Consider the following 72,089-nt stretch of genomic DNA (forward strand, 5'->3'; position numbering starts at 1 on the left):
TTACAAAATATGGGTTTCTATTTGACAGAGTCAAGGAGAAAAATTTTTTTACAAGTCTGAAGAAGTGTAAAAATATTAAAGCACTAACTTTCTGTGATATATATGTATGTTCCCTTTCGTTAAAACTGTAGTGTTCGTAATTGGAAGTAGATGAAGAATTTTTCACTTTCTCCTCTGTGAAATTGTATAAAATACACAAAAGAGACACAGCCCTGTGTCTTGTTTACAGGTGAGACTTTGGAGACACCAATATTCCTTTTTTTTTTTTTTTTTGTCAACAGGGAATATTTTTACCCCTGAATTAACGTGCCACAGTAAAATGTTGTATAAAAAGTAATAGAGTGGCATGATTTGCAAGGGAATGTGAAAGTAGAATCCGCTCACATCCATCGGGAGCCAGCGCGCGATCAGGAAGATACATTTTAGGAAAATGTTTCACTGTCTCCTACTGGATCTGGCCATCTCCAGAGTAGCAACGCTGTAGCTGAGTTGCTCTGGGGTACAGTGCTCTCGCTTTTCCCATCTTCCTTAAACACTAGAGCTGAGTTTTCCTGTTCACATTTCTTTTCTCCTCGCCTCTTCCATCCCGGGCTCTCTTCAAAACTAAACGACCCCAGCAATTCCTAGGACGACCGCTCTTTACGAACAGGCAGAAGAGGGTCCGAGCTCTGGGCCAGACCAGGAACCGCAGAGAAAACCCAGAAGCAGTGCGCCCAGCAAAGTCCTCAGTGAACCCTCGCTAGGAAATGTCGGGGTCGCGTGGAGTAAATTCCGCGGTCAACAGGGACGAAGTCTATAATTCACTTCATTTGCTCGGTTTTCCAGAACAAGAAAACTTCCTGGTGCAAACGCCAAAAGCAGCGCGTGCAGGATTCCTGCTTCAGTTCCTCCCACCTCCCACTCGCTTTGGTCAGGTATTTCATGTCCTTCCCAGACACTCGAGTGTTCTTGCTTGGCTGGCTGAGTGCAATTGCTCTCTACTCTTAGAGCGTGATTTACTGCTTATCTCATCACATCTCACACATGGAAGTGATGTGGCCTCGACCTCTTGGGGACCCCTAGGAAAGGTGTCTTGAAGGCGTAAACCCTCCCTTCCATCACAACAAGGTGGCACAAGTTGCAGAGCCAAAGGACCCAGAGTTTTGGTCAGAACCTGGCTATTCCCTCCTCTGAACAATTTAGAGGGTAAGCAGGCAAAATAAGTTGAAGAGTGTTGGTTTAGTGGACGTCCAAATAAGAACACCTTCAAAGCAACAAGTAAAGGAAGAGAAGAGGTCCCTCTACCCCCATCTTCACCTTCTTTCTATTTTTCCATTTGATTTTTTAAAATTCTCATTATCTAGGGTGCTTCCTGTTTGGAGGAATTTATACTTCCTTGTCATGATGTAAGGACTCATTAAAGAGTACTTTCACTAAAAAGTTTTCCTCAGAAAACGGAAAAAAAATTTTTTCCCTAAGACTTCCGTGTGTGTGTTTTTCCCCCCTGAGCCTGACAGTTAGTGATGCACAGATCTTTTTATTTTAACACATTCATTTCATTTTCTCCTGCCATTTCACATTTAACTCCTTTGCTTCTGTTTTTCCCATAGAGTGCACGCGAATGGTGACTTCATGGTAATTGCAACATGTATTGCTTTCAAAAAGGATTCACAAAACATTCGCAAAACTTGATCTAAATTTGATAAATCATGCGTAGGAGTGAAAAAAAGAGGCGACAAAGGGTAGGAGACTCGAGCCCAAGTAAAAATGCAACATAGTCATCGGGCAGAAATCAAGAAAAAATGTTTTCTTTCGAGTGTAAAGAAAATATAAAACCCTAACTGGAGTGAAGTGTGTATTTTATTTCCTGGAAGAAATGATACTGATCCATTGGAAATGAATGGTAATTTTTTAAACTATGCTCGAGTGAGAAGGGCTAGAGATTCGCCTCTCTTTTGAAATGAGTGAGGAGGGTGGATTGTGTTCCCCACTCCCGTCCGCCCCCCCCCCCCCCACCCAACAGGCAAAAGAAAAAAGAAAAGAAAAGGAAAGGAAAGGAAAAGGAGGGGAAAGGAAAACGCTAACTGGTTTACAGTGATTAGGTAGGGGGTGGCAATGGATTCTAGAGGTGGTGGAAGAAGAAGGTGCATCTGTAAGTTGACGACATTTCTTCGTGCTATGTTGTGCCTGCGATCCAGGAGAAAAGAACTGGGCGTTAGAAGAAGGACGCTTAGCAGAGGATGGTTTCGATCCATCGACCTCTGGGTTATGGGCCCAGCACGCTCCCGCTGCGCCACTCTGCTGACAGGCCGTCTCACTGAGCTCCTTTTTTCCCACTATGAACATCATGAGCTATGTCATGTGTCCTTGTATATACAGATAAATTTTGGTTTGTTTATAAAATCGAAAGACTAAACTTCCCAGCAATAAGAGGAACAAAGTTCTGTGACTTATTGCACGTGTAAGGACTCAGATCACTCTCAAAAATATCACGCTGGACCCCCAAAATGCCTCACAGTAGGATATGCTATATGATTCCACTTCTATGAAGTTCAAGAGCAGGCAAACTGTCTGGTGCTAGAAATCAGACAGCGATTAGCTTGCAGGATGCAATATTGACTGGTAAGCGGGCATAAGGCGATTTTCTGGACTAATGGGAATGTTCTCAGTCTCCATCTGGGTGGTGGTCACATGGGAGTAGGATACATCGGTAAAGTTTATCAGCTCAAACGACACAGAAACTCTTTTCATTTAAAAATATACTTCAATAAAGTATTGGGAAAAGGGTACCACAGAGAAGTAGTAACCTAATGGAAAGGAGAGACGGGGGTGCGTGTGGGGAGAGAGAGAGAGAGAAAGCGGACTAGAGGCAGCAAGGGAAGGAAGGACGGAGCGGGGCCATCCCGGTGGACTCAGGTGCTGGGCGGTTCCCACTGATTCATCCAGTCTCAGCCTCTGAGGCTGTGCTAAGGAAGTGGCAGTCATCACCAGGCCACCAAGAGGACGACCGTAATTCACCCACGGTGAGGCACTGACGGAGCACGTAGGTGTCCCGATGCCCCACGGGCGACAGCGGCGCGGCGATAAGCAAAGAGTGCCCGGATCTCACAGCCTCCAAGGCTCCCACCCCCTCATCAGAAAACTCCCACCTTCGGCCTGCCAGCCGGACAGAGATTCGAATGCCCGTTTTGGCGGCATCGGCCCCTCAGCACTCCTGGACTCAGCCCTGCTCTCACACAAGAGCCCTCCTCTCCCGCAAACAGCCCTGGCCCAAACCCGCCCCCCAACACACACACACACATCACACTCACACACCAGAGGAGACCATCTGACCGGCGCTGAGGCCTGTAGCCTGAGCCCTCCAGGCAGGTTGGCCCAGTTGCAGCCTGGAGCCCCAGTGCAATACCTGTGCACAGTGCTTGCCACACGCAACACGAGGCCCCACGTTTCCCAGGTAGGCAATGCCAACTGCCCTGAGACAGGCCGCTGCGCTAAGCAGCCCGCCCCGCTCTGCTCACTCGGAGCCTGCAACCCGCAGCACACACCGAAGAGGCCTCAGCTTTGCGCCTTCGTCTTCCAAAGGGCAGAAAGTCCTGTTCCCAGTTAAGACGAAATCCCAAGGATCAGATACACCCTCCTGCTTGAAAGAAGCAAAACCTGACAAAATAGACGAAACAGTTTTCAAGACATCAAACATCAGGCAAAGAAGGATGGTACTCCCTGACAGAAAGAAAGGAATGAGCGATTTTTCTGGGGATGAGGTGAGATCTAGGATTGCAGCCTAGCCCTTACTGCCTTGAGAGAGTTTCCAGGCCCCAGTGCGTGGAACAGAAGCCCAGGCGGAGGCTGGTGAACTCCCTGAGCTGAAGTGATGGGGCGGATAGTCCAGGAGACCAAGGCAGCTAAAGCTGGCAGCACAGAGTACCGGAAAGGAGAGAGCCGTGAGAAGAGAAACCTCCAGAAAGCACTCCACGTGGAGCTTAGCACTGGTCAGCGCACGCAGGTAGGGAAACTGTACAAGTCTGGGGAAGGACTTCCCACAAAGATCAGAGAAGTTACCATGATACTGAACTGTCCTTTCGAGTCAGAAGCAACGATCTGAGATGCACGTCTGTCTAAGGAATCCAGATTCGATTCCCGTCCTTAAAAGAAAAGAAAGAAAAGAAAAGTCTGTGTTTTGTGTTTTTTGCTCAAAGTGTTCAAAGTGCTGCCGACATGGAGGGAAGAGGAAGTATCTTGAACCAGTGCACCTGGCGTGGTCCTTCCTCACAGGGCAATCTCGGCTGTCAGTTCCTCTGAAAGAGTCGTCAGGGACGTGGAAAGAACGACCTTTGAAGAGCGCCTATTTCCTTTGTATCTCTTGAGGATTTGAGAAAGGACGTTGATTGCGCAACTAGTTTGGAAAGAGAATTTAAAAGCGAATAAGCTTGTAACAAAAGGTTGCCAGTGATCTTTTCCACTTTTTCCCGCCGATTTTTCGTGTTAGGTCGAGCTCCCACTCTTGTGTCCTCTGGCCCTGCACGTCTCTCTGTCCTCAGCCACTGGTCCCGGAGGAAAGAGAACACTGCCCGCCGGGAAGAATGTTGAAGTTGTAGTAGGCCGAGAGCCGAGTTGGGTAAGGAGTGGATAAAAGATACGCGAGGGACCGTGGGCTTGGAACGTGTTACTACAGAGAGGACTCCACACTCTTCGCAGGTGTAGGAGAAGCAAGTTTCTTCCCACGACGGTTAAGCAGCCGAGGGTCCCTGCGGAGGTGATGGAAGAGAGTGGCCAGTACGGGGATCGAACCCGCGACCTTGGCGTTATTAGCACCACGCTCTAACCAACTGAGCTAACCGGCCCGCGAGTGCCTAAGCCTTATCCTCTTCTTCCGCTCCTCTTGCGCCCTCTCTCCCTCCCCGCCCCCATCCCCCAACCCCTTTAAAAGGTTAAGTTCCAAGTGTAGCTTCTCTCAGGAGAATTTGGTTGTTGTTGTTGCTTTCCACCCAAAATAAACAGAATGAGACGCTTTCTCTTGAAAGAAAAGCAAACGGAAAGAAGGCACACTGGTTTTCAGTCGTACTCCTGGACGTGAAAGAGGAAGCCGACGTTTTTGGAGGAGGCTGCGGCCAACGGCCGGGGGAATCCATGGAAGTATGTGCTGTTGTGTAAATGACTGGCAATCAGCCCCTGAACTAGGAGTGAGTGCAGGCTCTGTCATACAAGATGGAATATGGTGCCTGAAGGATATTCCGACGGGTCCGATTGTCGATGCTCGCGGAGTCCCCCAGGTTTCCGGGTGAGACTTGGTCGGCGTTCGGGAGCCGCCTCACCTACCTACCTGGTTTACTCGGAAGGTTCCTGAGAGGTTCAGGAGGATGCTTCAAAAAGCAAACTCCAGAGAGGCGAGATGTTTCCGCCCGGCCTCGAACCGGGGGCCTTTCGCGTGTGAGGCGAACGTGATAACCACTACACTACGGAAACCGCGCTTCCCCCTACGCGTGCTTATTTCCCCCCACCTCCCATCCCCGCGCTGGTGTGTCTAAGAGAGAAGAGACTTTCTGGCTAGCCCAGGTTCGGCCACGTTGAATTGCTTCTCTCTTCCAGGAAATGATCGGGGTCACTGCGCTTTTGTATTAAAACCAATTAATACTAAAGTCAAGGAGTCACACCAGGCAAATACTACCCTTAAGCGAAGGAGTCCTTTCCAAAGGCAGGACAGACATTTTAGGCAGCGTCCGGGTACAGCAGATTTCTGAAAATTGCTCGATTCTGTCCTATGTGGGTTATGTGACCTTAGGAAGTTCTGTGATCACCATCTCTTAGGTGCCAGAACATGATCGCAGAAAAGTAGCCGGGATTCGGTGCCCTTGAACTCTGGCAGCTGCCCATTCTGTGCCGGGGCAGTGTTTGACCGACAGAAACCGAGGGACGGAGAGGGGGAAATGCCCACTGGTCTGCCAGGCCGTCCTTTCTTGTCCCCTCTGCCCTCAATTCTGTGCCAATTGAGCACTAATCAGCCAGAGTCAGACTAAAATTGCTGTTGTTGATAACATCGTTAATGTAGTAAAATTGCTGTTATGGATATCATCACTAACGTCCAAAGTCAGTTTGTTTCTGCAGGGCAAGTTGAGCTAAGAGATCCCGGAGCCGTGGACCCCCTGGCCAGAGAACGGTAAACCGGAAACACCCTGACTCCTGAAGCAATGATTCCGAAATGTCAGAAGTCGGTGGTCAATGCCAGTTTCTTTGTTCTTCCCCTTTAAAAACAGCCGTATCTCAAAGACGAAGGCGGAGCGGACGTGAGACTTGTCTCGCAGTCCCTTGCTCGGCGCCGTGCAACCCAAGGCTTCCTTTTGGACAAAGCGCTGCTGTCCGAGTTTGGCTTTCTGTGTAGAGGGCGCAGCAGATCTTTGGTGGGTTACACATGGAGCAGCTAGGTATCCGAGGACCGTGAAAGGTAAACGTTTGTGTTTGCCCGAAGAAGTACTGCGGGAAATGGTGGTTAAAAGTTTTAAGTGAAAGGGGGGGGGGGGGGCTGTTGCGGCACGGCCGGTTAGCTCAGTTGGTTAGAGCGTGGTGCTAATAACGCCGAGGTCGCGGGTTCGATCCCCGTACGGGCCACGGGTGCTTTTACTCCTTATCACCCAAGGTGGTTACACGTCTCTGAGTACTTGGAAGGCACAGGTTACTTAAAAAAGAAAAGAAGAAAAAAAAATCAACACGTCACTCACGGTACACCGCCCCCCACCACCACCCCCGTTTTGGAACTGTCGAACCAGCGCCCTTCTGGAAGTCGCGGTGCTGGGAAGCAAAGTGCGTCCTGGAATGTTGAGCGCGCGGTGGTCAGGACCAGCTCCGATATCCGGTCCGCACAAGCCGGGCCTTCCTGGATTTACCATTACCTCAGTCAAAGCCTCTTGTCTTTCTATTCGGAAGGGGTTGAGGGGTAATTTAGTGAGGCTGATATTGGTGAAGACACTCGTAGATCCACGTTGTTTCTTTCTTTCTTCTTGTTCTTCCTCCTCCTCTTCCTTTTTCTTAAAGCCTCTTTGATTTGAATCTGTGTATAGGTGTCTCTGTGTGATCCTTTGTCCATATTTGCCGTGTGAGATTGAACCTTTGTCCATATTTGCGGTATGAGATTGAAACCAGAAAACGTTAGATTGTGAACGTTCCTGTGATCGCCTTTGAAGGGTCCTTCCGAGTTGCGCAAGAGGCGGGATTGATTGCCCTGTGGGGCAACAAGAAGGAAGGTGAGGGAGCTTTTCCCAGCACGTCACTGTGATCCGAGAAAGTTTGAAGACTTGGTGGGCGTGTCAATTGCAAGGCGATCGGGTGTCAAAAGGGTCGCGAGCCAGCCAGGAGTCGAACCTAGACTCTTCTGATCCGTAGTCAGACGCGTTATCCATTGCGCCACTGGCCCCCACGCAAGACGAACGCTTGAGTATGTCTATTTAATTAAATGAAACCTCCGAAGTCGCTGGTTCCGGAATGAGGACAGAAATAACCGCAAAACCGTTGACTCCGACAGATTCATGTAATTTGCGGTGAGTGTATATAATACAACGTTGTTTTCAATTTCTATATTTAAAATCATAAGAATTGTAACCCTTAGAACATTCCATACGTGATAGCAAGAATGCCATTCCCTGAAAGCAAGTTTTCGCCTGCGAGTGCTCTTTGCTAATTTTTGCAATCAATCTGTTAATCTGCCATGCTTCCACCCGCGTCATATATTCTTATGTACTTCTATTGGACCCTGATGATGTGTGCGCGGATGACTAATGACTGCCCTGTATTCTCTTTAATTAAGTGTTACAAAATAGTGCACATTTATTTGGTTTGGAAATGCATTCGGCTGGAAGAATCACATCTTTTCCTCTTACTGTGAAAAGAGTAAGCCTCACTAAGAGGGAGAATCGTGGGCAAACTCTGTGATAAACCATGCATCGGATAAAGGCATGCAAAAGTCAACGGTAAAGGCAAAAAGAGGCAAGAATTCAGTCATTCAGTAAAGGTACACACATTCCAGAAACCAAATTTGACATAGAATGTGGGAATTTAGGAACTGATTTAATACCACATACATTTCAAACAGACAGGCATGCTCTTTTTAGACAATTTTGGTTGTATGTTTATTTTAGTTTTCAAATTGGACAAAAGAGACGCCTCAAAATGTACAACTGCCTCGAGAGAAGGATCTTGGATGTTGAGAGAGAGACACGGTATGGCAATGTTCTTGACGGCACAAACTTGGAATCCGGAGTGCAGTGCCTTCTCATCCCAGCTTTGCCATCGTTCACCTAACTGGCTTTTGCGATAAAAGAGAGGTGTACAGTGCTAACAGAAATGTGAAGATTTACTTAGAAAGTTTTATCTGAAGGAGTAATGGTGGAGGTCAAGTTTCAAGGTTGAGGAGATGTTCGCTAGGTATACAGAAGTATTGGGGGCAGAACGAATGATATGTGCACACATCCCTGGGAAACAAGAGGGACTGCTGGCAGGTAGGACAGTGTGGTCGGGAGAGAGGGGGCAGTGAGGTACGAAATGAAGCTGAAGACATAGGAGTGGCCATGGAGAGGATTTCAGGCCATAATCTTCAGGGCCACATCATAAAATAGCCATCAGATGTTTAGGTGATAGGCAACCCTTTTAGAAACACTGCTTTCTGTCTGTCATACTTTTGTCCTCTCAAAGTTCACAGAATCTGAGATCTAGTCGGACCTAATCTAAGCAAAAGCCAGCTAAAATTCCCCCAAACATTTGAGAAAACTCCCAGGCATTCAGATCACGTGACTCCCCTTAGTCCACGAGGGACAAGAGCCAGGGTCCCTGTAAAGAGGAAGTACTAGTGGCACTGGCGTCCCAGGAAGGGAGGCGTTTAATCTTCATCTTTAAAACAGACATTTTTACTTCTGGTAATGGTAAAAGTTAAATGGTTAAAGCAGATGAAACGGTATGTTTGTTTGTTTGTTTTTAATGGTTAAAGCAGATGTAAAAGGTATGTTTAATAGGTCGCAAAACAGGCTGCTCTAGTCAGGGTTAAGTTTTAGTTAAATCATATGTAAGCCATAATGACTTCCCCACACCTTAATATGTGAACATTTCTTCCATAACCATCAAGTAGAAATACTGTATGCGGTACTTCACGTGTTTTTGTAAATAAAAAAAAAATCGGTGCCTAGAACACACACACCATCAGCTCAATATACTATCAGAACATTTCCCCCTGCCCTTTCTCTCTTCTGAGAAATCCCTCACACAGCCCGGCAAATCCAGAGTGCGCTGTTCATGGTCCTGACTCCGGGAAGAGGCGGGCTTCCTGGTGGCAACGCGGACCATCTCCGCCCGCCGGGCAGGCACCTTGAGTTGAGCGGGATGCCGAGCCCCGGAAGTGTCCGAGAGGAGCCCCTGCCGGCCTCGATACCCTGCCTGCGAGGGCCCCCGCGCCCCATTCCGCGTCCGTCTGTCCCACAGACTTGTCTCTAAACACACACGCCGGTAAACCCACCCTAACCCCTTTCCGAGCCCGGCCGGGACTGTTCTGTGCCTAAATGCAACTGCTTTTCGAACCCACGTAAGCGACAGGTCTCTGCGCCCAAAGGACAACTCGTGGCAGCCAGCGGCCACCCCTCCCAGGCAAGCCTAGGTGGCTGAGGCGAGTCGGCCTACGGATCCCGGCGCGCAGCCTGGGCTTCCGGAGAAGGGGCGGCTTGGCCTTGACCCCGTTGTGGAAACACCTGAGCAGAGAGACCCGGATCAAGGCGGACTGCAGGCCGAGTCGCCGAGGGTATTGACGGGGGTACGAACGCGGACCCCGGGAACTAGGAGAGAAAGGAAAGGACAGTGAGGTTACGCAACGGCCTCTGCCGGGCACAAAATCTCCGTGTAGTTTCTGGGGACGGGAAACGTTTCTGATTCATTTCCTCCACCCTCTCCTCCATTGCTCTCCACCTTCTCCACACACAAATTTTATGTTGAAGGTTTCTGAAAATATTTCTGGCAAGGATAAAAGAAAATGCCAGAGATGGAAGACATCTGGAAACATCACCTTTTGTTTTTCGTTTGTTTGATTTACATCCTTGTTTGTCTGATGGCATTCATTCACTTATTCATTTCTAATTGCGGTAAGCATACCTCAGCTGCTTCCTGGCCATTTGCTTGCATTTCAAATCATTTGCCTATACAGTGAAAGTGAAAACGGTAAAGGCTGTTGAAGAAAATCTAGCAAACTACTCCATGCCTTTGAGATGAGCAACTATATGTTAGACAGGACATAATAAGCACTAAGCATACAAGAAAGATTGCTACACTGTACCACCACCGCCACCCCCCCCCGCAAAAAAAAAAAAAAAAAAAACTGAACACGTTTTTCCTCAAGAGTCCGTTCGCAGAGAAAAACACTAGGCACAGACTGGAAGGACATACTCATAATTCACACGTTGTAAAAGGTGTTGGAGTCCGAGGAACCTACAGAAATGTTAAAGTGCAGTAAGTACTTCAACAAGATGTAGGTGTGAGCACTGCTGCTGTGAGGATAGGTTGGAAACCCTTTGTTTTGAGGTGGGGCACCTTAGAGAGGGCAGCAAGGTAGTAAGGAAGTAGTCGTACTTGTGGGTAAAGTGGCAAAATCCCAGGCAGAGAACTGTTTCCGCCCGGTTTCGAACCGGGGACCTTTCGCGTGTAAGGCGAACGTGCTGACCACTACACCACGGAAACGTCACACGCACGTTGGATTTTACAAGTCCAATAGAACGACATTTCCTTGGTGCTCCCCAAGTCTGATATTTTTGAGTATTTCTCTTTTAGTGTATTATCACTCACTCACTTCGCTTTCCCTCCTTTTTAAAAACGTGTTAAAATAAGAATATAGGAACTCTATGACTCATAACCAAACGTAACTCAAAAGCAGAGTCCAAATTCCTTCCCCCACATCAGGCAGGGTAACCTCAGGCTCCTAGAGCATGTGATTACAAGGAACTACCCGATAGTACCTTGTGACTTTCACTTCCATGTCTCTTGCTCATCGTAGGACCCAGGACATAACACACAGAGCCCTGAAGACCCCCAAACTTCCGAGAGGGCATGCTTGTCCGGAGGAGACTGCTGAGCGGGGGCGGGGTGGGCTGTGCCCCAGGAGGAAGTGACAAAAGGAGTGGTGTTTGGGAAGTCATGGGACCGGACTTTGTGCCGAGTAGGTTGAGGTGGGAGTCGTCAGTCAACTTCTTATCCAGTGTCACTCACACTGGCCTGGAACGCCTGTGCTCTGAGCGACGTCAGTCTGTGCAACAGCTGGCGTACTGGCCTATACTTTATTTTTCTTCTCACTTCACCTGACCTTCGTCACTGTGTTTGTCCACTTCCCAGCTTTTACCTCAAGGATCAGGAAGGTGCTCAGCAGCAAAACCGTGGTCTTTCCTCGAATTCTCTGTGAGACATTCGTCATAGGACAGCTCTGCAACAGCACGTCTGACAAAGAGCAAAGCTGCAAACTCCTGCTCTCAACAACTCAAACTTGAATTGGTCACAAGGTTGCAGGAAACAGAGAAGAGAGACAGGATTTCCCAGCTAGCAAGATTGGAGTCCGTTTTTTCCCTGATATCGAGTTGGCAGCATAAATGATGATTTATTATTTTCCAATAATTTGATTAGAAGTTTATTGTAAAGCAGTCAATGAGTGGCCCCCAACGTGGCCAATCCTGACCCTACCAGATGTCCTGAAAAAGTATGCAAGCCTGAGGTAGCAAAGGGCACATGCACTGAGTATTATAATAAGATTGCACGAAATCAGTTAATTATTTTTAAAATTGCCAAATGAAACCACAGAGATAAATGATCACTCATTTTCTGGTACAGATGAACTTATTTGCAAGGCAGAAATAGAGACAAAGATGTAGGGAACAAAGTGATGGATACCAAGGGGGGAAGGGGGAGTGAGATGACTTGGGAGATTGGGATTGACCTATATACACGGCTATGTATAAAAGAGATAACTAATGAGAACCTACCACATAGCACAGGGAACTCTACTCAGTGCTTGTGGTGACCTAAATGGGAAGGAAATCTAAAAAAGAGGGGATACATGTGTACGTATAACTGATTCACTTAGCTGTACAGCGGAAACAGACACAACATTGTAAAGCAACTATATACTCCAGTAAAAATAGACTAAAAAGAAAAGAGGAAACGGTTATAACACTACTTGATTTACACTACTCTAATTTATATTAGAATTTTTCCCTTGTTCTTTTATTTGTTTTGGATTAGATTTGACTAAAGGCAAATGAGTAAAAACAACTCCAGACTCAGTAATCGGTGTGGAAAATAGCTGTAAACAAATGAAAGTGCAGAACTTGAAAGCACACCCATCGAAACTAGATCACTAATTCAGTAGCCTTGCCTCACACTGTATGGTCCACGTAACAGTAGTGTAGACGTCACTCATCTGGGAGACTGTAGAAATGGTGACTTTCAGGCCCTGTTGCAGATGTAGTAATCTAACACCCTCATTGTAGTGGACCACACCAGGTCATTCACATGCTCACAAAATTTTGAGAAGCATGGCTCTAAGGCGCTATTTAATGTGCCAAAAAGCTCTCTGGCGCAAAATTGGGGGGATCTGAGGGGAGAGGTTGACCGTTCAATGAATCAATCAAGAAAAACAAACGTCTGCGTTGTGTTAAAAGTTCTAGGAGGCAAAAATAACTGAAGAGATCACACAAAACCGAACTGGCAATGTCTGACACCTGATCTGAAAGGTAAAGGAAAGACCAAGAAGTAACCCCTCTAGGCAATTCCAATCTTCATCTCATGATTTCAGGGCAAGTATTCCGGGTTTTTAGCACCTTTCAAGGCTCTTGGGAGAGTTGTTGATATTATATTTATTTTTTAAGCAAGGGGACTATTGCTGTCCCCATTTCCTCCTAGGACTTCAAGGCATGTAAACTCCAGTTAATTCCAATTTTTGTTTGCCATGTTTAAAACGTTGCCTCCTTAGGCCCCACTGGGATTCGAACCCAGGATCTCCTGTTTACTAGACAGGCGCTTTCACCAACTAAGCCACGGAGCCAACCGTGACACTGTACTGATTCTTATAGTATTTGAAGCCGATGTCACTTTCCTGTTTCCCCAATGCATTTCTCAAGAATTTTTGATTAATGATAGTCTCGGGACTACTTCTTAGAATTTGTATCAAGTTCTTTTACTTTCTCTCGCCTGAAATATGCACAGAAGTTTACATGCTGTGTCAAGACAAGCAAAACTTTCTGAGCCTCTGGACCCTTGAAATACGTAGCCAAACCATTTCACTTCTAGGAGCTTTCACAACTTCGTTATAGGAGATATTTCTCAGTTTCAAGTCTGCAATTGGGAAATGATGGTGCTTATCGGTCTTGAAACATAACATGAACTGGAGCACTCTGAAGGACTTCACCACACCACTTGCTACTCTTACTGTGAAAAAGCAATATCTTACAAAAGAGAAATGTGCTTCCCAATATTGATTTTGGAGCTATGTGGCAGGTAAAGGCAAGCAAAAGGAAAAAAGAAGGTAAGAATTCAGCAGATGCATGCATGTTAAGAACGATGTTTGAAACAGAGATATAGACAATATAAAACTTAGGTAGACATGTCTTACTTAAAAATGTCATAAAGTTCTTAACTGGTCCTAGTTCCTGAAATAAACAATCAATGCATAAATATCAGAGAGTTGTCCTCTCCTTTGAGAATGAGAGGCAGTATGGAATGATGCTTCAGAGCACAAACTGTGATGTCAGGCTCCATTGGTTCTTTGTTCCAAACCTGTCATTATATTTGTGACCTTGAGAAAATAATGTAAAATCTCTATTTCTTGTTTTCATTTACTCAAATTCTTTGGGGAGTGCAGGCAGATAGTGTAGGTTATGACTAGCCTCAATCTATAAGACTTCTACAAGCGTGTTATATCTAGGCCAGGTACACAACATTTCTTCCTCAGCTGATAGAGAATAGTGTAAGGAAACTGCCTGTATCTCTTGCAATAGCAGGCAATTTGTTTCCTTTTGGTGTTTATTTCAACAGCTCTAGCTGCTCAAGTACTTCTGTAAAGGTAGGTCACATTTTCCACTCATTTCTATTTGAAGAACTCCTTCGTTGTAATCAAATCTGTAAGATTTAAAATTTTCTGCCCAATGCAATACACCTCTCCTATTGTATTTTAAGTATCAGGTATTATGTGTATTAATAGGAAGACTAAGTTAAATTAGGAACCACCTGCATTTATGCACATCAGAGATGCCTAAAACTTAAAACACACACACACACACACACACACACACACACAAATCCACCCAGCATTAAAGTAATCTATGAAGTCTTGAAGAACAAAAAAGAAGGCGTGATTAATACTACCTGGGAGAAGTCTGAGCTCTGTGAAGAACCCACCAAAGAACATTGAACTGGCCACTGCTCTTTCTGAAAAACTTGGATTTTATAATGGGGTCACGGTGTGATAGATAAACCCAGTTTTGTGGGGCAGGATGTAACAAAGAGAAGTGGTTCAGATGTTTATTGGCCCAAATGGAAACATTTTAGGCCCAAGATAGGAAAGAAAGCACTTTGGGTGTGATGTGAAACTTTGTGAGAGAAACCCACTGAACTTCAAGTTCAACATAAACCAGATGGCTCCATTTCAGATGTCTTTTACAGGCTAAAGACAAATCTCATTGGTCTGGTTTGCATTTCAGTGTGCGAATGGGACTCTAGGAGAGGATCTGGCAGGACAAGTATACATCATCTAGCACAGATAACCATAGAAATATCTCTGCCACGTCCCTCACCAAAATAAGACATCAATATCACATTCCTTCAGCTTTGAACAACTACCTATCATGGAACTACTGTCAACCAGGCGTCTGCCTCAACACTGACTTCAGTGGTGGCAAAGAGACATGTTTCTTATTGTAATTTTTAAAATTAAATCTTTATTTTGGAATAATTTTAGAAAAGTTGCAAAGACAATACAGAGAATTGCCTTATACCCATTACCTAGTTTCCCTTAATATTAGCTTCTTCCATTATTATGGTACCTTTGTTAAAACTAAGAAACCAACGTGGGTACTTTATTAATAACTAAATTCCTGACTTTGACTATATCACACTAGTTTTTACACTAATGTCTCTTTGGTTTCCAGGATCCTACATTGTATTCAGCCTCCTCTAGTCTGTGACAGTTTCTCAGTGTTGATGAAGTATTTCTGTAGCATACTTGACTGTTTTCCAATCTGGGTTTGTCTGATATTTTTTACATGATTGGTTTGGGGTTATAGGTTTTTGTGGGAGACCACAAAGATAAAGTACGTGTCCCATCGCATCATAACAGATGTGACATGATAGGAGCATAGCTTACCATTGGTGACGCTGACCTTGATCATTTTTAAGGTAGTGTTTGCCATTTTTCTCCCTTGTGAAGTTCCTATTTTTTTCCTACTTCCTACTCTACTGTTCAGAAGGTAGTCACTCAGTATGGCCCATATTCCGGAAGGGAGGGGATTAAGCTTCATCTCCTGCGGGGTTGGGGGGGTAGTATTTACTTATATTAGTCGGAATTCTTCTGTAAGGAAAATGTTTCCCTTCTCCTGTATTCTTTGATTGATTTATTTATATCAGTATGGACTCATGAATATGTATTTTATACTTTGGATTATAATCCAAAACCACACTATCTGTTGTTCAAACTGTTCCAGCGTTGGTCATTGGGAGCTCTTTCCCTGTTATAAAGAGACAATTGGCAAAGCTGTTTCTTTCCTACTGTGTTGATATTAATAATTTTCTTTTTCCCACACATTATATTAAAAAATCTTGTTTCACCTTTCGCTGAACTAGTTAAGATCCAAGTGTGGAAGTGTAGAAAGTGTGGATGGTTTCCCTGTTTATTTTTGGATGAACATAATCCAATAGGGTCAGTTTCTTTGCAAAAATCAGCGACCCAGTGGAAAAATAATATGCCCAAAGCGGCTCTATTTCCCTTGCTAGTCACTCACTACTATCCTTTCACCCTGTTGATGGGATTCAAAGGAGGACTTCAACCTTGGGGAAAATCAAAGATGTGTGTTTAAATTTTTTTTAAGTTCTCAGCGCGAGGTTCGTCTGTCTCCCTGACATTAATTGTGACATCGCAGTGGAACTGAGACTAGAACTGTCATTTGTGTAGAAATGTAAGAGGAAAGCCTTGTCGTACAAATTGGCCTGTACGGGGATCGAACGCGCGAACTTGGCGTTATTAGCACCACGCTCTAACCAACTGAGGTAGCCTGCCAGCAAACTGATCGCTGGTTCCTCTGTAGGCAATTAAATAAAAGGGAAACAAAATGGTTTCTTCAAATTCTCGGGACGGGGGGCGGGGGACGGGGGGTGGAGCGGGGGAGGCGGGGAAGGAGGAGAAGGAAAGGGAACACAAAGAACTGAAACAACCGAAAGGTAACGTTAATTTTTTAAATCTCCACATTCTTCCTGTTTCACAGGAACAAAACATTCACAGAACAAAACATTTAGCCTAATTGAACTCTACTTCTTGGGGGCCTCTCTCCAACTGACGACTCTGAGCCCCCCCAAAAGATCAGATTCAAAGTCCCCGAGGGAGGCTTCCTTCCTCCTACCTATTTAAAATAATTTATAAAAATAAATTATTTTTAAAATAATTTTATTTCATACTATCAGAGTCCTTAATCCATCTGGAATTCATTTTTGTTAATTGTATGAGATGAAGCAGTTTCTTTTATTTTTTGAAGAGCTTAGCTACTAGTACCAACTGCACTTGAAAATTTCATTAGCTTCCTGCCGTTCTAAAACGACGAATTTAGCCCTCTTTTTCATATTCTATACCCTCCCCGTAAGGGATCTCACCTTTTCCCAAGATTTCGATATTCTAAGGTACATGGACAATGCGCCAATCTTTCCCTAGCCCTCACCAGACACTCCATACCTTCATTTGCTCTAACCAAAAACCTTTGCTTTATCCCGGATTCCTCTCTTCCTCTCACACCTCACAACCCCTTTAAGAGCAAATCGGTTAAATATATATAGAAATCTGACCACTTCTCACAGCTTGCGTTGTAAGCGTCCTCGTCTGGGCCACCACTGAATCCCACCTGGATTCCTGCAGAACCCTCCTCCCAGTCTCCCCGCTTTCACTCCTCTACCGTTCCAGCTCAGCCAGCAGCCGGAACAATCCTAAAAGTGAGTCAAGTCATGTCATTTATTTGTCCCAAAGCCTCTACTTGTTCCACATCTCACTCCTGGGGACTTCCACCAGGTTTTCTCTTTGCCTGGAATCCTCTTCCCTCATACTCTGGCATGGCTAAGTCTGTCAGGGAATTCAAGTCTTTGCTCAGATGTCAACCTCTCATAAGAGCTCAGATGAAACTGTAGCGCCATCTTAATCCACCTAGCCTGCTCTATATTTTTGCCATGCCGTTTACAATCTCTTTCACATGGTAGTTATTTCCTATTATGTTTATTGTTTATTTTTTTAATCACACCCCCTACTAGAACATAAACTCCACAAGAACAGGAATTTTATCTGTCACTGAGAACGTCCCAAATATTAGAAGAGTGCCTAGTAACCAGTATCAGATGCCCAGTATTTTTTGAGTGAATGAATGATTGAATATGACAACTATTTCCTTCATATTCCATAGTCATTTCACACTCACTCTATACAAAATTCCATGTATTCTGCCAAAATCACATTTTCCATCCTCCAAGTCAGATGGCTAAGGGTCGGTCTTCTCCAGCTCCCCCTCACCCTTATTCTGCCCATCTCCTCTGCCCACACGGTGCAACCTGTCACCAAGTCCTGCTTCTTAATCCCTCCTCTCTCTACTGCCTCCCCACGCCCACTGTTAACTACCTGGTTAACAATCCCTCTTAACCAGGTAATTAATTACCTAGCTTGAATGTATTGTATCTTTCACCTTTGTTGGTGTCTCCACAGCCCCCAGACATTTCCAAGCCTCCAGCCTGTCCCCATTTGACTCCTCCCTCACATGACACCTAGAGCAATCTAAACACAAGCTTGTCTCTTTCCTACTTAAAATCTTTCCATGACTCTCCATTGCATTTGGAACGCTGTGCACATTGCACAATATGGTTTATAAGCATATCCATGATGTGCCCCTTCTTCTCCCAAACCATGTCTGACTCCTTGAAAGTGATCCAGATAGATGCATTCTGTCTTCCAGACCCTCCTGTGCACGTGTTTTGTCTTTGGCCTGAAATACCCTTCTCCAGTTGCTAGAACTGGAGAACACACACCGTAAAACAGAATTCAAGTGTCAAGACTTAGATAAGATGACCTTCTGCCCTGCTTCCATTCCCTTAGTACCTGTCGCTTGTTATGGAATCACTGGCTTACTTACCAGTCTCCCCACTAAATTGTAATCTCCAAAGCAGAAGTTTTCCTTCACCTCTGAATGGCTGGTGCAAAGCACGATACAAGGTATATAGTCATCACTGTAGAAATGTTACATTATCATGTAAAGACTGTAGAAACTGTCTAATACTTTTCCTCTTGCGCCCCTCTGTAAGATGGCAGTCTTGGGTTGTGGAATGCCTTTCAAAATAGAAACAGCATGGATATTTAGAGTCGTATATACCTGGGTTAGAGTTCTGACTTTGGTGATTTGCTGTAGTGAGGGAGAAGCGAACACACACTTTGGAGCCAATAGGGTTGAAATCCCAAATCTAACCTTTACTAACTGGTTGAGCTTGGGCAAGTTTCTTAATATCCTTCTGCCTCTGAATAGATATGAGTTTTATAGCAATTCCTGTATCATACGCTCATTTCAACAATTTATTTTTATTTTATCAACCAACTTAAGATTGCTTATTTTTCCAGTTAGGTCTCTTCCAAGGTATCCATAAAACAGGAGGTAGATGTATGCAGGGAGTCATTCTTGCCTTTTCTTTTTTTCCATCAGGATGATACATGCTAAGGAATATGTCGTAGCTACTCATAGACCTCCCATTGGTTACAGTACAGAGGTCAGCTTAGGTATCTGCTCTTCCTCCCTTTCTCCCTTTGTTCTCAGGCCCAAGAGTTTTCCTGCCCTACCCACCCTATCTGGGAGAGATGTGAGGTAGAGGGTGATTTTATAAGGTACAAATTAAAAGAAAAGTAGAAGCTTTGGTTCCCTAATTGAGCATTTCTCACTCGTAATTATGGAGGAATTATGACCTATGGTGTAAAGAAAAGAAGCAAGGTTGCACCACTCTGTGGTTTTCCTCCCCTGGCCCTCCCATGGATGCTCTCTTGGGTAGACCATTGATCCTCAAGAAAAAGTTGGCTTCAAGGTCAAACTGCATTAAAAGCTTCTCTAAAATAAAAAAATTAAACTAAAACAAATCTTCTCCAAGAACAAACTGAGGAACAAAATGGCAAGAAATGAGCAATTGGCCTCCCTAGGAGACCAGATAAAGGAACCACTTCTTTGAGCCAAATAAAAGCAGGCTAAGATTTAGAGAGAATCTATTCCTCCTCCCAAAGATGCAAGAGAATATGGGTTGTACTTTTTGCCTCCCTGGTATGTCTGTTCTCAGAGAAAAAAGCAGAAGGCAGTGTCCTGACTGAGCCCACCCTTGACACAGAAAGGAGTGGGTAGGGAGGGGAAGGCAAGGCTCTGTTCAATTCCAAAGCTTTGGTTCCACTCAGTTTCATTCTGCTATCACCACTAGATACTTTAGTCCTTCATTTTCCTCTAGAATGTAGATTAGGACCACAAGGTGAGTGTGTAAAGCTCTCAGCTTAGATCTGGGGTATTTTTGCTGTAGAGAATTAGAAGTGACTGAGGCGCTTCACTATGCTGAGGTCAAAATCAGGGTACGAATGGCAAGGAACACAAGTTATTTCTTGTGGGCATGATGCCTTTGGGAATGCCCTTGCTCCCTATTCTCTGGGGTTTTTGATTTTGCACCAATGGAAAAATGAAGGGGCTGACGATCTGAAAGGTCTTCTCCCAACAGAGCCCTGGGGCGGTGGAGAGGGCATCCCAAAGCCAAGGCTGCTGCCTGCCTTAAATGATCCAGTGACAGGGGTGCTCTGAGCAAAGGGGGCCATGCAGGGGTCTCCAAACATAGTTTGTCTTGCAGAAATGCTGGCCTTCCCCAAGGCAAAAGGTGTGCCCTGGCTGCTCCAGCCCTGGTTGTTTGGGCCCCAGCCTTTCCCCAAGGTTGTGATGGTGCTAGTGCTCCCACTTGGCACTGCTCCAGTGCTGAATGCTCCAGAGCTGGAGCTCACGTCTGGGGCAGTGACGCTGATCCCAGTCTCCTCACAGTCCACAGGGCACTCTAATCCACCAAAGTCAAATGGTCGTGGGGCTGTGCTGCCAAACACTGAGCCACAAGCCCCACTCCGGTGGGTTGGGGTGACAACTCCCAAACCATTCTTATTAGCTTGACCGAAGGGAACCCACTGGAGTGCTGTCAAAGGCCGGCCGGAAGCTGGCAGGGATGTGAAAGGTGGAGGCTGATGGTGCCACACCCCCAAAGGCCGACTGCATGGTACCCCTGAAGGATGGTTGGGCTGGAATCGGTGTTGGGATCGAGGAGGCCACTGTTGAGTTTCCAAAAATGGAAGAGCTACGGAAGCTTGGGCCAAGGGCCGGTTGTGGGGCTTCTTGCTTCTGCACATATGCAGCCCCAAATGCAGGTTGGGGAGTAGCTCCCAGGGATAGTGGGAAAGGTGGCCTTGAGCATGACTCCAATGGAATTGTGAATGCTGAGGTCGAACTGGAGATCCTGGATGACAATGCAGGCTGGTTGGTGGTTACTAGGGCTGAAGCTGCCACAGGGCTACCCACAGTGCTAAAATTGGCAGTGCTCCTGGTAGGGGATATCTGGACAGCACTGGGAAGAACCTGGCTAAAGATGGTGACTGTGTGCACAGTAGGAATGGTTGGACACTGGCACAGTGGGAAAGTGAAGCCTGCAGCTGGGGAGAAGCTGGCCCTGAAGGCACAGGCAGCCCCGAGAGGGAAAGGGGGGCAAGTGGAAGGGATAGAGCAAGTGCTGCCCATGGTACTGGTAACATCCACTACACCAAATCCCAAAGGTGGCCTAAAGGAGCCTTTGGATGTGCTGGCTGGGGTGGTGGACATGACTACAGTTGTAGCCTTGACCAGGCCTTGGAAGAGACGGGTAGAAGCAGGAGTAGGTGGAGGAGAGGTCTGCTTGAAAGAGAAAGGAGCTCTCACGGGCATAGTGTTAAGTGGTCTTATGCTGCCAAAGACAGGCTTGAAGGTGGGAGTTGAGGTACCCGGAGGTGAAGATGCTGCAGCTGTGCTTGAAATTCTGGAATATGAGGAGCCTCCTATCTCACTATTGGCTGGGAGCCCCAAGATGGGTTTTGACATGCGGTCAGCAGAAGTTGCAACAGGAGGTGCAGATGCAGGAAGATGGGGAGCTGGGCTGCTGATCAATCCAAACAAAGTGCTTTGCATAGTGGGTGCTGCAGGGATAATGGCAGGTGAGTCTTGGGGTATGGCAGCCTGAGAGGTTGAAGGTGTCGGTGACTGGTGCTGTGGGAGAAACAAGGGTCAGAAGGATGAACGTAGTTGTGGGTTTTGAGTCTGAAGAGGTGCCTGAAAGGGGCTCCGACTGTGAGCACCCATGTGAGGCCAGCAGGCTCGCTGTCTTCAGAGGCGAGTGGGCCACACTGATTGCCTCTCCGGTAGGTTGTGGGAAGGCCAGTGGACTTGGAGACTTCTGCATTTTATGTAAGCTTTCCAACTGAGGATCAGTGCCCTGGGACAGGAGAGGCTGAATAGCAGACCAAGTGTCAGGGACAGAGTCTGTGGTGACCTCAGTCGTATCTTCTCTGGCTTTGTTGCTCCGTTGGAGTCCAGCTTTCTTCCCTAAGGCCAGGTCTTCGGGGACTGCATAACCAAGCTGAGGAGGTGGAGTCAGGGACAGCAGCCTCCCAGGGCTTGATAGAAGCAGGGGAATCTGATTTTGCTGCCCAGAGCTGCCAGATGTTTCTGGGGACTCATCTGATACCAGTGGGACTGGAGACTGAGACGGATCACCAATGTTCTTTCCTTTTTATTGGCCACTCTGGTATCTGGAGTGATGTACTGGGAATACTTCTCTTCCAAGGCTCAGAGGAATCTCTAGAAGAGCTGTAAGAGCTTGCAATAGCATTTCTTTGGGAGCTAAGGGGGCCACCTGTGTGTGTGCTGGCCAAGGAGTCCATGGAGGAGCAGCTGGGCCTGTTACTCAAGCTGTGATCTGAGCCCCAGCAGTCGAGGCTTCTCTCCAGAGGCTCAGGCCTGGGCACAAAAGAAGTGAGGACTCCGTTTTACGTCAGAGGCTTAAACGCAGATGGTCTGGTCTCTGGAATCCTTCTCTTACTGTCCAAGCTCTCATGGAACAGTGGTTCTTCCCACCTCACTTTCCGCTTCTTGCACTCTCTGAGGGCCCTCAGCACTGTCTCCTTCGCACATGGGTCTGGGGGCTTCTCAGAAGGTGAGACCCCTGCAGAGTTCGTCACCTCTGCTGGGGCAGTGGAGGGGGGCGCTGTCCGCTCACGAGGAGCGAGCCTGATGGTCACCGGGCTCCATGTTGCCCTGGGGTGCCGGAGAGACCAGATACTCCGCTTGAAGTAACTTTCCCACCAGTCTGAGGGATGAGGCCCCATGATGGAATTCCGGGACCTGTTCATGGGAAAGCGCCTCCAAGCCTCATTGAGCACGCACGCGTTGGGACTGGTAGGATCCCAGTTCGGCAGCCTCCTCGCAGGTCTGTGCCGAGGGGCAGGGTGGGCACGATGGACTTGCTGAACCCGGGGGACCTGATGAAGGGGCTGAGCTGGCCGGCGGTTCAAGGGCCTCTCCGACAAGTCTGTGCGCCCCCCGGCTGGGGACGACGGCGAGAGTCCCAGCTTGCCCACGTAAGTGCCCATGTGGAGCAGTGAGGCGGGGTCGGTGCCTTTGACTTCGGGTTTGGGCTCCCGAGGTTTCTGACGCCTGGTGACTCAGCCGCAGTCGAAGTGTTCCGGTGACGGTTGGGATCCCTGCGCGAGGAAAGTGAAAGGGTCCCGGGGCCTCACCCTCCAGGTCCTGCATCCGAAAGTGAGCGGCCGGTGGAAACAGAGGACACGCGGGACCTCGGCAGCCCCCGTAGCCTGCTCTGCTAGTTTGAGGCCTAAGCTGGCCGCTCTGGCCTCTCTTCTCTCCTCTCCGGGTTGCAGCGCGCGGCACGAGGACAGGGATTAGAGAGGAAGCGCGCGGCTGGAGTCCCAGAGCTAGAGTCGAGCAGGCGCCGGGTCTCCAGACTCCGGCTCTCGGCCCCGTCACCGATCCTTCCGCCCGCCGGCCCCCGGCGTCGGAGTAGGGAGGGCAGTCCGAGCCCCTCAGGGTGAGTCGGTGGAGGTTGGGGTCGGGGGGCGGGGCGCTGGCGGGAGCGCGGGACCGGAGACCCGGGCGCGTGGACCTGGGCAGCCCAGACGGCGTTCGTGGCGCCAGCAGCGGGGAATAACGGAGGCCGGATTTGCTGCTTGGGGATTCCCGCCCTTCTTCCTTTCCTTTGCCTTTTCCTTTTCCTTCCTTCCTTTTCCATTCGCCTCCCCGAGGCTGAATGGGTGTCACCCTCGATTGTTCGCACTTTGAGTATGCAGGTACGATGGCACTCTGGCGGGGTCGCGAGGCTCCGGAGGGGGCCAAAGGGATTTCTTGTCTACCGACCGGGAGCCTGAGCGCCTCCGCAGGCACCCGGCTTTGTCCCTCGCTCGGCAACCTCCCCCGCCCCTTCGCCCCGGCCACCCTCTCCAATCGCTCTCCTCACCTAGCCGGGTGGGGTCGGAGCTCCAGGAGGGGAGCAAAGAAGTGGGAGATTGAATTTGAGGCTGAATATTCTGGCTTAGCCAGAGTGAACTAGGGCACTAACATTCCGAGAAATTGAAAAACGAATAACGTTTTAAGATTTCTAATACCATTCCTCCCAATAACAATAAAAATGGCACGGATTCAATACGATTCTTTCAGGAAAGGTCATTTTAAGGTTGTTAAGTTAAGGAACTCGGAGAACGGGTTCCATTCAAAACCCACACTGTCCAAAAATGGGTCCAGACATCTCCCACTTCATCAATCTCTTTCTCCTTGAATTTGTATTTCCACAGAATTGTACGCTAATATAATGTATGCTTACGCTTAAAGTCTTTATTCGATCGTCCTACTATACTAGTCTGCACCAAATATAGGTATAAACACTGAAATCTGAAATTTTGATATGTGACAGAACCACAAATCTGTTATAATTAATTCTTTTGGTTTCATTTATATTTGCATTTACTAATAGAATGCAAACAATGAAAACATCGTAAGTAGATAACAAATTTGAAAGGCCCTTTACTGGAAGTTGTAACAGAAGTAAATATGGAATTTATCACGTCTTTCTCCAAGAGGTCGCATACAATATATTGATATAAGACCGCCTCCGCTGAAGGAATATTTCCATTGCTCCTCTACTGGACACCAGGGATGGAAGGAATTTGACAATTCGGGGCAGTGTGTCACTTCAGATAGGTAGAAGGGTTTTGGAATTGCCGAGTGAGAGAATGGCGGGATTTCAAAGAAAGGTGGGAAGCAAGAAGGCAAAGTAGAGGATTCTCAAACTCGTGAATGTTAACTGGTTGAACATGGAAGAGGTAGAAATGGATTCGGTGTTTGTGCGTGCTTGTAGCCGAGTTGGAGTAAAGTTTTTAGCAAGGGACGGGAAAAAAAGCTCTCTAGCAGAGGATGGTTTCGATCCATCGACCTCTGGGTTATGGGCCCAGCACGCTTCCGCTGCGCCACTCTGCTTAACCCGTGTCAAAGAAAGCCCCTGTGAAAAGCCACTGTTGTTCCCTTCAGTGATTATGTCACCGTTTCTGCGCTGAACATTTTTTTCGATTTCCTTTCTTTCTGATGGTTTTCGTCGCCCCTCTCTCTCGAGGCACGTAGATCAGCTCTTCCGCAACCAGATGACCTCGGGTCATCACCTTCGGGTCTGCAATTTTCCAACCTGCCCAAGAGTGCCCAAGCTCGTCATTGAACCCCTCCCCAGCACCCCTCCCCACTCCCTGGAGCCGCTAGCCTCTTGGAGCGGAGGAAGAGCCCGCGGAGCAAAACTCTGGGTGGACCCTTCTCGGGGAGAAGATCGGAAGTCGTGGAGCCAACTCTGCTGCCACCGGAAAGGAAACGTGTTAACCATCTCCTCTGTTACCTGTCGAAAAATCTTATAGATGACACTTGGAATAAAAGAGAGGCCTTTTGTTTGCTCGCAAGGGCGCAAGATTTTCAGTACGGTGCGCCTGAAATAGAATTAACCCAGTTTGTTTCTCAAATTATTACACGGGGGTCACAATTTCGATTGTATCTCGTTTGGGGCCGTTTGGACTCAACAAACGAATAAATTTTTTAATAAGATAGGACCTTCCTTTTCCCGAGGCTTATATTAGAGAGCAGAACCTTTGGGAAGTTCCCGAACACAGCTCTCATTTGCGGCTGCCTCTGCGATGACGCTACAAGGGGCCCGTCTGGAAGGTTGTAAATCTTTTCTCTTTAGTACTGGAAGCTTTTGGATAGTGAGCGAAGAGTGTTCCTTCAGTCACATGGCTAGGCCGAGGCTTGTATGCTAGTGTGTTTTTGTTTGTTTTGTTCGTTTGGTTTTTTCTCCTTGTACTCCATGTGCCCGTCCACAATAAAAATTAAGGAGCAATGGTGGAGTGGCGAGCTTAGCAGCTCGCACCAGCAGAGGACCCTCCACGGGTCCGCAGCCACGCGCACTGAGCCCAGCTATGCAGCTACCCCAGCCAAGAAAAGCGAAACTCCATTATTCCTTTGGGGCTCTTACCCCGATCCCCCACCCCCAGATATTTGTCATCTCAAGGAGATGCTGCTGTCTTCAAATTGTACCCTCTCATGAAAGTCTTTTTTCAAAACTTTTCTGACTGCAACTCAGTGTCGAAATACATTTTAAGTCACAACTCAATACAATATGCAAACAAATGTATGTATATATATATATACATTTATACATATGAGATATATATATATATATAAATGAGAGAGATAACTATCTGAGTCTATCTCTATCTATCATCTATACCAATATCGATATAGCCTTAGATAGATGATAGATATTTGGAGAGACAGAGAGGCGAAACTCTACCGAACAGTATTTTACTGCATGGGTTTATTCTGGTATTTCCTATTTCTATTCCTATATCTTCTATTTCATTTATTAAAATACCATTCATGACCGTTTTTTACATTGATTTTACACCCATTCACTTCTGAGTGATTTGAAAAACACTGTCACTTATATAATGGTATTCGAAATGTCTCTTCCTTTTACAGTCAGAGAAGGAAGATGTGAAAGACATTGACCGTTCCACAGTGGTCAAAGAATTAAGGAAATGGTTCTAATGCCGCCAGCTTTTTTTTTTTTTTTTTTTTTTTTTTGGTATCAAACAGGATACAGTGTTAACTCTCCCAGAGACTACACTCCACATGCCCCTATCTGTGATTATTCCTGCAGTTAGTGAAGGGAAATCACACTTATTCTAAACAGTCCTCTCTGATTCCGTTTTTTTTTTTTTTCCACCTCTACTCCACAATTGTGATGTGGATTCTTTTTCTCCTCATCTGCTGAAGGATTCTTGCCTATGACTAAGTAGGTATTTGTCCTCACCTCTTAGAGAGTATTTTGCTTTTATTCCTCTATTTTATCTTATCCAACATATTGTTCTGATGCTGTTCCCTCTGTGTAGAGAATTCTTACCTCAGATATCTATAAGATTTACTCCCTGGTCTCCTTCAAGCTTTTGTTCAAATGTTGAGATCAATGGATCCAAAGGTTTTGGACAAATGCAATCTGCCCTCCATTTTCCGTGACTACTTCAAATGATTTGTCTATTAAGTTCTCCTAACATCTCTTCTAGGATGAATAATTCTCACCTTCCTTTGCTGTGTTGTCACAGTACACTGGTTGCAATGTTACCCCATTCATTCAGCATTTACTATTGCTAGCTGTGGTTTATGGCTCTCTAGCATCAGTTAGATGTTTGTATACTGGAAATTTCAACATTAAAGTATCTGGGATCATTTGAGATACTTGGAGACATGACTCACCAAAGTTCAGCCCCACACCAAGAAGAAGAAGAAAAAAAGAGGGTAAAAAACCTTCCTTCAATCTTTTAATAATATTTTAAAATAAGAAATGTCTGTTATTGATGCCTGAGGGTGATGACATCTACTGGATGAGTTGATCTGTCCAGCTACTTGTTCAGTGGCTGTTCTGAAGTAGATTTTATCTGGAAGGTATTAATATATGATAAAAGATCCTCAACATTGTGACAATTCCCACAAGTCAATCCACATGCATTTCTCCACACCTCTGGTCTCTAATCTTCAAATCTTGCTCTTTTCAGATTCCTGACCTTCCAGCCAACCGTTTCCTTTTGCCAAGGATTCCATATACAGCTTTATCTTAGGCCACTTCTCTCTCCATGTAAAAAGGAACATCAAATGAACCATCTAAAGCTCTAGCCACTGGGAGGATTTCTTTTCACCACTATCTTGAAGGGTTACTTCTGAGTGGGAGGTTGTGTCACAGCAGTTCATTTAAAGCTCACAGCAACATACAGAACTCACCTATCTATGAACCAGGTGATTTGATTACCAAGGGCTCTTCTACCTAATCCCCACATAATGGTTCTTAACTTCTCTGATATATCCGACTGGACATTTCCACTGACATTTCATTAGTCAAATCAAGTCACATGGCCAAGTCCATGAGGAAGAGGAAGTGTGTATATTATATAATAAATATATTATTTCAATGAAATAATCATAAATAATTATAAAGTCACATGAAGTAATTATACTTATAGTTATAAATTCACATGAAGTTGCAAAGATAATGTATCAAGGTTGCCTGTATCAATAGCTCATTTTTTTTTACAGTTGAGTATGGATGTATACTTCCATAGTATAGATGGACCACAGCTTGTTTAACCTACTCACCTATTAAGGAACATTTTGGTTGTTTTCAGGTTTGAGCTATTACAAATAAAGCTCCTATAAATAATAATGCACAGGGTTTTGTGTGGATATAAGTTTTCATTGTTCTGGGATAAATGCCTAGGAGTGGAATTGCTGAGTTGTATGGTGAGTGTGTGTTTAGCCCTTTAAGAAACTGATAAACTATATTTCAGAGTGGCTACACCATTCTACATTCCTATGAGCAATGTATAACAGATCCAGTTTCTCTGTATTCTTACCAACCTTTGGCAGTTGTTACTATTTGTTATTCTATCTCTTACAATAGGTGTGTAGTGATATCTCACCATGGTCTTAATATATATTTCCTAAATGACTAGTGATATTGAGCATCTTTTCATGTGCTTATTTCCCATTTGTATATCCTCTTTGGTGAAATGTCTTTTCATGTTTTTTGCCCATTTTCTAATTGGATTGAGTGTTGTTTTAATGTGGAGTTTTGAGAGGTCGTTGTATATTCTAGATATGTCTTTGCCAGATATGTGATTTGCAAATATTTTCTCCCAGTCTGTATCTTGCTTTTTTTATTTTCTTAACAGAATCCTTTGCAGAGCAAAAGTTTTTAATTTTGATGAAATCCAGTTAGTCAAATTTGTCTTTTATGGATTGTGTGTTTGATGTTATGTCTAGGAACTCTCCACCAAGCCCCAGGTCCCCCGAATTTTCTCGTATTTTTTCTAAAAGTTTTATAGTTTTATGTTTTATTTTAAATCTATGAACCATTTTCAGTTACTTTTTAAATAAGGTGTGAGGTTTAGGCTGCGGTTGGCTTCTTTTGCCTATGGATTGCTCCACCACAATCTTGTGAAAGGACTTTTCTTCCTCTACTGAATTGCCTCTGTACTTCTGTAAAAAATAATTTAGATGTACTTGCATGTGGTGCTTTCTGGAATCTCTATAGTGTTTCATCGACATATATCTATCCCTCTGCCAAAAATGTACACTCTTTATTACTGTGGCTGTATAATAAGTCTTGAAATAATAAGAATGTTTTCTTCCACTTTATTCCTGTTTTTTGGAATCATTCTAGTTATTCTAACTCATTTTTCTTCCCATATACATTTTAGAATAGTCATGTCTATAGCTACAAAAAAATCTTACCTGGATCTTGATAGGAATTATGTTAAATTACGTTAAACCTCTATATCATTTCCAGGAGAGTTGACATCTTAGCTATGTTGAGTTTTATAATCATGGACTCTCTCTCCATTTATTTAGGTCTTTGATTTATTTCATCAGAATTTTATAGTTTTGTTGTTTCCAGCATGTACATGTTCACATGTCTGGATAGATTTTCATCTAAGTGTTCTTTTCCTTTTTTTAAAAAAAGTCCTGTATTTTAATTCTGGTGTCCACATGTTTATTGCTAGTATATGGAAATACAGTTGATTTTTCTATTTTGGTCTTGCATTCTGTGACTTTGCTGAACATACTTATTAGTTCTAGGAGGATTTTTGTTTGTTTGTTTATTTTTAGGTTCCTTAGCATTTTCTATGTAGACCATCACATAATCTTCAAATGGCATGGGAAGTACAATCCTTCTACAGAGGGGGAGGGGGGAAATGTATATTTCTAAAGAGAAATACAATCCACTGAGCAAGAAATTACACCAGCAACACACAACAGGACAAAATTGCAGAAACGTATGGTAAAGTATGCCAATATTTCTGGGTATGGTGAGCATTTCAACTAAAGATCATACTGCCGTATTTGTGAAATAACTCCCTACCATTTGGGTTTATCATTAAAATGTGACATTACCACGGTTTAGTGGAGGGCTTTCCCATCTGCCAAGTAGCTCAGTTGTGAGAGTGAATAACTGAAAATCTAAAGGTCCTGACCCAGAGAATACTTTACCCAACAAATATAGTTTCCAGTTCCTTTTCTAAAGCACCCTAGTCTAGAAGGATAGCTTTCTTATATTTCATGGGCTGTAAGGGTTTTGTACTGTGTTCCTCAGGAAGTCTCTCTTATTAGAAACTGCTAAAATCATCTTTTGTTTGGAACAGAATATCAAACCTCAACTACTAGTTAAGGCTGAAGGTAACTGACTTCTTGGCTTTTTCGCACTGTAGGTTGGTAAAAGTCAAAGTTTAACCCAAATTTTCCCCTTGGAGAGAAGCTTAAGTACTATTGGCCCGAGAAAACACAGGTCTAGAGCGCCTGGACAGGGACTTGAACCCTGGACCCTCAGATTAAAAGTCTGATGCTCTACCAACTGAGCTACCCAGGCTCCAAATGCACCTTTTTATTAGGTTTCCTTTGTACAGTTCAATTGCTTTGGGGGCATTCTTAACCCCCAACAGAATTTTGATAAATTCGATATTCCCCCTCACATTTTTCTTCAGTGGACATGTAACATTTTTCTTCATAAGGTTCAATTTTTCTGAAGGATAGAGTAACTTATATCAAAGGAATCTTAAAACTATAGTAATTTAATACTTACCAACATCTCTTGAGAAAGAGAGAGAAGAGAAAGCCCTTGTTAAACTTCTGTGAAAGATTTTCCTTTGATGTTTTATTTCCTTGAATTCGTTATTTCCATCCCGTGTCTCCCATAGAATTTTATTCCAATACAACATCTTTTTATATTTAGTATCTTCTTGATTTTCCTACCATGCTCCTCTGTACCAAATCCAGGTATAAACACTGAAATCTGATGTTTTTCTTTTGAACCCAAATCTGTATTAAAAATACTTCTTGTGGATTGTGCTATATCTGCATCTACCTGCACATAATTAATCAAAGCATAATAAACAGATAATAATTTAAAGACCCTTTAATGGAGGACATAATGGAAATAAATGTGGAATTTGTCCTCCTCCCCCCTCCATGAAATCGTGTACAAGACCACGTCTACCGAAGGATTCAGTTCTTCCCATTGTTCCCGTGATGGGAATCCGAGAGGAGAGTATATTTACACCCCGGGGCACTGTGCCACAACCAAATGAGTCTTAATTTATCAGAAATGTCTTGATTTATCAAGCAGAAGGGCGAGATTTTTCCATGAAAGGTGAGAACGTGGGACTTACGTGCCACACTTCTATGGCAGGCTAATCCTCTGAGAGGTGACTTTTGAAAGGTAAATACCTTAGGAAAGGTGAAATATGATGTAAGATCTAGAGGAAGATTTAGTTCAACTGTTTGAATACAGCTTAACAATGGAGTTGCTATAAAACTTGCAGCCAAGGTTGGTTCCGACGCATCGATCTCTGGGTTTCCTGTCCAACACACTTCAGCTGGTCCACTCTGCTTATAAACGGATGTTCCCTCGTCGATATTCAGCTCCGTTGTCACAACTGGGTTTTCAAACACAAGAATGGCTTCTTTTCTTTTCGTTTTCCCCCCCGTCTTTTTCTTCCGCCCCACTAGCTCAGCTCACTCCTCCCTTTACTCGGCCTCTTTTCGGTCCCCTTGAGAACCACAGGGTTCCAGCAGCACCTCCAAGTCTGCCCGTTTCCAATCCGCCAAATATTCAGTCTCTGAACTCGCTTCGTCAGAAGCTTGTCTGGGCTCACAGGAGGAGCTGCAGGGGGAACCGAGGAGGAGCCGGCGGGGCAAAGCCTTGAGGAAACCCTCGCTTGAGAAGAAACTGTCCAAAATCTCAAGAGGTTTTTCTTTGCCTGCAAGGGAGCCAGATTTTCAGAATTCCATTTCCGATTGGATAACATTTGGATCCGTTTTGACAGGGACAGGAGTTCTTGTGTCTGAAAACAGGATTTTTGTTTTCGGAGTTGGTCTCGGAATAGGGCTTTTGGAAGCCTCTGCACACCAAGGCTCCTGTTGTTCGCGGCTGCCTCTGCGTGCTACCTTCCAGAAATTGCACTGCTAGATGCCGAATAAGAACTTCACTCCACACAGAAGTAACTAGAAGCCACAAAAATATTGCCCACCAAATCCAAATGTTAAAACTCTCCAATTCAACTTCCCTCCAAACGTCTATAGTCCCTCCTCTGGCAGGAGGATAAATGTGACAGAGAAGTTGGAGTGGAAAGGGGCAGGGGAATTCCTGAGTTTCGTGTCCTCTTTTGCTTTTGGACGTCGAGGTTGCATTTCCCCTGGAAATCCTTCTCCCTTTCCCATTTGCCAGTTCCTACTTGTCCTTTGGATCTCAGTTCAGACCTTACCCACTACCTCTTCCCCGAAGCTTTTGCTGACTCCTCAAGACTGGTTTAGAAACTCCTAGAATACACCCAGGATCCCTGAAGTTATTTCAATCCTATTAATAGTCCTTATTACATGTTGTATTATAACTATCTCTTGTATGAATCTTACATTTGCATGCTCAGGGCTCAGTCCTTAAATACCACGTATATGCATATGTCTTTCCACCTTGGACTGCTCCTTCAAACTCCAAATTGACATATGCAGCTGCCTTCTCGACAAGTATTTTATACTTAACATTGCCAAAGACTGAATTCCTAATCTTCCCCCCAGACTTTCCCCTTCCCAATCTCCCCACATCTCAGTAAACAACTACGCCATGTGTGCAGTTATCTGTGAATCTTTGCTTTTGCTCAGATCTTACATCTCATCAGCTCCACCTTCAAAATATATCCATAATTCAACCAGGTTTTACTATTTCCTTTGCTATCATATTAGAAGGTCTATCAATCTCTCACCTAATTTAAACTTTTTAAAAATTTTAGATTAGAGTACAGTTGATTTACAATGTGTTAGTTTCAGGTATACAGCAAAGTGGTTCAGTCATACATATACATATATCTACTCTTCTTTCAGATTCTTTTCCCACATAGGTTATTACAGAGTATTGAGTAGAGATCCCTGTGCTATACAGTAGGTCCTTGTTGATTATTTATTTTATATAAAGTAGCATGTATATGTTAATCCCCACCTCCTCCCCCCTCCTTTTTTTCCTTTGACACAATTTTACATTAATTTTTGTTTCCTTTCTACAAAACCATTTTAAAGGCATTTTACTGATTCAGCACCTCACGTTTTATGTGAAGTTGCTCCTGTTGTGAATAAAGAGGGAGTTCTTTACTCTGGAAATTTGCTTCTGTCTTTTACTCCAGGCCAGTTCTACCTGGCAACAAGATACAATTTGAGGTGAAGTCCAAACAGTCCTCGTTTCACTTAAAAAAGAAAAGAATCTTAGCCTGCCCTGTGGCCAATAGTGGTTGTGACCACAGCTGGCCATTGCGAACATTTCCAGTATGTAGATCCTCAGGCGTTTCTCGGGTTCATCGCCTCAATTTTTGCAATAGACCCATCACTGGTCCCTTGGTTTCAATTAATCTTGCCCCTTTCCTGTCTATTCTACAAACAGAATTAGTGCAAAATTCCCCAAGGGTTTGAAACTCTCCAAGAGTTTCCCTCCTGTTCAGTAAAGAAACCAAAGTGCTTTAGTGGCCTGCAAGAGCCCTCCCCTCCTCCCCTCCACCGGCCTCTCTAGTTCCTTGCTCTTCCTCAGACAAGTCAGACATACTCCTGCCTCAGTCCTTTGCACAGGCTGCTTCCTCTGCCTGGAAACACCCTTTCCCAAATACGTGCCTAACCCATTTCCTCATATCCTTCAGGTCTGCTCAGATATCACTTTCTCAGTGCAGGCTTACCTGTTCAACACATTTAAAATTACAAGACAATAAAATAAAAAAGAAGCCATCCCTATTATCTTTTTGCTATATTTTTTCATTCATACTAATCACCATCTACTGCACTATACATTTTAATTATTCATTGGTCTGCATTTCCCATTACAATGCAAACTCCATGAGGATAGAGTTTTGCCCATTTTGTTCACAGGTTTAGTCCCACTATCTTGAGGAGTACATGTTAAATAGCAGCTACTCATTAACAATTTGTTGAATACATGTTGAATGAATGGTCTACCAGGGTACAATAAATGAGCTTTTCCACAGGTGGATGTACAAGCAAATTTCAAGTGTTTAACCCTGAAAGGGGACAGGAATGGTCTGTTCATAGGTAAAGGTTCTGAATTCCATTCATATAGCTCCCTTTTGTGGGTGTGTGTACAAACCTGACTGAGTTGCTAACCGTGGGTCTTCTGTTTAATTATGTGACCCACCATTGCTAGTCAGTGCTTGTGCAGGGACTTAAAGCTTGACCCTGCAGTTAAGACTAAGCACCTAAGACTTCTAATCCCACCTGGAGAGCTGCAGATGTTCATCTTTGTAATCACTAGTTGTTCCAGTTTCCAGACCTTCAACTGTCTAGGAATAAACCCCGATTCCTGAGCTACTGGAGCTAAGGCTGGATGAAGATAACCCACGAGGCTCCGAGGGAGTGGGAATCTGTTCTAAAGAGGATACATTTTCCTATAAGGCTTCTGAATAGTGCTTCTAAGAAATTTTACTTATTTGGTTGTTTTGTACTTTGAAAAGCTAATACACTCATAGAGTTCAAAAATGTATAAATAGTTATACAGTTGAAAATTTCCTTCCCATCCCTGTTACTCACCTATCTGGTTGCTTCTCTTTTCTCCATCATCCATAGGTTTCTACTATTATTAATTTGTTACTTAACCTTCTGGAGTTTCTTTGTCCATTTGCATGTAAATATATAGATTCATATGTTCTGGGTGTTGCTTTTGATACCTCACAATATATTTTGGAAATCTTTACACATTGATAACATAGAAAGCTTCCTTGTTTGTCTTTGCTTAATTTTACATTTTGTTGCAAAATAAACATACAGAGAAGTAAATAAAACGTTATTTCTGCAACTTAACAATTAATTATAAATTGAACACCCATTTAACCATTACTCAGGAGCAAAAACAAACAAACAAACAAACAAACAAACAAACAAAAAAAACAGAACATTGCTGCACTCCAGAAGCCCTCAGTATGTCCCTTCAACTCACCCTGCCTTCCACACTCTTCTTATCCCCCCAGAAAACCACAATCCTGACTTTTATGGTCATCATTTTTTACATTCTTAATACATTTTACCATCTACACATACATCCCTAAACAATGTATCATAATTTTGTGGTTTTTAAATTTATATAAGTATAATCATACTAAGTGTTTCCTTTGTGTCTTTTCACAAAATTATGCTTGTAAGATTCATCCATATTTTTTTGTGTAACTCTGATCTGTTCATTGTCAATTGTTGACTAGTATTCAACATTATGTATCCAATTTACTGTAAAGGTTCATTCAGGTTGTTTCCAATTCTTGGCTATACAAAGAATACTACTATGAACATTCTTATACAAATCTCCTTGTGCACATATTTCCTTTGTGTATATTTCTAGGATAATACGGTATGTATATCTTCAACTTACTAGATAGAGTCCAACTGTTTTCTAAAGTAGTTGTATCATTTTAGACAATAGTGGTGATGAAAGTTCTTATTATGTCACATCCTTGCCAAATAGTACTGCTTGTCATATTAATTTTAGTAATTCTGGTGGAAGATCAGTGGTATTTAATTATAGGATAACTTGCATTTTCCTAATTTCTAATAAAGCTGGTTGCTGTAGTTTTAAAAATATATATTTCCACAAATTCTTTGGCACTCCTCTTATCAAAAGATGGAGTCTGATTGTCTTCTCCTTGACTATGGGCTGGGCTTAGTGATTCGCTTCTAAGAAAGAATGAAGCCGAAGTGACGCTGTGTTTGACGTCTCAAGCTAAATAAAAGACAAACATCTTCTGCCTGACTCACTCTCTCAAGAAGTCATAGACTTCATAGAGTCATGGACTCATAAAAGTTCTTTATACCGTATTTTCATGTTAGTCCTGTTCGTTATTTATATTGGAAATATCTTCTCCCATTCTGCGTTTCATTATTTTATAGTTTTTTTTTTTTGGATGAACAGAGTTCTTCATTTCACTTAAATTTATCAAATTTCCCCTTATGATTAGCGCGGTTGTGTCTTATTCCTTTAGAAACCCTCTCCTATCCCAAAGTATAAATATAAGTGTCTCTTACAAAAAGGTAACTTCTATAATCCAAAACCACACTGTTTTTTGTTCAAAGTGTTCCAGGTTTGATCATTGGGAGCTCTTTCCCTGTTAGAAAGAGACAATTGGCAAAGCTGTTTCTTTCTTACTGTTGATATTAGTACATTTTTTTCACACTTCATATAAAACATCTTGTTTCATCTTTCGCTGAACTAGTTAAGACCCCAGTGTGGAAGTGTAGAAAGTGTGGATGGTTTCCCAGGGCATTTTTGGACGAAAATAATCCAATAGGTTCAGTTTCTTTGCAAGAATCAGTTACCCAGTGGAAAAATAATATGCCCAAAGCGGCTCTATTCCCCTTGCTGGTTCACTCCCTGCTAACCTTTCGCCCTGCAGATGGGAGTCAAAACAGGAGTGCAACCTTTGGGGGCATGAAAGACGTGTGTTCAAATTTTTTAAAGTTCGCAGCGAGAGGTTTGTTTTCTACACATTAATTGTGACATCGCAGTGGATCTAAAACTGGCAGAACTCTCGTGTGTGTGTAAATGTAAGAAAGCGTTTTTATTACGTACAGCTTGGCTCGTATGGGGATCGAACCCGCGACCTTGGAGTTATTAGCACGATGCTCTAACCAACTGAGCTAACCGGCCGCTGAACAGTTGCTGTTTTCCTCCTTAGATAATTAAATGAAAACTAAGTAAAACGGTTTCTTCAAATTCTTCTGGGGGTGGGGAAAAGGAACCTAAAGAACCAAAACAACCCAAAATTAACATTAAAAAAAATCACATTCTTCCTATTTCACTCTCCCCTATCGTGGAGTTAGGAAAAAGAAAAAGAGAAAAACTTAACATTTGGACTGAATGACCTCTACTTCTTGGGGGCCTCTCTCAAACTGACAGTTCTGACCCCAAACGATCAGAGCCCCGGAGTGAGGTGTCCTTCCTCCTACCCAGGGAAGGCCGGGGGCCAACGAGAAGATGCTCTAAGCCAGATTTGGCGGCGGGCGGATCACGGAACTGACCACGGAGCGGCCACGGAGAAGGGCTCCGAGGACTCGGCCCCTGCGTGCGCCTCTTGCGGATATACTGCGCTCCTGGAGGCCCTTTCGGATCCCAGGACATGAGACCTGCGAACTTGCACTCTCTTGCCGCCGGCCTCGGCCTCGGAGTGATCCTGAAGTACCTCCCGTCCTGCGCACTGTGTGGTGGGCCCTGACCCGGAGCAGAGCTACGCCCCCAGAATCAGGGGCCTTTATCTGGACCGGAAGAGAAACATCTAGATCTGAGAAGGGTGGCAGCGTCGAGACTCAAATTGAGCAACTTCAGAGGAAAGAGGCAGAAACACCTGCACCTGCCAGGGGCGGAGCAGCCCCGGCTTTTTTCACTGGCCGAAGAGCCTCCAGAGAAAACCCTCAAAGGCTGAGGTAATCAATATTCTGGAATACCTGAGAGCTAGCCCTGGCACCACAGACACATTGGTAGGGAAGCTCTGAGAATACTTAAGAGAAGGTAGCCCAGCACTAAACCCAAACCCATTCGAATACATGGAGAAGAAGTTTGCAAAGGAGAATGAAAGAAGTTGCATCCAGCAAAGTAGGAGGAAAACCAAAAGTATGTGAAGAGTTGAGGGTTGACCTCATTCTTTCATTTCTCAACATGTACTGAGTACCCACGATGTGTCAGACCATGGTGCACATGCTAAATATATAAAGGGAGACACTGAGGCTAGACCTCAGCATGAGGGGCTGTGGTTAAAGAGCAGTAAGTGGTACAGGGTAGCTAGCACCCAGTGAGCGGGGCTGGGATTAATCCTCAGAAGAAAAAAAAAGTTACTCCTCAGGGTTTGGAGTCAAGAAAGGCAGGGAGTGACTTCCTCACAGAATGGGCTTTATGGCTTCTGTTACCATCCCAGCCCCCAACCCCTTGTCCTGACTTGTCTTTACTTCTCCTCCACTTCCCAGCTTCGCAGAGGCACTCAGTCGCCCTGACTTGCTAATTCCTGCTCCTGGTGGCTGCGGCTCTGAGTGGTGAACAGGGTACTGCTGGCAGTGCTAAAGCAGGCTAAGCGGGACCCTTAGTACTGGGGTTGGATCCCTTGGTACTGGGCCCAATCTCTTAGAACTTGGGGGTGTCCCCATCAAGAAGGTATGACCAGGACCCTAAATCCCTAGGGCTGGAAGCTGGAAATGCCCGAGAGTGACATTTAATTATGGAAAAAGATGGTGAGTGAAAAAGATGGGAAACTGAAAGACAGACACAGAAAGACAAAGATTAAGTGACAGGAAGAGAAATAGAGACAGTGGGGAAGAGCATAAGGGACAGAAACGGAGCCTGAGGGAGAGAGATATTGAGACGATAACGAAGGAGAGACGGAAAGTCTGAAGAGAGGGAAATAGAGGCAGAGAGAGAGAGTGAGAGAGAAAGTGACTAAAGGGACACAGGGACCAGAAATGAGAGACAGGAGTAGAGAGCAGTGGAGATAACTAAGGACCGAGCAAGCAAGAGAGGAGAAGAGTAGAGGAGATACTGACTGAGAGACAGGGACAGAGACACAGACACAGAGATAAACAGAAACAGACTAAGACACAGAGAGAGACAGAAAGGAAGATATCCAGAGAAACAGGAGGAGGGTGAGAGACAATTAGAGACAGAGACAAGTTAGACAGGAAGAGACTGAGGGAGGAGGGCACAGTGAGACAAACAGTGAGAAGCAGAGACAGGTCAGGGTCTGAGGTCCAGAGACATGAAGCAAGGTGCCCAGTCCAGGAGCTGAGCAGAATTTGAGCCAGAAGCTGATGTGCAGGGGGAGGAGATGAGCATAAAGAGCCATATTTCTTTGACATTTAAAATAACAATATTCACGATGAGAAGAATCACTTATATTCACATAACTCTGTCTATAACAGCACTTTTATTTGGGAGTGAGGACGTTTGCAGACACAAGTCAGTTTTATGCAGAACAGGTGCTAAATCCGAATCCCTGGGAATCTCCTCTTTCAAAACAAGCTTTCTCTTGTCCAATAAGTGTATACATCCAGGACTGAGGTGGCCACACGGGGAATGGTGAGGATGCGAGGCTCAGACCCCACCCCTAACCTGGCTCTTCTTTGCCGGACCAAGCCAGGTCTGCAGCTGCTGGAAGATGTTCTGTGGCGAGGTGGAGAGAATTTGGACAGTCAGACTCCAGCACTAGTAGAGAGCAGGAACATGCAAATTAGTATGCAAGTGACAGTGCAAATCACCCAGAGCTTTTTCTCTCTTACCTGGCGTGCTAGGCGGAGGCTGGGGGAGTCTGAGGGTCTCTCAGGTGCCATGTCCAAGCAATGAGAAGCATTAGGGATGAGAAGGGCTGATTCTGAGGGTCCCAAAGGCTGTGTTATACTTAGCACATGCCAGGGGTCTATATCCCCTGGAAAGAAAGGAGAGAATGGTGTGTTGAGCTGGGGCCAGGTAGACACTAAGGAGTCAGGTTCTGATAGCATGCTCACCATTAACAAACAGCATTCGGGTGGCCCCTGGGGTCTGGCCACCATAGTAGGAGTTCGTCTGGGACACAGCCTGGGCTATGGATGAGGCTGAAAACCCGAACACCTGCTCACATAACTCTAGTTGGGAAGGCAGAGCTGGGAGCTGGGAGAAAGGGCATCCAGGGACCTCACAGGTGACATCTGTGGAGAGAGGTATCCATAAGTGTGGAGTACATAGCCAGCCCCCTACCTCTTTAATAATCGTTTACAGAGCTCTCCCCACTGATGACCAAGACAGCTCCAGACCCTCCTTTCAATGAGTTCATGGTCCTGTCAGAGACATACTCAGCCCCAGACAGTGATGGCCCAGAATGATCAGGGCTGTTATGGACAAAGGCCTGGGGTAGGGGTGGGGCCGTCTCAGAGGGAGCACAGTGGGCTCAGGGACAGCATCCTGCAAGGGATAAGACCTTAAGGAATTAGCCGGAGTGAGGCAAACAAAGAGAGAAAAGAAGAAACCGCATGTGCAAAGGTCTAGAAGTGAGAATGAGCCTGGAGTGCTGAAAGCACAAATTGGACCCCTGCTTAATATCCATAGCTCCCCTGTACTTTCAGGGTAAATCTAACTTCTCGGCCTCATATTAATTCTTTCCTTCCTTCACCATTTATTTGAGCACCTACCATGTAGTCAGATATATGTTGAACAATATATTGGGAACATAGTGACAACAAAACAGCCCCAGGCTTTGCTGTCACAGGACTCACAGTCCAGAGGGGAGATAGGCAATAAAGAATGTATGGTAAGACTGTGGAAAGTGCTAAGGAGAAGAACAAGGAGCTAATGGGGTGGGGGGCAGGGAGGCAGACTTATCTTGAGTGATCTGCCTCCCTTCCTGAGGACGGGACATCTTGTGTTGAGACTTGAAAACGAGTAAACTGTGTGAAGAGGGAAAGATAAGTAATTGGAGAGAATGCCTGAGGATTAGGAAGATTGGTGTATCCGGCGGAGGTGGGGGGTGGTTGGGTGTCAAAATATGCAAAGCCCTGTGAGGAAGTTGCATTGTATGGGTGAAGGGAAGGCCTAGAGACCAGAGAAGAGGCTGGGTCAGGGATCCAGGCAGGAGAACATGGGGGTACCTACCAGGACAGCAGAGGTGGGAAGAGAAAGGGTTTGGGTGAACTGCAGAGTTGTCCAGGATAAAGAGTGGGGAAGACTCAATGATTGACAAGCTATGGGGATGATGGAAAGGAGGCATGCAAAGCACTGTTAGGGTTTCTAGCCTGGTAACTGGAGAGGGTAGGGCCATTCCTGGGACAGGCACATAGATGAAGAGCAGATTGAAGGGACGATCACTCATGTTGAGGGCTAAGTGTGTGAGTGAGAATGTACGTGAAGGCCGAGCACACACGCACACTCTAGTACGGCTGTTCACCCCACACCCCACACCTGCAGGTTAAACGAGGCCCAGCAGTCCGGCTAGTTGTCCTATGGAAATGAAAACGAGTCCAGACTACCTGTTAGATGGCTTGTCTGGGCATAGCGAAGAATGTATGTTTTGGGGGTGAGGGTTAGGCCAGTCACTCACAGTAGCCAAACTCGGTACAGGTCTGGTACAACCACTGCCGGTCGCCAACGCCGGCCACTTGGGGTTCTGTGACCTTCAGCTGTGCCACTGTCTCTGCTCGAGAAAAGCTTAAACACTTCTGACCCAGGCTGTGTGTGACAACCTAGGGGACAATATACATACATATATACATACATACATTCCTCCCTTCCCCCCATCAAGCCAGGGCATGGAGCCATAGATCCCTACAAGTCAAAAGTCAGAAGTCAGAAGAGTGAGTCCCTGAGTTCTCCTGGGAGTCAGTCGTCAGAGGTGGTGGGGACCTAGGTCCCTGTGGGTTAGAGATTAAGGTACTAGATGACTAAGAACATCTTACCTGTGAGATCTTGGGCATGTGAGAATATCTTAGATCTCAGTTTCCTCAGCTGTGCCTAACTCGAACTATTGTGAGAATTCAACGAAATAATAAATGTGAAGCACACTGCACAGTACTTGGTGCAGACAACGCTGGAAAAGCGACAGCTGGATTGTAGCTGTGGATTCCAAGGCTGGGAGCCCGGTCTCTAGGAGAACTGTGTCCCCAGGGCTACCGGTTTTCATTCTATAAATACTAATTGAGAGCTTGTTGTGTGCTAGACGTTGTTGCAGGCTCCAGGAAGAGGCCAGAACAAGGTAGGCAAGCTAGATAGTAAGCATAGTCGTTAACATTTGCATACGGTGTGCCAGGCTCCCTGTTGAGTGTTTTCCATGCCCCTACTTCATTTCACCTCCGAGGTCCCTATGAGATGGCATACCCATTTTACAGATGAGGAAACTAAGGTGCAGAAGGCTTTACGCTTGCCGAAGATCACACAGCAGAGGTGGAGCAGGAACCCTTGTCTGTCGACGCCTGGCGGTGCTCAGGGGTGCTCACCTGCACTGCCCGACGAAGCCCGCGGTAGGGCGCAGGGCTGCTGCAGTTGTCCCGGTCCCCGAGGAGGAGTCCGCAGAGCTGTCGCACACTCAGCGGCGCTCCCGCTTGCCCGTCGTACTGCACCGCCCCTCCCACGAGTGCCTGCAGCGCCCCCAGCAGCTCTGCCTGGTCCGCAGCGCGCCCCAGGGACCCACATGCGCCCAGCTCCGCTTGCAGCGCTGCCTGAGCCGAGGCGCCCGCGCGCAGTCGTCGCTCCACCTCCGCAAAGGCTGCGGACGCAGCAGCCCGGCACTGTTGGGAACGAGAGGCAGGGTTGGCGAAGACTCGGACCCGGGCCCCGGCCTTTCCCTTTCCACGACCTGCATCTTCCCTGGGCTCCCCACTTTCCCGGCGCCAGATTCATCCCGGGGGGAGTTGAACGCCACTCAGCCCCAAGGCCCCGCCCTCTTCCGGCTCCTCCTCCGGGTCCTTCCCCAGGCCCCGCCCCACAGTGGAACAGCCTCCTGATAGGGTCTTCCGTCCCCAGGCCCTGCCTCCATATCAGCCCCGCCCCTGTTGGGTCTCCTCCCTTCTTGGTACCCGGAACCATCTTCAGCTCCCGCCTTCTTCCCAAATCCACCTACCTCTCGGGGCTCCCAAGTCCCTCAGACCCCGACACCTTGCAAGCTTCAACCTTTTCTTTTGGCCCCCATCCTCAAGGCCTCTTCTCTCTCCCTATCCCCTTCGGACTGGGCCCCACATCCTACCTCCAGGGATCCGCCAATCGCAGTGTTCATTAGGCTTCTAGACACCACCTAAAGTCCGACCGCCGGAGAGTATCAGGTGACTCCTACCACTGAGGCCCTCCTCCCCACCCGGACCCACCGCCCGCCATCCTTACGTCATTATACTCGGAGAAATCCAGTATGGCCCGCACCGGAGCGGAAGAGGCGACGGAGGCGAAAATGAGATGGGGAAACTGAGGGAGGAGAAGTTGTCAGCCTGGAGGCTTAGGGACTGGGATCCCATATCTTCCCGCCCCTGTGTCACTCACTCGTTGTGTGATCTTAGGCAAGTCCCTACGTTCTATACACGGGACTCCCGTGAAGGCAGGTTGTAGGAAGCTCTTCTGGGCGGAAAGGAGGGTGTGGGAGGAGGGAGTGTGGTGGGCAGGTATTCTATTATCTGAGTTGGGGACCCCGGAGTCCAGGTTCCCTCCACCCAGTCCTCGCAGAGGAGTCCCGGGACCTTCAGCCTGGCCCAGGCAGCCAGGGAGCCGGCATAGGAGCCTCCGAAGCAGAGCCAGGGGCTGGAGAAGGAGAGGTTGAAGAGGCGGGAGAGTGCGAGGCGGGCAGAGACCACATCGGCCAGCCTAGGGTCAGAGGGGAGGCTGGGTCAGTCCCCTGCACCGGGAATCCCTGAAGATTCCCTCATTGTATAGGCGGGAATGGAGAATGGAGGAAGTCTGGCCAGAAGCTAGGGCTCTTTTCTCATGAGGTATTTCTGAGGACTCCCCATGCCCACAAACTCATTTCTACATGAGTGCCTAGGTAAGGGGAGACCCATCTGGAAAGCCTCCACCATTCTCTTCCAGACTAGGTGGGAGAGGAAAAACCTCCAAGGCAGTTTGCGTGAAAATCTAGCCTGTAGGAGAGATCAGAGAGTTAACTGGGGAGCCAGAGCCAATCAGACCTTGTGGCCACTGCAAATCTTTTGTCTTTACTCTGAGTGTGATGAGAGACATGTGAGGGATTTGAGCCGGGAGAGAGGTGATCTGGTTTATGCTCTAATGATCACTCTGCTTCATCTGGAGAATAGACTGGAGGGATCAAGGGCAGAAACAAGGAGACCAGTGAGGAGGCTGTGTCATCCAGGTAAGAGATGCTGGTGGTCTGGACCAACAGGCCATAGTGAGACAGCAAAATGTAAGAATACAGTGCAAGGGGGGTGTTGGGGGAAAGGGAAGGAGAGAGACCCAGAGATGGGGAAATAAAGAACAGGACACTGAGAGACAGAGACAAAAACATGGGACCAGAGACTCAGAGGTCAACTTTGGGCAGTGGAGGAGAGAGACACAGATGCAGAGATGCCAAAACACAGACATCCTCAGTCCCACGACCCCAAACACTTTCCCTACCCCTACTCACGCATGGCGGCTGGACAAGAAGCGGAGCTGGGCCACGTCGAGCCCCTCAGCGGGTATACTCAGGCCATAAAATCTATGTTCCAGACCTATCACCAGGGCCCCCCAGACTGGGGCCAGGGTTGCAGGGTGCCCTGTGAAGAGCCCAGAAGGGGTGTGTGTGAAGTGGGTGTCAACTCCTGCAACGCTCAGACCTCATAGCACTACAATATGCAACTCCCCTTCCTGGCCTCCACCAGCTCCTCAGCTATGTCTTTCCTCACCCTTGCATCTTACCTCTCATCACTGAGCCAGGCCCAAGGCTGCCTTCGCCCCCCAGATGCAGGAATACAGGCCCATCCTGGCTGGTCCAATGTTGGTCATTTACCCAATACCGCTAAGAGGTAGGATGGGGAAGAAGAAATGGGATTGTGAGAGTTCTGACCTGTTCTTTATTCCCTGTTCACTCCAGTCTCTCTCCCTAATGGATCTCCGTATACCTATAGTAACTGAAATAGGCTTGTTTATTTACATGTTCATTTCTCTCCTGTTTGTCTCCTCATCTAGAATGTAAGATCTACAAGAGCAGATATTTTTGTCAGCTTTTTCACTCTTATATCCCCAGGGTCAAGAACAGTGGCTAGCTCTTGGTAGGCACTTGCAATATATTGAAATAATAATTGTAGAATAAGTAATGAATGCAGATGGATTTAGGAATAGGGCCTACGTGAGATGACCTCTGGAGACTGTGGATAGGGTAGGTGTGAAAAATGGTAAATCTGTTCATTCATTCAGTAGGTATCTTCAAGTGCCTATTGTTAGCCAGGTCTGGTTCCAATGATGGTCCAGATTTTTGCTCCATACTGAGACTTGGTGGTGGGTTTAGTGTTTAACCTGAAGGATGCGGGGGTGGTGTTGAGGGGCAGTGAGGGAGTGAGAGTGAATGACAGGGAAAAGGAAAGACTGAAGGACAGGACCTGAGGGAAAAAAAAGTAGGAGGCTGAAGAAAAGAAGGGGAGATTAGGGGGTAGAGGGCAAATGCAAAAAACAGAGGGGCTAGACTAAAGGGCCATAAGGGATTCTGACAGCAGGCATCGGGTAAGACTGAGGGGGAGAGGGATCGGGAGACAGAGGTGTAGAGATAGGAACGGAAAGCAGAGACTGAGGGGCAGGGTAGGGAGACTGAGGAGGGGGGCAGGGGACACAGTGGACTCCCCGTCTCCGGGCCTCACCTGCAGGAAGGATCGTCTGTCGGAGGCATTGAAGGGGTCCAGTGGCTGCTCCAGCCACCCCTCTTTTGGGAGGGCCACACCTCCTGGGTCCAGGCTCAGGCCCAGGCCAGAGCTCTCCTGAAACCGCTGAATGTGCTCACCTAGGCGCCTAAGGAGAGAAGCTGTGGGACGTGGAGGGGAAAGAGTCAGGCCAGGCCCCCTTAGGAGCCCCTGCCTGACCCCCAGGATCCTCCTACCTGGAGCTGAGGACCCCCAGAGGGAAACCAGGAGCAGAGGGCCCAGCCACGGGACAGGCCCAATGGCCATGGTGTCCAGTCCTCTGTTCAAGGGCTCTAGGTGCTGTGTTCTCTCCGCTCACTCAAGACTTCATCTAACGTTCCCAGGGCTGGCCTTTAAATTTACAGTCTTTGATCAGGAGCTCAGGTTTCTTTCCAGACTCCTGTCCTGGGACAGGTCAAGCTTCTGTTGGAACCACTAAAGCGAGGCAGGGACGCCAGAGTCTGTATATAGAGACCTGCTGGCGTGGCCCCTGGATATCCAATTACTTCTCTCTCTGCTCCCGATTTTCTCCTCCCTTGCCCCCTGATCTCCCTCCCCTCTGGCCCTCAGTCTCCCTGCCTGTGCCTCAGTCTCTTCTTTCCTTCAGTCACCACTTCTTTCTACCTCAGGACCCCCTCTTGCCCTCTTCCTCTCTCTGCCCTCAGCACACTCTCAGCCCCCTCAGTTGCCCTCAGTTGCCTCAACACTCAGTCTGTCCCTCTCTTTGTTTCTTGCTTCTCTTTCAGTCTTCTCTCTACTTCAGTCTCTCTCTCGTTTAGTCTCGCCATGTCTATTTTCCAGTCTCCCCCTTTTTCTGCCCCTCATCAACCCCACCCCCAACCCTCTGACCCACAATCTCACCACGTTCCTTAGAGTCCTTAGAACACTTTGAGTATCTCAGGCTTGCTCCTGCCTCAGAATGCTTGCTCCTGCTGTTCTCACTGTGGATTCCTCTTTCTGCATAAACCCTCATGTCGTGCTCCCTCCCCTCAGCCAGATCTCTATTCAAAGGTCAGATAGGTCTTCCATGGTCAGTTCTTTACAAATTGTCAAACCTGTAGGTCTCCTTTATTCTTTACTCTTCTTCATAGCAACATCACTATCAGAAGTGTACATATTTTATTTATTTATATGGTTCATCATCTGTCTCCCAGACTAGAAAGTAAGCTCCATGGAGCTATGGATTTTCATCTCTTTTGTCCATTGCTAAATGTTGGGTCTTTACTACAGTGTAAATAGTGGGCAATCAATAAATGTTTGTTGAGTGAATGACTAATCCATCACCTAATGTTGCTGGTTCTACTCTAAAAATTTATCCAGAATCCAACTACTTCTCCCCACCTCCAACGCTCTCACGTTCTTCTAGCCACCATCATCTCTGACTTGGACTATCAACAAGCCTCTTAGCTTTATCTCTATCTTCAAAACGGACATATTTTACTTCTGGACAATGCACCCTTTTCAATGGTTAAAGCAAATATACAAGGTATGTTTGATGGGCCACAAGACAGGCTGTTCTAGTTAGCATAAAGTTCAAGCCAAATCATGTATAAGTCACAATGACTTCCCCATATTGCAATTTGTGAGGTGGCAACCTTGTCTGGGTTTGGTTTCAGGGTAATGCTTGCCTGGAAAAATGTGTTTGGAAGAGCCTCCCCCTCTTCTACTTTTTGGACGAGTTTGAGAAGGACTGGTCTTAATTCTTCTTTGAATGTTTGGTAGAATTTACCAGTGAAGCCGTCTGGTCCTAGACATTTGTTTGTTGAGAGGTTTTTGGTTACTGATTCAATCTCCTTGTTAGTAATAGGACTGTTCCGATTTTCTGTTTCATCAAGATTCAGTGTCGGTAGGTTGTATATTTCTAGGAATCTATTTCTTCTAGGTTGTCCAATTTGTGGACGTATCATTTAGTTTTAGGTGGGCGCAAGAGTGTGAAACCTGTTATTTTATGTGAAAAGCAAGGCTCCCACGTGGCCGGTTAGCTCAGTTGGTTAGAGCGTGGTGCTAATAACGCCAAGGTCGCGGGTTCGACCCCCGTATCGGCCAACGTGTGCTTTTTGGCTCTTCAGTTACTAAATCTTGCTGCAGGCACCTATCAAATTGGAAATAATCTCGCAGACATAAAATTGGGATTAAATGTTGACTTAATTTGTTCTTCAGCAATGGCACCTACCTTCCTTGTCGCCCCTCGCTCTGCTTCCCCCCCCAGCCCTCGCCCCCAGCAAACATAGTCCCAGCAAGAAATGAAATTTAGATGTTTCAGGTTTGACAAATGTGCATTTTCATCACTCAATACTTGAAATACAAAACCAAAGTTCATTTAAGGAGGGAGCAATGTTGGTAAGGCACAGTCCCTTTGAAAGAGCTTATGGCTGATGTTTTCTGGGAGGCGGCTTAAGATAGGCTTTCAGAGGCTAAGTGGGTTGACATATTCTATGGAAGCATGGTTGTTGGGAGGAACTGCTGTTGTTTGGTTGGCACTCAAAGGTATGTTTATTGGAGTGAGTGCATCCCTGGCTGGCTCACTTTCAGAAAGCAGGGGTTGACAGTGATTGGTTGTCATGCAAACGTATGTTCACAAAACAATTGTCATGGGTAGATTGAATTGGTTTAAATTCAGGTCTGGTGGCTACTTGTCACCACTGCTACAGGACAATCGGTTTTTTCCTAAGTTTGTGATTATTATGTGTTTTCAATATTTTACTTTGACATAAAGCAAAATTAGTTGTTTAAATATCCAAGTAATGTATAATAAAAACACTGATTTTTATTATTAATGACTTTTCATTGATTTTTTAATGACCTTGAGGGCATTAATGCTAAGAGAAAATAAGTGAGACAGAAACAGACAAATTCTGCGTGATCTCACTTACATGTGGAATCTAAAAAACAAAAACAAAATCAAAATCGAGTTCACAGACACAGAGAACAGTTTGGCGGTTGCCAGAGGCGGGGGTTGGGGGATGGGCTAAATGAATGAAAGGGGTCAAAAGGTACAAATTTCCAGTTATAAAATAAGTTATGGGAATGTAAGGTACACCATGGTAGAATAGTTAATAGCACTGTGTTGAATATTTGAAAGTTGCTAAGAGAATAAATCCTAAAAGTTTTCATCACACAAAGAAATATGTAACAATGTATAGTGATGGATGTTAACTAGACTTATTGTGGTGATCATTTTGTAGTATAAACAAATATCAAATCATTACATTTTATACCTGAAATTAATATAAGGTTTATGTCAATTATACCTCAATAAAAATACTGACCAAAAAAGAATTACAATAATAGAACAATAGAAAAACTTGTGTATGTCAATGTATAGGGACTCCTTTCTCTGATATGCCCTTTATTGCACCCACTACTCACCCCTCCCAATTCAGCTCTGACCCAGACACTGACAGGCCTGGATTTCCCTCAATATGCAAAGGCAAGAATCTCTCAGGCCATGTCTTTGCTCATTAGCACATAGTATCTAAAAGGCCAGAGACAGAACCTGGCACTGGATGGACCAATGAAATGAGTGACATATTCCCTTCTCCTGGTTTTATAAGGCAATGGAGGACATAGGTTTTTGAACTCGGTAAGCATTGTGCATTGCCAACAAGGGATGGACTCCTTCTGCATCAATGGTTTTAAGCTTGAGGAGAGTTGCCCTTGGACCTTTTGTGCTTGTATGTTACAGCTGACACAATCCTCTCATATTATCTCATATTACTGTATGGGATGCAGAACCCACAGATAGGGAGGGCCGACTGTAAGGAACTTGATCAGCAACAAATTTTGGTATCTGAGGGGGTTTCAGGAACCAATCCCCTCAGATGCAGATACCAAGTGGTGACTGTATTTATTTATTTTTGTGGCTTGCAATAGATGTTTTATGATGTTTATAAATTACTTCTATTCCAAACCCTACTTCAGGATTTAAGTTCATTTCTGGTTCCAGAAGCCTTCACAGACTTTCAACACAACTCCCCAAATACCCATCTGAAACCTGTTTTAATGAGTTCTTAAACAACCCAGTACCCCAACCCCGAAGTGTCTGGCAGCGTCTTACTGACTTGGTAGATTATGTACACCTGGCTCAGCACTTAGCACACAGTAAGTACTCAGGAAAGAAATTTCATTAGTGGAGAGTTAGAACTTCTGTTTAAAATACTTCCTTATTAAAACCAATGTCCTGTATTCAAATTCCAAACTCCATATGCTTGCACTAGGGTTTTCCAAATGTACTCCAAGAGGAACTTGTCTCGATATTAACTGTCCTCTGATTCCAAACCTGAAGCCCTTACCTGGGCAATTAGATTCAGTGGGTTTGGAATGGGGCAAAACAGTGTTCTGTAGTGAGTAATAAAACATGTATGTTCCACCTTTGTAGAGTCTTGAGACATGGTTCATGAGGCTGCATTCTCACCACCTGTTATACCACTTCCTTTCCTCTTTGGTTTTTCTTTCCAGATCCACTAAAAGAAGCGTCTTCTCTTGAGCATAGTGAGTTGGGTCTGGAAAAGTATGTATTCCTGTAGCATCATGTGCTCTTTTTTTTTTTTTTGGTCATAATATTCCTCATCTTAATGTAAGTCTATAAGATAAGGGGTGGTTCAGTGTTTCCCTAACCCTGGTTAAAGCGTGGCACAAACTTGTGATTAGATAAACTAATAAACTGGTGAAAATAAACGTTTTCATTAGTTTTTTCCAAGAAACATTACAAGGATTTGTTTTCTCTCTTTAAAGCTTGGTCCCAGATTTCACGTGCGTAAAATTATTCATAATCTTCCAGGGACTAGGAAGTCTAATTAATTTTAACCCAGTAATACATGACATGTTGGTCTCAGTGAGTAGCACCGGGATGGCCGAGTGGTTAAGGCGTTGGACTTAAGATCCAATGGGCGTGTGTCCGCGTGGGTTCGAACCCCACTCCCGGTAGGTCCCTTTTAGAGGATGTCTTACCGGAAAATGAAAATTCCTTGTGCAAAGTTGGAAAATAGTCCAGCATGTACGTGTCATTGAACTTCTTTTATCCAATCTGACCGGATCTATCTATAATTGGGTGATTTAGATAGTTTAGATATAACGTAAATATTGACATATTTGTATCAAAATCCGCTATCTTAGTTGTCTTCTATGTGTTCCTTTTGTCCTTTGTTCCTTTCTTTTACCTTCTACCTGTCTTTGAAATATATGAGCATTTTACATGATTTGATGATATCTCCAGCATTGCCTTATCATTTGTATGTCTTAAAAAAATCATTAGTCGTTTCCCTAGGGTTTTCTATGTACAGCTACAATTAATCAAAGTCCACCTTCAAATAATGCTATGCTGCTTCCGGTGCAGTGTAAGAAGCTTGTAATAATATACTCCTTCCTATAGTGTGTGCTATTGTTGTCGTAGATTTTGCTTTCATGTATGCTGTAACTGTATACGTCACTACTACTTTTGCTTAATGCAGTCTATCATTTTTAGAGTGATTAAAATTGGGAAAAAGTATTCCTTATATGTACCTCCATTATATGTACAGAAATGGATATTTATTCTTTTGTATTCCTTTTTCCTGAAGTCCATCTTATAACATTTCCTATTTTGCAGGTCTGATAGTAATGCACTCTTCAGTTTTTGTTTGTCTGGAAAGACCTTTATTTCTTCTTCACTCTTGGAAAATATTTTTTGCTTGGGTTAACAGATTTTTTTTTAATTTCTTTTTTTTTTTAGCCTCTCATCACTTTAAAATGTCATTCCGTTATCTTCTGGTATACCTAATTTCTGATAAGTCTGCTGCTTTAGATAGATAGATAGATAGATAGATAGATTGGAATTCTCTGACCTTAGAGCTAAGGTTTGATGTACAGGTTTCCTCTGCTATCAGAAAGTAGAACATTCCTATAAAACCTTTCACAAGCTGAATTGGTGTGAAGTGAAGAAGCAGTTACCTTAGGACACTTCTTGCACATGAATGCACAAAATAAATGTAGGTAAAGCACAGATGCTCACAGATACAGTTCAAAGCTATAGCAGCTTGATGCTGAGATGCTGACTGTAGTTCCTGGGGGAGGAGCTTGGCGGTCCCACCCTTGCTGCTCCTGATGCGCGCTGCCTCTATAATGGCTTTCTACAAAACAGGTACAAACGTAGGTCTTTTCCTAAAAATGAAGTGGCAGCAAAGTGAACTTTTGAAAAGCGAGGGATACCTGTATTTCATTATCTTGGGAAAATACTCGGCCATTAACTCTTCAAATATTTTTTCTCTCTCTCTTCACCTTCTGGGATTCTGATTACGAATATATTAATCAATAATTCTTCAGTGCTCTTTTTTTCTTTTTTTTCTTGGTGTTTCAGCTTGGGTAGTTTTTAGGCCTACCTTCAAGTTTATCACTTCTTTTCTCAGCTCCATAGAGTCTACTAGTTAGTCTATCAAAGGCATTTGATAGACTAACTAGTAGACTAGTTAGTCTTACTGTGTGTGTGTGTTTAAATTTAACATATTTATTGGACTTTTAGTTTGCAACAATCTACTGAAATGTGTCATCTGTTTATGTGTTGGGGTAACGTGCGGACGTACTACTTTCCATTGGCATCTGAAATGGGTGCGGTCTCGAGGGACTAAGCCCGTAACCTGTGGGATCTGATGCTATCTCCAGATAAATAGTTTTGAGTTAAATAAATAGAATTGAGTTAAACTGTAGGACACTCAGCTAGTGCTGTAGAATTGCTTGGTGGGGGGAAAACTCCCATGTAGTTGGTGGCCAGCAGTGTCAGAAGCAAAGTGTTCTTGTGTGAGTAGTGAAGGAGACACACAGGAGGAAAACCAGTTTTTTTTCTAATGCACTTCTCAGCCACAAATTCACCCTTTTAGACTACTGTTTGAAAAGGGTTCTGGGCCTTTTAAACATTTATTTTCTTGTGCCAGCTGGCACTGAAATGTTGTCAGTAGAGGGTGCAGGAGAGACACAGTAGGAGGAAAGAGTTTTGCTTTCTGGTTCCAGGAGCTCCTGCAGCCATCAGCATCTCCAGCATCCAGCTCCATTCTACTGACTTCCAAAATAGTAGAGAAAAGAAACTGGATATTCACAAATCCATTCACAAATATTTATTGACCACATCATGTGTGGTAAATATTCGAGGATGCAAAAAAGAATTAAGACTGATTGTGGGGATCATAGAAAATAAAAAACAGTGGTTTCCAGTAACTGCTGTAGCTCTCATTACAAACTCTCAGATGGTAAAGTCACTGATTAAAGACAAAATATTCAATGATTTGCAAAGCAAATCACTGAAAATCTCATTGCCTATGAGAAGGGCATTGTCATCTGATGAGAATTCTGAACTGTTTGGTGTCCAAATAATAATTTACAGTGCTTCACTCGTGCCATGTGTGGAATGATTTTTCATGCAACTTTTTACATAGTCCATCCAGCCTTTCCCTCTCTTCTTTGAAAGCTTCCAGTGCCCGCCCCCTTCAGAAACCACATCTGTAAAGTAAACATCAGGCTCTTAGTTCTCCACATCATACAGCAATTACCAACACGGGTTTGATCAAGGACCAATTCCCCAAACTGTGTTCAACAAAATGAGGGCTAACACTTTTCAAAATTATAAAACCTATGGAGACAGCTCCACCAAATTGCAATCCAGGATCTTTTGTTTACTAAGCACACTCTTTAACCAGCCAACCCACAGAGCCCTCTTGAACAGAAAAAGAAAAACATTAAAGAAATATAGTGTGAGAAAGTTTTCATTTTCACATACTAAGAATTACGTTTGGAGATGAATACAGATATTTTTTGAAGTAAAGAACAAACAAATTCTTTGGAATATGACACTGCCATGGCGTCTGCTTCAAAGAAGCACATCCTTGGCAAGCTGACCACACTTTACTGATGTTGCTACATCAATAACCGCAAGAAGATGTGAGAATTAACAAATAATATCACATAATAAGTAAGTTTAATTTTTCTAGTAGTCATATTTTAAGAAGTAGAAATAAACAAGTGGAATTAATTTTAATGTTTTAACTCCAAATATTATCATTTCAACATGCAATCAATAAAAAAACTTAATGAGATATTGTACATTCTTTTTTTAAAAACTAAATTTTAGAAACATGTGTTAATGGCTATTGTTTTGGACAGGACACTTCTACAACATTCTGGGGGAAAGGAAAAAATACTCACTTCACAGTATAATCTCTGTAGATTTTTTTTGGGGGGGGGCAGGGACGTTCCGCATATGCAGAGTTTTGAAAAAATCTAACTTATCTCCTTTAAGTCCAAGAGTGATTTGATTATTATATCAAAGAAAGGTCTTTTTGTTTAGTTGAGAGGGAGGTTGAAACGGACTTCTTTCTAAAACAAGCCTCCAACACTATATATATATATATATATTCAATGAAACACGTTTATAAAAGAGAAAAACAAACCAAAAATCTTGAGAGTAGAAAAGTCGGTTACCTTGGTTGGTTAAAGCCTAGTGGAATACTAAAGTTGTGAGTGTCTCCATATAGATGTTCTATTTATTTTTTTCTTCTACCGTGGAAGTTCCCTGTTGATGTTAGCTGGGAAAAGTGGGTAATAAAATACAACACACTAGTCCAGTGCTGCTTAAAGTATGGTCGGCGGAATAGCAGCAGAAGCATCACCTTGCTAAAAATTCATGGGCTGCACCCTAGTACCAGTATAGAATCTCTGGGAGGGAGGGCGGTGAAGCCTAGAAAACTGGGCTTAATACTTTTTCTTAGAGATTCTTCTCCGCGCTAAGATTTGAGAAGCATTTACATCAGGAAGTTCCAAATCCTTTGGACCTTTCTTCTCTCCCCACCCCGCTCCCCTTTTAATTCGGTAACAGCCCAACAGATGAGGTATCAAACAAGGTCTAGACGCCTGGCAGGTCCGTTCTTTCGGTTGCCGGCACCCCTCACAATGCACATTGTCCAGAGTCAATCAACTTTTGTAAGATAAATACATGAATACCAACAAATGAAAGTCTCCTTTGCATGTTTTTGTTCCTTTCCCAGCTTCACCTTGATTTCCTTCCCAGGCTCCTCCACTCGGCCCCAAGCGTCTGAAGTCACGCCCCAGGGACACCTAGAAAGGAGATCCAGCTGTTGAAAGAGACACCACCCCCAAACTGCCACTTTCCTCTTCTCCTTTGACACCCTCGCCCTCTTCTTGTCTGTTTAACTTTTGTCTAGGATCGCTTACAACTCGGAACATTTTCTGAGTCTCAGTCTTCGGCGGTGAGGCTGCCGCGCTCTTCTAGTTGAGATCCGGAGCTGGGTGGGGAGATAAAAGTCTGAATAGCTTTCTCGGGTGTCAGGGCAGATCTTTGCCAAGATCGCTGAATTGAGGGCCTAAGGGGGACGCTATGATTTCGTTTGTCCACAGAAGCGGCTTTCAGTTTCTCCAGTTGATGTCCCTTCTTTTTCCTCTAGGACCGATGCTCAGAGACAGAAAGTGTGCAGGGGAAGAGCCTGAAGAGAGTGAGCCCTGCCCAATGGGGGAAAAATTAATGAAGAAAATACTGGTCAGACTTTATTTCTTTTCTTTGACACTTCTTTGATCTTTCAAAACTAATATATACCTCATATTCTATAATATTCACATAAAAGTGAACAATTCAGTGTTTTTGAGTATATTCCCAGAGTTGTGCAACCATCGCCATTATCGAGTTTCAAAATATTTCCATCACCCGCAAACCAACTCTGTACCCTTTCCCCAGCTCTTGGCAACTACTACTGCCGCTATGGATTTGCCTATTCCGGACATTTCATATAAATGGAATCATACAACATAGGGCTTTTTGTGTCTGGCTTCTTTCATTTAGCATGAAGTCTTCAAGTTTCATTCATGTTGTAGCATGTATCAGAAATTCATTCCTTTTTATGGTCAAATAATATTCCGTATTTAATTTTTCAAAGTTGTCTTTCTAAAGACCTTTCCGTCAACTCCCCTTCTCAGTATCATTCAAAGAATCGAGATTAAAAGGACATTTCAGAAGAGAGACAACTTACGCATCCATTCAGACTTAACGGATAGCCAAAATTGCACTGTGTGGCGGGCACCATGCAAGGCGAAGAACCAGATCGAAGGACGTTAAGAATTTGTTTGTTATCAATTTGAAAAACGTACACAGAGACATATTTTTTCCTAAAAGACAAGGGAAAGTCGAGCCAGCCAGGAGTCGAACCTAGAATCTTCTGATCCGTAGTCAGACGCGTTATCCATTGCACCACTGGCCCCCCATGTTATAGATGTTTCTGTTACACATTATTCACTAGAATCATTGAGAAAACAGTTGATTCATGATACAGATGGAAATTAGTTGTACAAGAAAGACCTATGGATTCTAGTAAAACTGATTGGTTATCTTCGGGGTCGATTTGTATAAGTTACATTCACTTAAAATATTTATAAGTATGAAAGAATTTTCTGCCTTGGAGGATCATGTATGTGATAGAACGACTGTGGTTAGCATTTCCCCCCCCCCATTTATGTGCGTGATTGTCTGTATTGTTTCTACTTATGAACGCTTCTTTAACTTCTGCAGTCTGTTCATCTGTCCATTCATCAAGTCATTTCATTTCCCTTTGGCACTTACTGATGTTGAGTATGGGTCAAAAATTAGTGACCCATTTAATTTTCAATTTTGATATAGTGAAAGAGAAAGTGGAATAAAACACATTCTTGAGGTATTAATCATATTTTTCAATCTCACTCTCCAAAGAGCCGAAACTCTTTACACAGGAAATAATTTCAGACTCTATGCAGCAGAAAAACATTCCGAAACACCCACCCTCCCAAGTTAGGCGAAATAATTTAATAAAGGTAAACACTTTAAGAACCAAATTCATATAGGAACATAGAAGTTCAGAGTTAATATAATTATAAAATTAGAGAATACTAGTATCATTACATAAATTGGCTAGCTATATTTAAGGGCTCAGTGTAGGCGAAATAGGTATGTGGAAATACAAAAGCGTTTATAAGTGAGGGCAGTTCTTTGAGCGAGAAGTACAATAGTTTGGGTCCGAGTGCAGTCACGGTGCCCACAGCCTTTATCCGTACTCTTCCCTCGTTAGATTTATTGCGTTGGCCCAAGTTGTGTATCTTCTCTTTGCCTCCGTTTCCTCATTTCTATAGTACAATGTTTTAAAGAGCGCACGCACACCCACACACCCCCACCCACCCACCCACACACACACACACACACATATTTGTGATCAGAGACCTTCATGGTTCTCACTAGCCTGTTTTGTTTGTTTGTTTGTTTTTAAATACCAGAGAACTCTTTAAGGAAGCTACCTGCATCGCCATTAACAGAGCGGGGAATTTTATTACAGATTTAAAAAAATAGAATTTCTTGTTTCTCTTTGCCATTGGGACCTGCTGCTACTTTTAGATTTAACAGAATGGATACAAAACAAGCAACTGTTTTGAGCGTTCACTAAGTCTCTGGCTTCCCGGGTACTAAGGGGTAGCTGCAGAGAGTTGGGCTGAAGGAAGCCCCGCCCCCGCGCTCAAGAGATTCACAGGTGCCCGCCCAGTTTGGAGGAGGATGGAAGAGCCAAAATACTGAGAGTGTACTCGGGACAGGACGGAAAGCTGCCTCCTTACTCCTCAGGTTGTTTATGGAATAACACGAATAGCTGAGTTTCGTAATTTGAATAAAAAAATGCTGAGAAGCGCTGTGAGCAGGATTTGAACCTGCGCGGGGAAACCCCATTGGATTTCGAGTCCAACGCCTTAACCACTCGGCCATCACAGCTTAAATCTCAGTCTCTATTTAGGGATTTAAAAACACCATATAGGTCCCTGATTTATAATCTTTACCAATTCTAGCCATCCTTGCTTATTTGGCGTGTTTACTTTAAGCAGTACGTAAAAGGAGATCACTCCTCAAGTCCCCTCATCAGATCTCTCTGCTCAGCCTTATCCAACTTGTCCCCATCCTGCCAGGCTCCAGGCTGCGAAGTCTCACCTCCTTGAGAGAAGGCAATATTCCAGCATCACAAGAATCCTTGATTTTCTAAAATTTTCTACAGTCTTCATGGATTGCCTGGTTTAGCTTCATACTTGGCATGGAATGAAGTAAGAGTTGTATTAAGTGTGTCTACGATCCTGCTCATTTGTGTTCTCCACAAATACACTATGCCTTGCTGCTAGGAGGACAATGTGGCAGGATCTACCAATATTTCAAGCGCATATACTCTTTGATACAGCATTTCCACAAATGTAAAACATAGACTTGAACACATGAGAAATTATATTGTGTTCTAACTTATTCTCTGCAGCATTAACTGTAATAGTAAGATTGAGAAAAACCTAGTTAGTCAGAACTATTAATTAGATAAATTATGGCATAACTACACAGTGGAATGCTATGCATATTTAAAATAAAATGATCACTATGTACATACATATATTATAAAACAGAGGCAAGGTTCAGAGCAATCTCTATAGAACGATACTATTGGAAGTATCTTTGTGTTAGATTGTATATGCATTTTACAAAAACAAAACAAAGCAAAAACAAACAAACAAACAACTCTCAAGGATAATCAGTAAACTCACAACAAAGTTCCCAGTTGAGGGGCTGGAGACTAAGGAGGTGGAATTCTTTGGAAGCAGGAGGAAGAAATTTACTGCAAGTCACATTAGGCTTTAGATGTTACTTATTTAAAAAATCAAATAAAAGATCAAGAAAACACAATAAATGAGGAAGTGGAGGAGAACATTTTTCTTACCAGAGCTCTCCTCTGGAATGGTGAATAGCCGTTCCTTTCTGGAACTCAGCAATAGCCAGCACTCTGAAGGAGGCCTCACTTCGAGCCTCAGTAGGAGCTAATCACACAAATAAGATTTGAAGCCACTCAGAAAGCCTGAGGCAAAAAGGCAAGAAGGTTCTGGAATGCTGTCCAAGCCTAGCCCTGGACACACAGAGCACGGGAGACCTGGGAGTCTCTAGGAGAATCACCTGATCCAAGATCAAACGATTCTGGAATGTTCTTCAGACACTGAATTGGATCTTCCATTTGTGAGCAACCAGGGCCAGCTCAGTATGTCAGACTCACCATCTTCACACCCTGACTTCAAAGCCTTTGATTTGCTCTAGGATGTTCTGAAGGAAGTGGAAGAATTAACAGAGTTTAAATAGCTTAAACTTCCTCCTTTCGGTCTAGAAATACAACTTTAAAAGTTGTTTTTGTGTGTGTCTTCTTTTGTTGATTTTTTTTTTTTTTTTTTTTTTTTTTGCAGAGAAAAGAGCATAGCTCTCTTTTTATTTTCTGTCTTGGCCAGAGTGTAGTTCTCTTTACAGCGGACAGTGCCCAGGAGTTGTTTTCACGGAAAATCCTCTCCCGGGGCAAAGAGCACTGAGTAAAGTGACTCTGTATAAATCTCCAGTTTCCTGTCCCCAGTTTTGTCATTTAACCAGTGCACAGTTCTGGAGGTTTTATAGCTCCTCCAACAGAACACTTTGGAGAATTAAATAATCTTGGGGTGAAGACTGTGAAATCCACTCACAAATTAAAAAGCTCTTTTGAAATGTTTGTGTTTTTTTCTCAGCTATATCTTGATTTTCTTCCTAGTGCTTCTACTCTACTAAGAAATTCACCCCCAAGTGGAGGTGGGAACAGAAAAAGGAGGTTGTTTAAAATAACGTCGTCCAAAAGCAGTCACTGTTCATCCCGTCCTCCTTGTGTCCTCCTTGGGAGTTTAACTTTTGTCAGGGATTCTTTTCAGTTCTAAATGGTACCACATTCTTCTACACATCAACATTCCCCCAGGAGATGTTCTTTCTCTTTCCTCCTGGATTGACGCCTGCGGACTGGTATTTTCTTTAAAGCGTCTTTGATTTTAAAATTTGTCCAAGCGTCTTTCTCAGTCAACTTCCTTTCTCAATTTCAGGAAGAAATTGGAGGTAAAAAGATATCTTAGAAAATGCCTCCTTTGATGGCTACGAAGACTCTTTCAGACTCAACTGACAGTCAGGACTGTATGGTGGGGCAGCACTTCTGGATGTGAAGGATCAGTTCAGGATAATTTCCTTTCAAAATGTTTTAATAATTGGTTTCAACATCACCCATTGGCCACTGGCCTCCCTGCACAAAATGTCAATATCAAATTATACTTGACTAAACATAGTTGAAGTCAGAAAAGGAAATGGATAGTTTGGTGATTGCTATAGACTGAACGTGCCTCTCTCGCCCAAATTACATTGAAACTATCTCAATCCCCAATGAGATGGTATTTGGAGGCGGGGGCTTTAGGTCATGAGGATGGAGTCCTCATGAGTGGGATTAGGTCCTCAAAAAAGAGATGTCAGAGAGCTCTTTCACCCTTTCCTTCATCTGAGGACAGTGAGAAGAATGCTGTCTATGAGACAGGGAGCCAGGAAGCAAACTTTCACCAGACTGAGAATCGACACTAGCCTCCGGAACTGTGAGAAATAAATGTTTGTCCTTTAAGCCACCTGGTCTATGGTATTTTTGTTACAGCAACCCATATGGGCTAAAACTGGGATAGAGATGCAAATGAGGCACACAGGACTGAGTCAGTTCTGGAAAGGTAGACCCATTCACTTGTGATCAGTTTGCACAATATACATTTGCCTACAGTGTTCATATTTAAAACAACAAAAATCAGCTTTCAACTTTAGGACATATGGTAAGGTGGTGAAGGTCTCTGTAGACTAATTTATAACGTATGATTGAAAAGCTGATATACCTCTGAGGTAGGGTAGGTAAGGTGTACTGTTGGCTCAGCCAGCTGAAGGCTTACTGCTTCTGATGGTCTTTCTGACTGGGTATAGAGAAAATAGCACTAACCATATCAGGAGCTGCATACCAGGTGCCAGGGCATGTGTTAATTTACTCCATTAATAAAAGAACATCTGGAATAGTAGATGCAATGGAAATAATCACTTGACTAGATCTACAATAACTGTCATTTTCCACAACCCATTTACCTTCTACAGTTGAGTAAGTGAGTTGAATAGAAATTTGGTGAATCTCTGTCCCTGTATCTTTCAAGTTTTTGATGTTGACACTAATCTCTGCAATCGGTCCAGGAATATCAGTACTGTTTTGTTTAATTATTTTCACAGAGGAATTTCTGGTGGCCTCTAATTGGCCTTTTATGCCATAATAGCCTTCACTCCATTAGTCATGGAAATGATATAGAGATTCTGTCTGGAATTGGGAAAGTAACCACAGGGTGGGCTCAGGGATCCACTGTGCCCACAGTGAAATGGACAGGAAGCAAAACTTCATTGGTTGTCTGACCTTCATGAGCACCTACTGCCTGGTGGACAGCAATGATGTTTTTTATCTCTAGCAAGTAATGCCGGTTCCGAGCCATTGTCTAGTAATTCCTGAAAAGTCTGATTTTTCCCTTTCCCTAATGCACAATCACTTTGGTACATGAGCGCAGGTCCCTTTAGGAAAGGCTAGGAGGAAGAATAACAGTATAAGTTTTTGGCAATGTGCCGGTGGTCTTTCTCAAGGGGAAACAGATTTCTCTTCATTCAAAATTGGCTTGAGTCTGGGAGACTTTGCTGCTACAGATCAGGCCTAAGATCAAGCTGCCCTCAGGGTAGGTTCCTGGTGAAGCCTCTTTTCGTAGAAATCCAAATTCCGAAGACAACAACCATTTCCGCGGCGCCGGCTCATCTCCTCTGATATTTTCCCAGGGACCCTCACAGGCCTCGTCGGAACCCAGCAGAGGAGAGAAGGCAGAAACGGGAAAACTGCCCCGTGTGAACAGCGAAACCATGCATCGGCGCGGGACTCTCAGGATAATTTCTTCCTTCAAACAAAGAGTAAGTGCGAAGATTTGTGGGGTTTGTTATTTTTTAATATAAGCAAGTTGAAATCAAGTAGAAGTACATAACATTTCAGGAAAAGCTTTGTTTTTGGCTGGTTTCGAACCAGAGACCTTTCACCTGTGAAGGCAAACGTGATAACCACTACACTATGGAAACAGCTGCACATTAGAGCTCCAGCCCTTATACATAACTGAGTAGACTTTGCTGTATAGCCCAGGTTTGTTCACTTCATGCCGTTTGAGGAAATGTTCATTGTTGCAGCGCACTTCTCTCCTCTTTCCTCCATTTATGAAAACAAAACCAAAAACCTTTCATAATCCCAATTCTTGAATAAATTCCAGGCTTGGAAAGCTAAGGCACATCCTGGAGAATTTTTTTTTTTTTTTTGGTGAATTAAGGATATAAGTTTGTTGTTGTTTGTTTGTTTTTGTTTGTATGTTTTGTTTTACTTTTTTTTGTTTGTTTTTTAAAGCGCTGATGCTTGCATTCAGACTCCACTGCTCTCCATAATATACTGGTGTTACGGAATGAGAATTCTGCAGCCTACAGTTTCCAAGACAGAATTTAAGGTACTCTTTTGAGGCCCCACTGGGAGTGATTTTTCATGCAGTCTTTTATATGAACGAATCCTTCCACCTCAGCATTTCTATACAAAACACCCCACTGTCATCTCCTTACCTCAGGGTCCTCATTTCCTAGCTGACAACAGGTTCACAATTTTCTCCATCATTTAATTCTAAAAATATCTGCTTTATCAAGCTGTCTTCAACATTGCTGGTGATATTATTCTCCAAAATTACAAAAAGCAAGAGATAGGATTCCAAACAGGATATTCTGTTTAAGCAGATGTGCCGACATATGGAAGATACGTGCCCATATATGGAAGTTTTCCATGGCGCATAGTATAAGTGCTTTCACTGGATAATGTTGCTAATCTGTCCTGATCATTTGTGTAGAAAATACACCAGTATCAGATGCGAAACACTGAAGAAGATCTTTCTTAAAGTAAAATGAAGATATCGCTTCTGTGGAGAAGACCATCTCCACTGTTAGACAACTAATCAGAAGTCATGGTGGTATTGGATTTTAAGCTCTGGGAAGGTGAGGAAGGGATCATGTGTGGCTTTGGGACCATTACATTGGTAGTTCTCAATAAACATTTGTCAAATCAGGGGACAATATTCGAGGTAACCTTCTGAAATGTATCCAAATTCCATGTGACATTCTTTTGCTCTGCAAGTGCCCAGCAGTATCACCTGGAAGCCTAAGTAAAATCTGGCAACATACCTGCAGGTGGTCACTCATTTCACTTCTTGAAGTTTTCATGGTGTCGTATGGATATTATATCTCACTTCTTCTAACTTCAATATAAGAACAAAACTGGCTATTTTAAAATATCAGTTGAATAAATGACATGTGATATAAGGATTACCGGAAACAATATGAAAAGCACCTGGCAACATGGTTAATTTCCTTATTGAGAGAGATTAGTCTGTTGCTATATATTGTAAAGGAAATGGTTTCAAGGAATGACAGAAGTACTTTTGGCACAGAAATTTGGAAATATTTTAAAAATACAAAGCACTGAGTTCCATTTTGGTTAAGTTGTAGGAAGTTGCAAGTGTGTGTCCCTCTCAACCTACTAACTAAAGCAAAGCCATAAGCTTAAGGGGAGTAGATTTTCTGAACCCATCAGGAGCTGAGGATACAAAAGAATCAACATAAACTAAATTCTAGAAAGAGGCCTTCATAGGAGAAAAGAAGCCTCTGGCTGTCCTTATTCCTGGCAGATGGGCAGCGACACAGAGGAGGAGAAACCTGTGAAGACCAGATTAGGAGAAATCAGAAGAAACGTAGACATTTTTAAGGTTTGCTTGTGGGCTTGCTTGACCCAAACAGAACTTCAAGTAGCCAAAACCAGTTCTGGTTGTCTCTGATGAGGAGAGTAGGTCAAAAGGGGGTGAGGGAAAAGGCCAGAAAGTGGAAATACCTACTGAGGCACTCTCAAGTTCAAAACATTCTGAAGCTGGGGAGCACGTCAGGAAGAGCAAACAGGACCAGGCGCTTTGTGTTTTAGCTGCCAACAGCCAGGACTGGAGAGCTGAGAGAAATCTCTCCAAGGCTTACTGAATGGAGAGAGATCTCACAGCCAGAGAAACCTGGGGGAGGACAGGAGAGAAAAGAGAATGCCCAGTCACCCAAACCGCTGACATTCTGGCTGTTAAGCAGAGAGAGGTTTCTCAAGGTTTGGAAATCCGGGAGAGTGGCAGTAAAACACAAAGGGAGGAGAAAAGACTACAGATCAAGTACTGTAGTAAAAAAATTTTTTTAATAAAAATAAATAAATACATACAATTAAATTTAAAAAATTGGTTTTTCCACTCACTTTCCACCGAATTTTTACTAGAGGACAAAGAAAATGAAGACAGCTACTAGTTCATATGGTGGATGCTGATACAAAGTTAAAGAAATGTACTAAAGATAAGAAATACCATCTTACAGCTTTTTAAACAATTAAAAACAAAATTTATAAATTGCATAATGTAAAACAAGTAAATGAATAGTTAACTTGCCTCATTAAAAGAAATAGCTCTCTTTAGAATAGTCTTTCAAATCTTACTCGATATACTATATATATAAAATGAGTCAATTAACTTCAGATGCAAAAAAAAATAGAAAAAAAAAAAAGAGAGAGAGAGAGGGAAAAGAAAGCAAGCAGAAATTTGCTGCTCTACAGGTCCCTGCCATCGTTGACACCCGCTTGCAGGTAGATCAGGCCAGGCTCAAAAGGGCAAAGGTTTCCCAACTCCTTCCTCTGAGTTGCCTGACCTTGGCTTCAGTTCCCCTCTTCCTCTCAGATTCCGGTGTTTCTCCCTGGTCCGGAACAAGGCCCTGACTCCGGACTCGCTGTGGTCTCGACTTCCCTCGTCATAGATTTGGAGATTCTGGGGGGATGGGGAGGGGTCAGAGGTTCAGGAGGGGGGCGGTCTTCACAGTCCTTTTGCCTCAGACCTCAGCCCTTCACTCGGGCGCCACCAAGTGGCCTATAGCTGGCATTGCAGCGTCAGGTCCCTGTCTTACTCCGCTCCGGACGAACGGCTACAGGTTTAGCTTAAAGGCGACTGCGGAACCACCCTGAAGCCAACCCTTTAGCCAAGCTAAAGGCCTCTGGGAGGAGATGGCCCGCCCGGTATGACCTCCAAGAGCAGAGAATCCGCACCCCGTGCGCGGAAGCCGAGTCCACCAAGCCCTGCTCTGTGCTCAGTTCCGTGATCCGCCCGCCACCATCTCAGTCTTGCAGGGGCTTCGCGTTTCCCGAGGCCTTCTGGGAATAGTTTCAAGGAGGTCGTTGCTCCCGGACATTGATCTGAGTCTTCCTCGGTAGGTTTGAGAAAAACTGAGTTTTCCTGGGGAGAAGCACGGTTCATCCGTGCAGGCAACTGGGATTTGTCTTTTCCTTTTTGATAGAAAAAAGAACATTTTTAAAAACATTTTACAAAGACCGCTGACTTTAATTAGGTATGACTGTAAAAGACATAAGTAAAAAAGTGGCTTCCGGGTCGGCCGGTTAGCTCAGTTGGCTAGAGCGTGGTGCTAATAACGCCAAGGTCGCGGGTTCGATCCCCGTACGGGCCAATACTTTTCATTCCATTTTTCTCGTCCTACCTGTAGGCCACAACACCGGTGGAAATTGCACCCGTACATCCAGTTACAGACAGTCCTATTATCACTACCACTGAACGATATGATTGTGTGTTTGTTTTTAAAAGAAAAAAAGTACCAGCGTCAGGATGGAGAGCTTTTAAAGAAAATTGAATGAGGTAAGGTGTATGTATTTAGGGGAAGAGGAAACTGGGCGAATTAGAAAATGTCTTGCATCATTATGAAAAAAACTTCAGGCAATAATGCTTTGATATAGTTTATACTTCTGAAATGTAAAAACATCATTCCTCTTCATGGTACGTTGCTCAGTTGGTTAGGGTGTTTATTGTTTTTATAATGTCAAGGTAGCTGATTCGATTCCTCTTGAAGTATATGCCTCGTGGTATTTTGGTTTTCTTCTTCTCAATGTGGGAATATCTCAGGTTTGTGGCGTAGTCTCAGACCAGCAACGGCGAATGCTCTGCGGTAAAGTGGAGCAAGGGTGAGCCTTTGGGTTATATTTGACCGTTACCTCGGCGCTGCCAGTTAAGAAGCCATTTACAACTCGTCTAAATTTTTTTCGAACGTTTATCATAAAAGCATTGGATTTAAGATTTGAATCCAAAATGAAAACGGGGTGCGCAATGGGGGATAGGAGGGCAAGAGCCCCTGGGGCCGCTCTCAGTCTAAGTGCCTCACTCTCCCTGTCTGTCCTTTTCTTGAAGTCTGGCGCCTGGGTCTCCGTGTGCCCAGCACGAGCCTCCTCCTGTTTCTCTCCTCGACCCTTGCACTGTCCCTGAGACTCCCAGCATATTTTTACTCTTTCTCTTGTTTAAAAGTATGGAGTTACTTTGAAAATGACATACACGATATTGATTAAATCATGACGTAAGTAATGTCTCAAGCACAGAGCCAGGGACATGGTGAGTGCTCAATAAATCCAAGAAGGCAAGGCCTTCCTCTGCTTTGGTCAGTGCTGCATCCTTCGTGTCAAGTACTGTGACTGGCTCAAAGCCAGCGCCTGAAAAAATGTTTTTAATTAATAAAGGGCATCCACTATTTCATTGCATATTAAATAATATACTTACAGATTTTAAGTATGAGAAGGCCGCGACAGGTCATTGCTAACTTTGAAGATGAAGGCGGCCACCAGCCATGGAATGTGGACATTCACTAGAAACTGAGAATGACCGCTAGCCGACAGCCTTCAAGGAATGGGAAATTCCTAGAGATTTATCAGTACCCACTGTTCATAACATATTTCTATTTGTCAGAGTCCTGGTGTTGTTTTGCCTGATATTAGACAACATCAGTAGAATACAAGGAGTCATAATTTCAGTTATCTTTCTAAATGTTAACTTGGTACACTTTGAATCTAACATCTAGGCAACTGGCTTTCAACTGAGGATTTACATTACTTACCTGTGAAAGCTTATTAATATATAAATGTGTAGGACCTACTCCAGACTTATTGAATCTCTCTGCTTGATATTGTTGATATATTGTTTATATATTCTTATTACATGGTTTGGATATTCATGGCATATTGTGTCTCAGAATTATTATATGTTATGTATCAAGATTTTTTTTCTCTGTAAAGATTATGTTCATTCACATTTATAAATTAGATGCACTGTTTTCTGTCTTCTTTGAAAATATGGTTGATTGTTATGTCTACAGAGATTTTTGCCTAAAATTTATTTTGGAATGGCTCTGTTATTCCTTGCTATTCTTATTCCAAAATTCCTTGTTAGTGGCATTAGTCTTGTTATAAACTCTCATCAGATCTTTCACTTCAGAAAGGCTAGTTAGTAAAATTTGTTATTTAGATTCCAGGCTGATGGGGTCTAAAGTTGTCTCTGGGGATTAATCTTTGCCCTTCCTGGTGGTGGTGGGGGGGACTTTTTAAATGTATTATATACTTTGTATGTCCCGCTTTATAGGCAAATAAGGAAAGTGAAGTGAGCTTTTCTTGTATCTGCTTCTTCTCATTTGTCTTCAGGTCACAATAGTCCTTATGCCAAAGTGGTATATTTTGGGGTGGCATGATCTGCTACCCTCCATGACTACCTTTTTTGCTCACATTCCTTGGGAAGTAGATGGGGAAGAACTCTGGATAAACTGAGGAAAATGAAACCAGGTTTCCAGTGAAGTATAAACAGGATTTCAGGCATAGTGCAGGACTGTTTCTACTAAAGTGAAAAGACAGTGACTCTGGTGGAACTCCAGTCATAATCTTTGAAATTTCTCTAGATAAAAGGGAAAAGCCCAATGTATAGGCCAGTGCTACACAGTGTGCATTTTAGCTATAAACTACCATGTCACTTAAGATTCAAGAAAGTGATAATCTACTTGTGATTTATTTCCTCAAAATGTCATTGAGCTCCAATTTTCCCCCTGTGCACTCAGTAGGTTCTTCTGATGCACAAACAAATACAGTTCTTAGGGCTGTACAAAACCAAAATGATGAGGGTCTACATTTGACATTGCTCTCTTGTTCTCAAAAATAAAAATGAGTCTGATTCCAAACCAAATGTCGTGGCTTATTAATTCTTTGCCTGACACTGATAAACAAACTCCATCATTTAGCTGACTATGTTGGATGTCACAGTTTAAGAGAGCTGAGACTGAACTTCCAAGACAGAATTTGAAATCTTACTCTCTATCAGATACTGCAAGATAATTTGTGCTCAATTCATATACCAATCATTAGCAAATCCATCACTTTCTATCAATTACAGGAAACTTATTCACTTTTCCCTTCATCACAACTCTTCATATTGTGATGCTATTATCTAGAAGAAGACTCTCCACAATTGGAATAACAATTCATTACAGACTTTACCAGTAATATAAATTCCTCAATGCATCTCTAGCATGTTTAGGGGCAACTACACTGTTGAAATACAAAAACCGAGAGGGGAAGGCCCCGCTGGGATTCGAACCCAGGATCTCCTGTTTACTAGACAGGCGCTTTGACCAGCTAAGCCACAGGGCCCCCTTTAGAAATACCCTTCAGTTAAATCATATTTGTAACATTTTCTGTGAAATGTAGCATTTTACCAGAAACGTACTTGATTTTGTGACAAAGAGAACACACCTGTGTTTCTGAACTATATTTCTACACTAAAGCAGAAACTTCAACATTAAAAAACAAAAATGCATTCTTCAGCGCGAGGTTTTAAAAATTATTTTAAATTGGAGTGAAATTCCTATTTCATGGTGACTATTGCCCTCTAGAGGAAATATTAGATATTGCAACACATTTAAAATTTTTCTCCGTTATTCATTTTGTCAACAAATGGGGTCACTACTGTATTTCAGGTAATTTTCTAGGTACTGGAGATAGAGCAGCGAACCAACCAAACGAAAACTCCTTCATCTATAGGATTTGTATTCTAGATGCAGGGAAATAAAGCAAGTTTTAAAAATTTCTCCCTCCAACCCCCCCCCCCCCCCAAACAACGAGAGATGTAAGCACTAATTCCGCTACCGCAAGGTTACAGAGCCCACGGTGCTACTTTCTGAGCTAATTCACTGCACATGAGCAAGACTATCATTCTTCCTTCTATTTTATCTAACCTGGCACAAGAAAGCAAGCAAAGATAAGGACACGCTGATGCACAGGAGATTCTGCTCATTGCACCGTTGAGTTAAAACTGACTTGATTCCTGTCTTCATAGGTTGTAAAGATGAGTGGAGGATGCAGAGAATTAAAGAGAAAATTAGGGTACAATGTGGTAAATAACTCCCGCAGGATGCCGTGGGAGCCTCTAACTTGGGCAAGATGCAGGACGTGTCTTAGCAGAGTCACATGACCTCTCTTCTCAGTTTCCAGGTCAGGTTGATGACTGCATAAGGGGTTGTGGCATGTTGGCCGAATACAGCTTAGCGTGGGGGAAGAATAGATGAGACCATCATTCTGAAATGTTTAAATAACCACCTTGTGCCTTGTGCTTTAAGGGAAAGCCCTTATGTATTCACTGAACATCCACAAAATGCAAGACCCTGGAGAAAAGAGAAATCACTTAGGAGATCCTGTGACAGATCTACATACCCGATTTCCTCTAGGCACCCCTCAGCTCTTCCCTGCCTGTCTAGCCTGTGCCTAATCTACTTTCCCTTTCTTACAACAAGATTTATTCATTCCCTTTGTCCCTATGTCCTGCTGCCATTCCTCTCCTTACATAAACAACTTTTCTAATTTGTTTATTGTGCATCACTTTGTATATTTTTTTTGCAAAATTGACATTTTTGTTTTGTGCACATATATTATAAATTTATATAAATGATATATATTCTTATGCCTTTAAAAGAACATTATGACTTTAAGATCCATCAAAGTTGCTCTGTGTGCACTTAAATCATTGCTTCTAATTACTATGTAAGATCCCATAATGGGCACTGTATTTCCTCTCTTCTGTCCCAGTGATGGGCTCACAGGTTGCCTCCATTGTCCCCCCACTCCATATAACACCACTTCCTCATCCATCCCCCTTTATGTACTTGTGCGAGTGTGTATATATATGTGTGTGTGTGTGTATATATATATATATGCACACTGATTAGTGTATATATATATATGTATACTAATTAATCCCAGTTTATTTTCATCAGTCTACAGTCCCACCAACCTTGCATATCCCTTTATCCCTGCCCAGGCTTAACATTATTCAGCTTTCTACTTTGTAATCTAATATGTGTAAAGTGATAAATCTCATCATTGTTTTCTTTAAAATTTTATTTATATTTTCTAAAGATTTTGAGCATCTGTCTATATGTTTGTTAGTCATTCGAATTGCATCTTATGTACACTGATACTTTTCTTATCATTTGTCCATATTTGTATAGAGGTTGGTGTATTTTTCATGTTGATATACCTGGGGTACATTGTATATTGTAGTCATTAGTCTATTGTGAATTTTAGAACTTGCAGTATTGTCTACTGTTATGTTACCTATCTGTTGACTTTGACAGAATTTCATGGCAGAGACTTGATTTTATTAAGGATTTATCTTTTTTTCCCCTACTGGTTTGTATTTTTGAGGTTATGCTTAAAGGGTCTTTCTCTGCTACTAGGTTAAAAAATATTCTCTCTTTTAAAAAGTGTAGATTTTCTTTTTTATATTTGAGACATGATCTGTCTAGATATCTAGAGAAGTGTACTGGGTTTTTATATGATAGTGTATTGGGGTTGTGTCTTCTAGTGTCCTAAGTTTTGGTTTAATAAGGGTCTCCAGGATGTGTTGGTGGTCAAGTAGCATCCTACACTTCCTTTACTTAGCCTCCTCACATTTTCATGAAATTATGTATTTAGTAAAATTGTGTGCTTTTTCTGTTAAAATATATGTCTGCAAGGTCAGGGCGAGTCTAACAACCCAGCACAAGTCATAGCACATAAATAGTAAATTTTATGAAAATAATTGTTTGAATTATGTTTTATGAATTTCCAATCAAAGAACCTCCCAAAGATTTGTTTTTTGTTTATATTCTTGTAAGCCTGGGCCAATGTCTCATGGACCTATGAGGTCAATCCTAGACTCCCCAGATTGTAAACAAATACTTTTTGGTTTCTTCTAAGAAAAGATATGAGAACAAGAATCTTATGTTGCTGTGATTGGTGAGTGGGAAGGTTTTGAACTTAAAGTTTATAAATTGCATATCTGCTTGGGTTCAATCCTTGCTTCTGGCACATGAGCTTATTTTCTAATTTGTCCTTTATCGATAAGAACTGGAAACCCCTCACGCTTGTTCCAGAAAACTTATGAGTTTCTGTTTTGTGCTCAGGCTATGTGGCTATTTTTCGCTCTCCTATAATCCCACACCTTACCTCCAGAGCAGAGAAAAAAAATCCAAGTAGGCAGTGTTTAATAGGTACATGGTTGAATCTTTCCACTGTGGTCCTTGCCCACCATCAGTTTGGTATAACCACCCCAAGCCCATCAGTTTTTAAGTAAATTAATTCTAAAGAGAAGTGAAAACTGAGAAGACCTTGAACAGCTAGGATTATGTGACCTGCAAACAACCTCCTCAGTCTGGTGGCCCTCACCAGTGACTCGATTTCCAAAAGGCTCCCAACTCTTCAACAAGGCTCTGGATATCAGGGCCCAGAGTTTGAAGGAGATGTGTTGGACCAATATTATATCACAAGGAAGGAGGGAGGGGAGAGAGATTGTGAACGGGAAGTAAAATTTCTCCTCTATTCTTAGGGTTTCTGGCTGGGCCTGAGAAGTAAACTAGCGTAAAACAGATTAATAGGAGAAAAACATACAAATATTATTAAGTAAGTTTTACATGTACGTGGGAGCCCTCACAAGAAAAATGAAGACTCAAAGAAGCAATCAGAGCCCAACGCTTATGCACTAGGTTGGACAAATGTTGTGAAAACGTGCCAAGATGAAAGGGTTTGGACTAGGGCAATTATGTGGAAAAGTGACTAGGGAGATAAGGGTTAGTTTAAGGAGGTTTTTTGGTACAGATTTCTCTCTGCTTGGACTCCCCAGTCTCTGGTGATAAGAATGCTTCCTTCCTTCTGGTACAGAGAGGGCATATGGGTATTTTATCTCCTGCTTTTGGAAAGAAAAAGGAAGGTAAGAGTGCCCTTCTTGCATCTGCTGTTTTTCAAGTGTCTTTAGCTTAAGATAATCAACATACAAGAGAGGCATATTTTGGGGTGGCATGCTCTGAACCCCTACAATTGAAAACATTTTTTTTGCCTCCCACCTTAATGCACAAATATCCCAAGTTTAACTTAGTGAGCAGTCCCCAATTGGCCAGCTCCAACCCAGCTGCAAAAAAAGGGAGGTCATGTGAGTGCTGCTAACTTCGTTTATAATTCCCTTGAAATAAAGATACGTTTATTCAGCCCCGGTTATTTGCTAGGAACTACAGCAAAAGATGCGTACACACAGGGGTTTTAATTGTTGCACTTCTCTATCTGCAGCACTTCGACAAGTGCTTGGCACGTAGGCTCAAAATAAATACTCTCTGAGTGACTGGATAAATATAGATTAGTTTAGAAGCGTTCAAAGGGGCACAAATCAAGAATCATGTGTTCACAGATGATGCAACTTGAGGACATATTTCAAGCTTGTGCGTGAGTGAGATGCACTAGAAATGTAATTAAGCTCCAAAATTTCCTGTGTTCCAAGTTATCTATCTTTGAATCGAATAGCTATATTTTCTGATGTATTTTTCTAGAAACTTTTGTATCTGGGGACAGGAATCACATTCATGTGTGGTTCCATAGTGTAGTGGTTAGCACGTCTGCTTTACACGCAGAAGGTCCTGGGTTCGATCCCCAGTGGGGCCAACTTGTAGACCTTTTCTTTTCATTTTCCTTCTCTCACTCCAAAGCTAACACAGTGGGTTTTTCGCTTTCGTTT

At 43.8% G+C, this 72,089-nt stretch overlaps 2 protein-coding genes across 2 annotated transcripts; both read right to left on the reverse strand.

Annotated features, from left to right (window-relative positions):
• Nucleotides 1-19,839: 19,839 nt before the first annotated feature.
• Nucleotides 19,840-22,894, reverse strand: LOC307058859 (POM121-like protein 2; the record flags this gene model as incomplete). Its single annotated transcript, XM_079712568.1, is given in 6 exon segments — nucleotides 19,840-19,920; nucleotides 19,922-20,405; nucleotides 20,407-21,501; nucleotides 21,503-22,020; nucleotides 22,022-22,291; nucleotides 22,295-22,894. Coding segments are annotated over 6 exon segments (3,048 nt in total).
• Nucleotides 22,895-39,006: 16,112 nt separating this feature from the next.
• On the reverse strand, nucleotides 39,007-45,521 carry PRSS16 (serine protease 16; the record flags this gene model as incomplete). Its single annotated transcript, XM_079713413.1, has 12 exons — nucleotides 45,443-45,521; nucleotides 45,207-45,367; nucleotides 44,272-44,371; nucleotides 44,000-44,129; nucleotides 43,101-43,224; nucleotides 42,754-42,831; nucleotides 42,620-42,667; nucleotides 41,874-42,164; nucleotides 40,982-41,123; nucleotides 39,417-39,596; nucleotides 39,192-39,337; nucleotides 39,007-39,075 (listed from the first exon to the last, which is right to left on the reverse strand). The coding sequence occupies exons 1-12, from the start codon at nucleotides 45,510-45,512 to the stop codon at nucleotides 39,007-39,009; spliced, it is 1,539 nt and encodes a 512-aa protein (XP_079569539.1). The 5' UTR covers nucleotides 45,513-45,521.
• Between the last annotated feature and the right edge of the window lie 26,568 nt (nucleotides 45,522-72,089).

The sequence above is a fragment of the Hyperoodon ampullatus genome, assembly GCF_949752795.1.
Source record: "Hyperoodon ampullatus genome assembly, chromosome: 10".
Classification (NCBI taxonomy): domain Eukaryota; kingdom Metazoa; phylum Chordata; class Mammalia; order Artiodactyla; family Ziphiidae; genus Hyperoodon; species Hyperoodon ampullatus.